The sequence below is a fragment of the Pseudophryne corroboree genome (assembly GCF_028390025.1).
Source record: "Pseudophryne corroboree isolate aPseCor3 chromosome 1 unlocalized genomic scaffold, aPseCor3.hap2 SUPER_1_unloc_2, whole genome shotgun sequence".
Lineage (NCBI taxonomy): Eukaryota > Metazoa > Chordata > Amphibia > Anura > Myobatrachidae > Pseudophryne > Pseudophryne corroboree.
Genome location: NW_026967467.1, coordinates 74,393 through 146,481, shown reverse-complemented (window position 1 = coordinate 146,481; position 72,089 = coordinate 74,393).

The following is a 72,089-nucleotide window of genomic DNA, read 5'->3' as shown; positions in this document are numbered from 1 at the left end:
ATTTTGGAATTCTAGAACTCCCAACATTCTATTTTGGCATTCTAGAACTCCCAACATTCTATTTTGGAATTCTAGAACTACCAACATTCTATTTTGGCATTCTAGAACTCCCAACATTCTATTCTTCAATTCTGCAACACCAACATTCTAGTTTGGAATTCAAGAACTCCCAACATTCTATTTTGGAATTCTAGAACTCCCAACATTCTATTTTGGAATTCTAGAACTATCAACATTCTATTTTGGCATTCTAGAACTCCCAACATTCTATTTTGGAATTCTAGAACTCCCAACATTCTATTTTGGCATTCTAGAACTCCCAACATTCTATTTTGGCATTCTAGAACTCCCAACATTCTATTTTGGAATTCTAGAACTACCAACATTCTATTTTGGCATTCTAGAACTCCCAACATTCTATTTTGGAATTCTGCAACACCAACATTCTATTTTGGAATTCTAGAACTCCCAACATTCTATTTTGGAAATCTAGAATTACCAACATTCTATTTTGGCATTCTAGAACTCCCAACATTCTATTTTGGAATTCTGCAACACCAACATTCTATTTTGGAATTCTAGAACTCCCAACATTCTATTTTGGAAATCTAGAACTCCCAACATTCTATTTTGGAATTCTAGAACTACCAACATTCTATTTTGGCATTCTAGAACTCCCAACATTTTATTTTGGAATTCTAGAACTACCAACACTCTATTTTGGCATTCTAGAACTCCCAACATTCTATTTTGGCATTCTAGAACTCCCAACATTCTATTTTGGAATTCTAGAACTACCAACATGCTATTTTGGAATTCTAGAACTCCCAACATTCTATTTTGACATTCTAGAACTCCCAACATTCTATTTTGGAATTCTAGAACTCCCAACATTCTATTTTGGCATTCTAGAACTACCAACATTCTATTTTGGAATACTAGAACTCCCAACATTCTATTTTGGCATTCTAGTACTCCCAACATTCTATTTTGGAATACTAGTACTCCCAACATTCTATTTGGAATTCTTGAACTACCCACATTCTATTTTGGAATTCTAGAACTACCAACATTCTATTTTGGAATTCTAGAACTCCCAACATTCTATTTGGAATTCTAGAACTCCCAACATTCTATTTTGGAATTCTAGAACTACCAACATTCTATTTTGGCATTCTAGAACTCCCAACATACTATTTTGGCATTCTAGAACTAACCAACATTCTATTTGGAATTCTAGAACTCCCAACATTCTATTTTGGCATTCTAGAACTCCCAACATTCTATTTTGGAATTCTAGAACTACCAACATTCTATTTTGGCATTCTAGAACTCCCAACATCCTATTTTGGAATTCTAGAACTCCCAACATTCTATTTTGGAATTCTGCAACACCAACATTCTATTTTGGAATTCTAGAACTCCCAACATTCTATTTTGGCATTCTAGAACTCCCAACATTCTATTTTGGAATTCTAGAACTACCAACATTCTATTTTGGCATTCTAGAACTCCCAACATTCTATTCTTCAATTCTGCAACACCAACATTCTAGTTTGGAATTCAAGAACTCCCAACATTCTATTTTGGAATTCTAGAACTCCCAACATTCTATTTTGGAATTCTAGAACTATCAACATTCTATTTTGGCATTCTAGAACTCCCAACATTCTATTTTGGAATTCTAGAACTCCCAACATTCTATTTTGGAATTCTGCAACACCAACATACTATTTTGGAATTCTAGAACTCCCAACATTCTATTTTGGCATTCTAGGACTCCCAACATTCTATTTTGGCATTCTAGAACTCCCAACATTCTATTTTGGAATTCTAGAACTACCAACATTCTAATTTGGCATTCTAGAACTCCCAACATTCTATTTTGGAATTCTAGAACTACCAACATTCTATTTTGGCATTCTAGAACTCCCAACATTCTATTCTTGAATTCTGCAACACCAACATTCTAGTTTGGAATTCTAGAACTCCCAACATTCTATTTTGGAATTCTAGAACTCCCAACATTCTATTTTGGAATTCTAGAACTATCAACATTCTATTTTGGCATTCTAGAACTCCCAACATTCTATTTTGGAATTCTAGAACTCCCAACATTCTATTTTGGAATTCTGCAACACCAACATACTATTTTGGAATTCTAGAACTCCCAACATTCTATTTTGGCATTCTAGGACTCCCAACATTCTATTTTGGCATTCTAGAACTCCCAACATTCTATTTTGGAATTCTAGAACTACCAACATTCTAATTTGGCATTCTAGAACTCCCAACATTCTATTTTGGAATTCTAGAACTACCAACATTCTATTTTGGCATTCTAGAACTCCCAACATTCTATTCTTGAATTCTGCAACACCAACATTCTAGTTTGGAATTCTAGAACTCCCAACATTCTATTTTGGAATTCTAGAACTCCCAACATTCTATTTTGGCATTCTAGAACTCCCAACATTCTATTTTGGAATTCTAGAACTACCAACATTCTATTTTGGCATTCTAGAACTCCCAACATTCTATTTTGGAATTCTAGAACTCCCAACATTCTATTTTGGAATTCTGCAACACCAACATTCTATTTTGGAATTCTAGAACTCCCAACATTCTATTTTGGCATTCTGGAACTCCCAACATTCTATTTTGGAATTCTAGAACTACCAACATTCTATTTTGGCATTCTAGATCTCCCAACATTCTATTTTGGAATTCTAGAACTCCCAACATTCTATTTTGGCATTCTAGGACTCCCAACATTCTATTTTGGCATTCTAGAACTCCCAACATTCTATTTTGGAATTCTAGAACTACCAACATTCTAATTTGGCATTCTAGAACTCCCAACATTCTATTTTGGAATTCTAGAACTACCAACATTCTATTTTGGCATTCTAGAACTCCCAACATTCTATTCTTGAATTCTGCAACACCAACATTCTAGTTTGGAATTCTAGAACTCCCAACATTCTATTTTGGAATTCTAGAACTCCCAACATTCTATTTTGGAATTCTAGAACTATCAACATTCTATTTTGGCATTCTAGAACTCCCAACATTCTATTTTGGAATTCTAGAACTCCCAACATTCTATTTTGGAATTCTGCAACACCAACATACTATTTTGGAATTCTAGAACTCCCAACATTCTATTTTGGCATTCTAGGACTCCCAACATTCTATTTTGGCATTCTAGAACTCCCAACATTCTATTTTGGAATTCTAGAACTACCAACATTCTAATTTGGCATTCTAGAACTCCCAACATTCTATTTTGGAATTCTAGAACTACCAACATTCTATTTTGGCATTCTAGAACTCCCAACATTCTATTCTTGAATTCTGCAACACCAACATTCTAGTTTGGAATTCTAGAACTCCCAACATTCTATTTTGGAATTCTAGAACTCCCAACATTCTATTTTGGCATTCTAGAACTCCCAACATTCTATTTTGGAATTCTAGAACTACCAACATTCTATTTTGGCATTCTAGAACTCCCAACATTCTATTTTGGAATTCTAGAACTCCCAACATTCTATTTTGGAATTCTGCAACACCAACATTCTATTTTGGAATTCTAGAACTCCCAACATTCTATTTTGGCATTCTGGAACTCCCAACATTCTATTTTGGAATTCTAGAACTACCAACATTCTATTTTGGCATTCTAGATCTCCCAACATTCTATTTTGGAATTCTAGAACTCCCAACATTCTATTTTGGCATTCTAGAACTCCCAACATTCTATTCTTGAATTCTGCAACACCAACATTCTAGTTTGGAATTCTAGAACTCCCAACATTCTATTTTAGAATACTAGAACTCCCAACATTCTATTTTGGCATTCTAGAACTCCCAACATTCTATTGTGGCATTCTAGAACTCCCAACATTCTATTTTGGCATTCTAGAACTCCCAAAATTCTATTTTGGAATTCTAGAACTACTAACATTCTATTTTGGCATTCTAGAACTCCCAGCATTCTATTTTGGCATTCTAGAACTCCCAACATTCTATTTTGGCATTCTAGAACTCTTAACATTCTATTTTGGCATTCTAGAACTCCCAACATTCTATTTTGGCATTCTAGAACTCCCAACACTCTATTATGGCATTCTAGAACTACCAACATTCTATTTTGGCATTCTAGAACTCCCAACATTCTATTTTGGCATTCTAGAACTCCCAACATTCTATTTGGAATTCTAGCACTCCCAACATTCTATTTTGGCATTCTAGAACTCCCAACATTCTATTTTGGAATTCTAGAACTACCAACATTCTATTTTGACATTCTAGAACTCCCAACATTCTATTTTGGAATTCTAGAACTACCAACATTCTATTTTGGAATTCTAGAACTACCAACATTCTATTTTGGCATTCTAGAACTTATAACATTCTATTTTGGCATTCTAGAACTCCCAACATTCTATTTTGGAATTCTAGAACTCCCAACATTCTATTTTGGAATTCTAGAACTACCAACATACTATTTTGTAATTCTAGAACTCCCAACATTCTATTTAGACATTCTAGAACTCCCAACATTCTATTTTGGAATTCTTGAACTCCCAACATTCTATTTTGGAATTCTAGAACTCCCAACATTCTATTTTGGCATTCTAGAACTCCCAACATTCTATTTTGGAATACTAGAACTCCCAACATTCTATTTTGGCATTCTAGTACTCCCAACATTCTATTTTGGAATTCTAGAACTCCCAACATTCTATTTTGGAATTCTAGAACTCCCAACATTCTATTTTGGCATTCTAGAACTCCCAACATTCTATTTGGAATTCTTGAACTACCCACATTCTATTTTGGAATTCTAGAACTACCAACATTCTATTTTGGAATTCTAGAACTACCAACATTCTATTTTGGCATTCTAGAACTCCCAACATACTATTTTGGCATTCTAGAACTCCCAACATTCTATTTGGAATTCTAGAACTCCCAACATTCTATTTTTGCATTCTAGAACTCCCAACATTCTTTTTTGGAATTCTAGAACTACCAACATTCTATTTTGGCAATCTAGAACTCCCAACATTCTATTTTGGAATTCTAGAACTACCAACATTCTATGTTGGCATTCTAGAACTCCCAACATTTTATTTTGGAATTCTAGAACTACCAACACTCTATTTTGGCATTCTAGAACTCCCAACATTCTATTTTGGCATTCTAGAACTCCCAACATTCTATTTTGGAATTCTAGAAATACCAACATACTATTTTGGAATTCTAGAACTCCCAACATTCTATTTTGACATTCTAGAACTCCCAACATTCTATTTTGGAATTCTAGAACTCCCAACATTCTATTTTGGCATTCTAGAACTCCCAACATTCTATTTTGGCATTCTAGAACTCCCAACATTCTATTTTGGAATACTAGAACTCCCAACATTCTATTTTGGAATTCTAGAACTACCAACATTCTATTTTGGCATTCTAGAACTCCCAACATTCTATTTTGGAATTCTAGAACTCCCAACATTCTATTTTGGAATTCTGCAACACCAACATTCTATTTTGGAATTCTAGAACTCCCAACATTCTATTTTGGCATTCTAGAACTCCCAACATTCTATTTTGGAATACTAGAACTCCCAACATTCTATTTGGAATTATTGAACTACCCACATTCTATTTTGGAATTCTAGAACTACCAACATTCTATTTTGGCATTCTAGAACTCCCAACATTCTATTTGGAATTCTAGAACTCCCAACATTCTATTTTTGCATTCTAGAACTCCCAACATTCTTTTTTGGAATTCTAGAACTACCAACATTCTATTTTGGAATTCTAGAACTCCCAACATTCTATTTTGGAATTCTGCAACACCAACATTCTATTTTGGAATTCTAGAACTCCCAACATTCTATTTTGGAAATCTAGAATTACCAACATTCTATTTTGGCATTCTAGAACTCCCAACATTCTATTTTGGCATTCTAGAACTCCCAACATTCTATTTTGGCATTCTAGAACTCCCAACATTCTATTTTGGCATTCTAGAACTCTTAACATTCTATTTTGGCATTCTAGAACTCCCAACATTCTATTTTGGAATACTAGAACTCCCAACATTCTATTTTGGCATTCTAGTACTCCCAACATTCTATTTTGGAATACTAGTACTCCCAACATTCTATTTGGAATTCTTGAACTACCCACATTCTATTTTGGAATTCTAGAACTACCAACATTCTATTTTGGAATTCTAGAACTCCCAACATTCTATTTGGAATTCTAGAACTCCCAACATTCTATTTTGGAATTCTAGAACTACCAACATTCTATTTTGGCATTCTAGAACTCCCAACATACTATTTTGGCATTCTAGAACTAACCAACATTCTATTTGGAATTCTAGAACTCCCAACATTCTATTTTGGCATTCTAGAACTCCCAACATTCTATTTTGGAATTCTAGAACTACCAACATTCTATTTTGGCATTCTAGAACTCCCAACATCCTATTTTGGAATTCTAGAACTCCCAACATTCTATTTTGGAATTCTGCAACACCAACATTCTATTTTGGAATTCTAGAACTCCCAACATTCTATTTTGGCATTCTAGAACTCCCAACATTCTATTTTGGAATTCTAGAACTACCAACATTCTATTTTGGCATTCTAGAACTCCCAACATTCTATTCTTGAATTCTGCAACACCAACATTCTAGTTTGGAATTCAAGAACTCCCAACATTCTATTTTGGAATTCTAGAACTCCCAACATTCTATTTTGGAATTCTAGAACTATCAACATTCTATTTTGGCATTCTAGAACTCCCAACATTCTATTTTGGAATTCTAGAACTCCCAACATTCTATTTTGGAATTCTGCAACACCAACATACTATTTTGGAATTCTAGAACTCCCAACATTCTATTTTGGCATTCTAGGACTCCCAACATTCTATTTTGGCATTCTAGAACTCCCAACATTCTATTTTGGAATTCTAGAACTACCAACATTCTAATTTGGCATTCTAGAACTCCCAACATTCTATTTTGGAATTCTAGAACTACCAACATTCTATTTTGGCATTCTAGAACTCCCAACATTCTATTCTTGAATTCTGCAACACCAACATTCTAGTTTGGAATTCTAGAACTCCCAACATTCTATTTTGGAATTCTGGAACTCCCAACATTCTATTTTGGAATTCTAGAACTACCAACATTCTATTTTGGCATTCTAGATCTCCCAACATTCTATTTTGGAATTCTAGAACTCCCAACATTCTATTTTGGCATTCTAGAACTCCCAACATTCTATTCTTGAATTCTGCAACACCAACATTCTAGTTTGGAATTCTAGAACTCCCAACATTCTATTTTAGAATACTAGAACTCCCAACATTCTATTTTGGCATTCTAGAACTCCCAACATTCTATTGTGGCATTCTAGAACTCCCAACATTCTATTTTGGCATTCTAGAACTCCCAAAATTCTATTTTGGAATTCTAGAACTACTAACATTCTATTTTGGCATTCTAGAACTCCCAGCATTCTATTTTGGCATTCTAGAACTCCCAACATTCTATTTTGGCATTCTAGAACTGTTAACATTCTATTTTGGCATTCTAGAACTCCCAACATTCTATTTTGGCATTCTAGAACTCCCAACACTCTATTATGGCATTCTAGAACTACCAACATTCTATTTTGGCATTCTAGAACTCCCAACATTCTATTTTGGCATTCTAGAACTCCCAACATTCTATTTGGAATTCTAGCACTCCCAACATTCTATTTTGGCATTCTAGAACTCCCAACATTCTATTTTGGAATTCTAGAACTACCAACATTCTATTTTGACATTCTAGAACTCCCAACATTCTATTTTGGAATTCTAGAACTACCAACATTCTATTTTTGAATTCTAGAACTACCAACATTCTATTTTGGCATTCTAGAACTTATAACATTCTATTTTGGCATTCTAGAACTCCCAACATTCTATTTTGGAATTCTAGAACTCCCAACATTCTATTTTGGAATTCTAGAACTACCAACATACTATTTTGTAATTCTAGAACTCCCAACATTCTATTTAGACATTCTAGAACTCCCAACATTCTATTTTGGAATTCTTGAACTCCCAACATTCTATTTTGGAATTCTAGAACTCCCAACATTCTATTTTGGCATTCTAGAACTCCCAACATTCTATTTTGGAATACTAGAACTCCCAACATTCTATTTTGGCATTCTAGTACTCCCAACATTCTATTTTGGAATTCTAGAACTCCCAACATTCTATTTTGGAATTCTAGAACTCCCAACATTCTATTTTGGCATTCTAGAACTCCCAACATTCTATTTGGAATTCTTGAACTACCCACATTCTATTTTGGAATTCTAGAACTACCAACATTCTATTTTGGAATTCTAGAACTACCAACATTCTATTTTGGCATTCTAGAACTCCCAACATACTATTTTGGCATTCTAGAACTCCCAACATTCTATTTGGAATTCTAGAACTCCCAACATTCTATTTTTGCATTCTAGAACTCCCAACATTCTTTTTTGGAATTCTAGAACTACCAACATTCTATTTTGGCAATCTAGAACTCCCAACATTCTATTTTGGAATTCTTCAACACCAACATTCTATTTTGGAATTCTAGAACTCCCAACATTCTATTTTGGAAATCTAGAATTACCAACGTTCTATTTTGGCATTCTAGAACTCCCAACATTCTATTTTGGCATTCTATAACTCTTAACATTCTATTTTGGCATTCTAGAACTCTTAACATTCTATTTTGGAATTCTAGAACTCCCAACATTCTATTTTGGAATTCTAGAACTCCCAACATTCTATTTTGGCATTCTAGAACTCCCAACATTCTATTTTGGAATTCTAGAACTACCAACATTCTATGTTGGCATTCTAGAACTCCCAACATTTTATTTTGGAATTCTAGAACTACCAACACTCTATTTTGGCATTCTAGAACTCCCAACATTCTATTTTGGCATTCTAGAACTCCCAACATTCTATTTTGGAATTCTAGAAATACCAACATACTATTTTGGAATTCTAGAACTCCCAACATTCTATTTTGACATTCTAGAACTCCCAACATTCTATTTTGGAATTCTAGAACTCCCAACATTCTATTTTGGCATTCTAGAACTCCCAACATTCTATTTTGGCATTCTAGAACTCCCAACATTCTATTTTGGAATTCTAGAACTACCAACATTCTATTTTGGCATTCTAGAACTCCCAACATTCTATTTTGGCATTCTAGAACTCCCAACATTCTATTTTGGCATTCTAGAACTCCCAACATTCTATTTTGGAATTCTAGAACTACCAACATTCTATTTTGGCATTCTAGAACTCCCAACATTCTATTTTGGAATTCTGCAACACCAACATTCTATTTTGGAATTCTAGAACTCCCAACATTCTATTTTGGAAATCTAGAATTACCAACATTCTATTTTGGCATTCTAGAACTCCCAACATTCTATTTTGGCATTCTAGAACTCCCAACATTCTATTTTGGCATTCTAGAACTCCCAACATTCTATTTTGGCATTCTAGAACTCTTAACATTCTATTTTGGCATTCTAGAACTCCCAACATTCTATTTTGGAATACTAGAACTCCCAACATTCTATTTTGGCATTCTAGTACTCCCAACATTCTATTTTGGAATACTAGAACTCCCAACATTCTATTTGGAATTCTTGAACTACCCACATTCTATTTTGGAATTCTAGAACTACCAACATTCTATTTTGGCATTCTAGAACTCCCAACATTCTATTTGGAATTCTAGAACTCCCAACATTCTATTTTTGCATTCTAGAACTCCCAACATTCTTTTTTGGAATTCTAGAACTACCAACATTCTATTTTGGAATTCTAGAACTCCCAACATTCTATTTTGGAATTCTGCAACACCAACATTCTATTTTGGAATTGTAAAACTCCCAACATTCTATTTTTGCATTCTAGAATTCCCAACATTCTTTTTTGGAATTCTAGAACTACCAACATTCTATTTTGGCAATCTAGAACTCCCAACATTTTGTTTTTAAATTATAGAACTCCCATCATTCTATTTTGGAATTCTAGAACTACCAACATTCTATTTTGGAATTCTAGAACTCCCAACATTCTATTTTGGAATTCTGCAACACCAACATTCTATTTTGGAATTGTAAAACTCCCAACATTCTATTTTGGCATTCTAGAACTCCCAACATTCTATTTTGGAATTCTAGAACTACCAACATTCTATTTTGGCATTCTAGAACTCCCAACATTCTATTTTGGAATTCTGCAACACCAGTATTCTATTTGGGAATTCTAGAACTCCCAACATTCTATGTTGGCATTCTAGAACTCCCAACATTCTATTTTGGAATTCTAGAACTACCAACATTCTATTTTGGCATTCTAGAACTCCCAACATTCTATTTTGGCATTCTAGAACTCCCAACATTCTACTTTGGAATTCTAGAACTACCAACATTCTATTTTGGCATTCTAGAACTCCCAACATTCTATTTTGGCATTCTAGAACTCCCAACATTCTATTTTGGCATTCTAGAACTCCCAACATTCTATTTTGGAATTCTAGAACTACCAACATTCTATTTTGGCATTCTAGAACTCCCAACATTCTATTTTGGAATTCTGCAACACCAACATTCTATTTTGGAATTCTAGAACTCCCAACATTCTATTTTGGAAATCTAGAATTACCAACATTCTATTTTGGCATTCTAGAACTCCCAACATTCTATTTTGGAATTCTGCAACACCAACATTCTATTTTGGAATTCTAGAACTCCCAACATTCTATTTTGGAAATCTAGAACTCCCAACATTCTATTTTGGAATTCTAGAACTACCAACATTCTATTTTGGCATTCTAGAACTCCCAACATTTTATTTTGGAATTCTAGAACTACCAACACTCTATTTTGGCATTCTAGAACTCCCAACATTCTATTTTGGCATTCTAGAACTCCCAACATTCTATTTTGGAATTCTAGAACTACCAACATGCTATTTTGGAATTCTAGAACTCCCAACATTCTATTTTGACATTCTAGAACTCCCAACATTCTATTTTGGAATTCTAGAACTCCCAACATTCTATTTTGGCATTCTAGAACTCCCAACATTCTATTTTGGAATACTAGAACTCCCAACATTCTATTTTGGCATTCTAGTACTCCCAACATTCTATTTTGGAATACTAGTACTCCCAACATTCTATTTGGAATTCTTGAACTACCCACATTCTATTTTGGAATTCTAGAACTACCAACATTCTATTTTGGCATTCTAGAACTCCCAACATACTATTTTGGCATTCTAGAACTAACCAACATTCTATTTGGAATTCTAGAACTCCCAACATTCTATTTTGGCATTCTAGAACTCCCAACATTCTATTTTGGAATTCTGCAACACCAACATACTATTTTGGAATTCTAGAACTCCCAACATTCTATTTTGGCATTCTAGGACTCCCAACATTCTATTTTGGCATTCTAGAACTCCCAACATTCTATTTTGGAATTCTAGAACTACCAACATTCTAATTTGGCATTCTAGAACTCCCAACATTCTATTTTGGAATTCTAGAACTACCAACATTCTATTTTGGCATTCTAGAACTCCCAACATTCTATTCTTGAATTCTGCAACACCAACATTCTAGTTTGGAATTCTAGAACTCCCAACATTCTATTTTGGAATTCTAGAACTCCCAACATTCTATTTTGGAATTCTAGAACTATCAACATTCTATTTTGGCATTCTAGAACTCCCAACATTCTATTTTGGAATTCTAGAACTCCCAACATTCTATTTTGGAATTCTGCAACACCAACATACTATTTTGGAATTCTAGAACTCCCAACATTCTATTTTGGCATTCTAGGACTCCCAACATTCTATTTTGGCATTCTAGAACTCCCAACATTCTATTTTGGAATTCTAGAACTACCAACATTCTAATTTGGCATTCTAGAACTCCCAACATTCTATTTTGGAATTCTAGAACTACCAACATTCTATTTTGGCATTCTAGAACTCCCAACATTCTATTCTTGAATTCTGCAACACCAACATTCTAGTTTGGAATTCTAGAACTCCCAACATTCTATTTTGGAATTCTAGAACTCCCAACATTCTATTTTGGCATTCTAGAACTCCCAACATTCTATTTTGGAATTCTAGAACTACCAACATTCTATTTTGGCATTCTAGAACTCCCAACATTCTATTTTGGAATTCTAGAACTCCCAACATTCTATTTTGGAATTCTGCAACACCAACATTCTATTTTGGAATTCTAGAACTCCCAACATTCTATTTTGGCATTCTGGAACTCCCAACATTCTATTTTGGAATTCTAGAACTACCAACATTCTATTTTGGCATTCTAGATCTCCCAACATTCTATTTTGGAATTCTAGAACTCCCAACATTCTATTTTGGCATTCTAGAACTCCCAACATTCTATTCTTGAATTCTGCAACACCAACATTCTAGTTTGGAATTCTAGAACTCCCAACATTCTATTTTAGAATACTAGAACTCCCAACATTCTATTTTGGCATTCTAGAACTCCCAACATTCTATTGTGGCATTCTAGAACTCCCAACATTCTATTTTGGCATTCTAGAACTCCCAAAATTCTATTTTGGAATTCTAGAACTACTAACATTCTATTTTGGCATTCTAGAACTCCCAGCATTCTATTTTGGCATTCTAGAACTCCCAACATTCTATTTTGGCATTCTAGAACTCTTAACATTCTATTTTGGCATTCTAGAACTCCCAACATTCTATTTTGGCATTCTAGAACTCCCAACACTCTATTATGGCATTCTAGAACTACCAACATTCTATTTTGGCATTCTAGAACTCCCAACATTCTATTTTGGCATTCTAGAACTCCCAACATTCTATTTGGAATTCTAGCACTCCCAACATTCTATTTTGGCATTCTAGAACTCCCAACATTCTATTTTGGAATTCTAGAACTACCAACATTCTATTTTGACATTCTAGAACTCCCAACATTCTATTTTGGAATTCTAGAACTACCAACATTCTATTTTTGAATTCTAGAACTACCAACATTCTATTTTGGCATTCTAGAACTTATAACATTCTATTTTGGCATTCTAGAACTCCCAACATTCTATTTTGGAATTCTAGAACTCCCAACATTCTATTTTGGAATTCTAGAACTACCAACATACTATTTTGTAATTCTAGAACTCCCAACATTCTATTTAGACATTCTAGAACTCCCAACATTCTATTTTGGAATTCTTGAACTCCCAACATTCTATTTTGGAATTCTAGAACTCCCAACATTCTATTTTGGCATTCTAGAACTCCCAACATTCTATTTTGGAATACTAGAACTCCCAACATTCTATTTTGGCATTCTAGTACTCCCAACATTCTATTTTGGAATTCTAGAACTCCCAACATTCTATTTTGGAATTCTAGAACTCCCAACATTCTATTTTGGCATTCTAGAACTCCCAACATTCTATTTGGAATTCTTGAACTACCCACATTCTATTTTGGAATTCTAGAACTACCAACATTCTATTTTGGAATTCTAGAACTACCAACATTCTATTTTGGCATTCTAGAACTCCCAACATACTATTTTGGCATTCTAGAACTCCCAACATTCTATTTGGAATTCTAGAACTCCCAACATTCTATTTTTGCATTCTAGAACTCCCAACATTCTTTTTTGGAATTCTAGAACTACCAACATTCTATTTTGGCAATCTAGAACTCCCAACATTCTATTTTGGAATTCTTCAACACCAACATTCTATTTTGGAATTCTAGAACTCCCAACATTCTATTTTGGAAATCTAGAATTACCAACGTTCTATTTTGGCATTCTAGAACTCCCAACATTCTATTTTGGCATTCTAGAACTCCCAACATTATATTTTGGCATTCTATAACTCTTAACATTCTATTTTGGCATTCTAGAACTCTTAACATTCTATTTTGGAATTCTAGAACTCCCAACATTCTATTTTGGAATTCTAGAACTCCCAACATTCTATTTTGGCATTCTAGAACTCCCAACATTCTATTTTGGAATTCTAGAACTACCAACATTCTATGTTGGCATTCTAGAACTCCCAACATTTTATTTTGGAATTCTAGAACTACCAACACTCTATTTTGGCATTCTAGAACTCCCAACATTCTATTTTGGCATTCTAGAACTCCCAACATTCTATTTTGGAATTCTAGAACTCCCAACATTCTATTTTGGCATTCTAGAACTCCCAACATTCTATTTTGGCATTCTAGAACTCCCAACATTCTATTTTGGAATACTAGAACTCCCAACATTCTATTTTGGAATTCTAGAACTACCAACATTCTATTTTGGCATTCTAGAACTCCCAACATTCTATTTTGGAATTCTAGAACTCCCAACATTCTATTTTGGAATTCTGCAACACCAACATTCTATTTTGGAATTCTAGAACTCCCAACATTCTATTTTGGCATTCTAGAACTCCCAACATTCTATTTGGAATTCTTGAACTACCCACATTCTATTTTGGAATTCTAAAACTCCCAACATTCTATTTTGGAATTCTAGAACTACCAACATTCTATTTTGGCATTCTAGAACTCCCAACATACTATTTTGGCATTCTAGAACTCCCAACATTCTATTTGGAATTCTAGAACTCCCAACATTCTATTTTGGCATTCTAGAACTCCCAACATTCTATTTTGGAATTCTAGAACTCCCAACATTCTATTTTGGCATTCTAGTACTCCCAACATTCTATTTTGGAATACTAGTACTCCCAACATTCTATTTGGAATTCTTGAACTACCCACATTCTATTTTGGAATTCTAGAACTACCAACATTCTATTTTGGAATTCTAGAACTACCAACATTCTATTTTGGCATTCTAGAACTCCCAACATACTATTTTGGCATTCTAGAACTCCCAACATACTATTTTGGCATTCTAGAACTACCAACATTCTATTTTGGAATACTAGAACTCCCAACATTCTATTTTGGCATTCTAGTACTCCCAACATTCTATTTTGGAATTCTAGAAATCCCAACATTCTATTTTGGAATTCTAGAACTCCCAACATTCTATTTTGGCATTCTAGAACTCCCAACATTCTATTTGGAATTCTTGAACTACCCACATTCTATTTTGGAATTCTAGAACTACCAACATTCTATTTTGGAATTCTAGAACTACCAACATTCTATTTTGGCATTCTAGAACTCCCAACATACTATTTTGGCATTCTAGAACTCCCAACATTCTATTTGGAATTCTAGAACTCCCAACATTCTATTTTGGAATACTAGAACTCCCAACATTCTATTTTTGCATTCTAGAACTCCCAACATTCTTTTTTGGAATTCTAGAATTACCAACATTCTATTTTGGCATTCTAGAACTCCCAACATTCTATTTTGGCATTCTAGAACTCCCAACATTCTATTTTGGCATTCTAGAACTCCCAACATTCTATTTTGGCATTCTAGAACTCTTAACATTCTATTTTGGCATTCTAGAACTCCCAACATTCTATTTTGGAATTCTAGAACTCCCAACATTCTATTTTGGAATTCTGCAACACCAACATTCTATTTTGGAATTGTAAAACTCCCAACATTCTATTTTGGCATTCTAGAACTCCCAACATTCTATTTTGGAATTCTAGAACTCCCAACATTCTATTTGGAATTCTAGCACTCCCAACATTCTATTTTGGCATTCTAGAACTCCCAACATTCTATTTTGGAATTCTAGAACTACCAACATTCTATTTTGACATTCTAGAACTCCCAACATTCTATTTTGGAATTCTAGAACGACCAACATTCTATTTTTGAATTCTAGAACTACCAACATTCTATTTTGGCATTCTAGAACTTATAACATTCTATTTTGGCATTCTAGAACTCCCAACATTCTATTTTGGAATTCTAGAACTCCCAACATTCTATTTTGGAATTCTAGAACTACCAACATACTATTTTGTAATTCTAGAACTCCCAACATTCTATTTAGACATTCTAGAACTCCCAACATTCTATTTTGGAATTCTTGAACTCCCAACATTCTATTTTGGAATTCTAGAACTCCCAACATTCTATTTTGGCATTCTAGAACTCCCAACATTCTATTTTGGAATACTAGAACTCCCAACATTCTATTTTGGCATTCTAGTACTCCCAACATTCTATTTTGGAATTCTAGAACTCCCAACATTCTATTTTGGAATTCTAGAACTCCCAACATTCTATTTTGGCATTCTAGAACTCCCAACATTCTATTTGGAATTCTTGAACTACCCACATTCTATTTTGGAATTCTAGAACTACCAACATTCTATTTTGGAATTCTAGAACTACCAACATTCTATTTTGGCATTCTAGAACTCCCAACATACTATTTTGGCATTCTAGAACTCCCAACATTCTATTTGGAATTCTAGAACTCCCAACATTCTATTTTTGCATTCTAGAACTCCCAACATTCTATTTTGGAATTCTAGAACTACCAACATTCTATTTTTGAATTCTAGAACTACCAACATTCTATTTTGGCATTCTAGAACTTATAACATTCTATTTTGGCATTCTAGAACTCCCAACATTCTATTTTGGAATTCTAGAACTCCCAACATTCTATTTTGGAATTCTAGAACTACCAACATACTATTTTGTAATTCTAGAACTCCCAACATTCTATTTAGACATTCTAGAACTCCCAACATTCTATTTTGGAATTCTTGAACTCCCAACATTCTATTTTGGAATTCTAGAACTCCCAACATTCTATTTTGGCATTCTAGAACTCCCAACATTCTATTTTGGAATACTAGAACTCCCAACATTCTATTTTGGCATTCTAGTACTCCCAACATTCTATTTTGGAATTCTAGAACTCCCAACATTCTATTTTGGAATTCTAGAACTCCCAACATTCTATTTTGGCATTCTAGAACTCCCAACATTCTATTTGGAATTCTTGAACTACCCACATTCTATTTTGGAATTCTAGAACTACCAACATTCTATTTTGGAATTCTAGAACTACCAACATTCTATTTTGGCATTCTAGAACTCCCAACATACTATTTTGGCATTCTAGAACTCCCAACATTCTATTTGGAATTCTAGAACTCCCAACATTCTATTTTTGCATTCTAGAACTCCCAACATTCTTTTTTGGAATTCTAGAACTACCAACATTCTATTTTGGCAATCTAGAACTCCCAACATTCTATTTTGGAATTCTTCAACACCAACATTCTATTTTGGAATTCTAGAACTCCCAACATTCTATTTTGGAAATCTAGAATTACCAACGTTCTATTTTGGCATTCTAGAACTCCCAACATTCTATTTTGGCATTCTAGAACTCCCAACATTATATTTTGGCATTCTATAACTCTTAACATTCTATTTTGGCATTCTAGAACTCTTAACATTCTATTTTGGAATTCTAGAACTCCCAACATTCTATTTTGGAATTCTAGAACTCCCAACATTCTATTTTGGCATTCTAGAACTCCCAACATTCTATTTTGGAATTCTAGAACTACCAACATTCTATGTTGGCATTCTAGAACTCCCAACATTTTATTTTGGAATTCTAGAACTACCAACACTCTATTTTGGCATTCTAGAACTCCCAACATTCTATTTTGGCATTCTAGAACTCCCAACATTCTATTTTGGAATTCTAGAACTCCCAACATTCTATTTTGGCATTCTAGAACTCCCAACATTCTATTTTGGCATTCTAGAACTCCCAACATTCTATTTTGGAATACTAGAACTCCCAACATTCTATTTTGGAATTCTAGAACTACCAACATTCTATTTTGGCATTCTAGAACTCCCAACATTCTATTTTGGAATTCTAGAACTCCCAACATTCTATTTTGGAATTCTGCAACACCAACATTCTATTTTGGAATTCTAGAACTCCCAACATTCTATTTTGGCATTCTAGAACTCCCAACATTCTATTTGGAATTCTTGAACTACCCACATTCTATTTTGGAATTCTAAAACTCCCAACATTCTATTTTGGAATTCTAGAACTACCAACATTCTATTTTGGCATTCTAGAACTCCCAACATACTATTTTGGCATTCTAGAACTCCCAACATTCTATTTGGAATTCTAGAACTCCCAACATTCTATTTTGGCATTCTAGAACTCCCAACATTCTATTTTGGAATTCTAGAACTCCCAACATTCTATTTTGGCATTCTAGTACTCCCAACATTCTATTTTGGAATACTAGTACTCCCAACATTCTATTTGGAATTCTTGAACTACCCACATTCTATTTTGGAATTCTAGAACTACCAACATTCTATTTTGGAATTCTAGAACTACCAACATTCTATTTTGGCATTCTAGAACTCCCAACATACTATTTTGGCATTCTAGAACTCCCAACATACTATTTTGGCATTCTAGAACTACCAACATTCTATTTTGGAATACTAGAACTCCCAACATTCTATTTTGGCATTCTAGTACTCCCAACATTCTATTTTGGAATTCTAGAACTCCCAACATTCTATTTTGGAATTCTAGAACTCCCAACATTCTATTTTGGCATTCTAGAACTCCCAACATTCTATTTGGAATTCTTGAACTACCCACATTCTATTTTGGAATTCTAGAACTACCAACATTCTATTTTGGAATTCTAGAACTACCAACATTCTATTTTGGCATTCTAGAACTCCCAACATACTATTTTGGCATTCTAGAACTCCCAACATTCTATTTGGAATTCTAGAACTCCCAACATTCTATTTTGGAATACTAGAACTCCCAACATTCTATTTTTGCATTCTAGAACTCCCAACATTCTTTTTTGGAATTCTAGAATTACCAACATTCTATTTTGGCATTCTAGAACTCCCAACATTCTATTTTGGCATTCTAGAACTCCCAACATTCTATTTTGGCATTCTAGAACTCCCAACATTCTATTTTGGCATTCTAGAACTCTTAACATTCTATTTTGGCATTCTAGAACTCCCAACATTCTATTTTGGAATTCTAGAACTCCCAACATTCTATTTTGGAATTCTGCAACACCAACATTCTATTTTGGAATTGTAAAACTCCCAACATTCTATTTTGGCATTCTAGAACTCCCAACATTCTATTTTGGAATTCTAGAACTACCAACATTCTATTTTGGCATTCTAGAACTCCCAACATTCTATTTTGGAATTCTGCAACACCAGTATTCTATTTGGGAATTCTAGAACTCCCAACATTCTATGTTGGCATTCTAGAACTCCCAACATTCTATTTTGGAATTCTAGAACTACCAACATTCTATTTTGGCATTCTAGAACTCCCAACATTCTATTTTGGCATTCTAGAACTCCCAACATTCTATTTTGGAATTCTAGAACTACCAACATTCTATTTTGGCATTCTAGAACTCCCAACATTCTATTTTGGCATTCTAGAACTCCCAACATTCTATTTTGGCATTCTAGAACTCCCAACATTCTATTTTGGAATTCTAGAACTACCAACATTCTATTTTGGCATTCTAGAACTCCCAACATTCTATTTTGGAATTCTGCAACACCAACATTCTATTTTGGAATTCTAGAACTCCCAACATTCTATTTTGGAAATCTAGAATTACCAACATTCTATTTTGGCATTCTAGAACTCCCAACATTCTATTTTGGAATTCTGCAACACCAACATTCTATTTTGGAATTCTAGAACTCCCAACATTCTATTTTGGAAATCTAGAACTCCCAACATTCTATTTTGGAATTCTAGAACTACCAACATTCTATTTTGGCATTCTAGAACTCCCAACATTTTATTTTGGAATTCTAGAACTACCAACACTCTATTTTGGCATTCTAGAACTCCCAACATTCTATTTTGGCATTCTAGAACTCCCAACATTCTATTTTGGAATTCTAGAACTACCAACATGCTATTTTGGAATTCTAGAACTCCCAACATTCTATTTTGACATTCTAGAACTCCCAACATTCTATTTTGGAATTCTAGAACTCCCAACATTCTATTTTGGCATTCTAGAACTCCCAACATTCTATTTTGGAATACTAGAACTCCCAACATTCTATTTTGGCATTCTAGTACTCCCAACATTCTATTTTGGAATACTAGTACTCCCAACATTCTATTTGGAATTCTTGAACTACCCACATTCTATTTTGGAATTCTAGAACTACCAACATTCTATTTTGGAATTCTAGAACTCCCAACATTCTATTTGGAATTCTAGAACTCCCAACATTCTATTTTGGAATTCTAGAACTACCAACATTCTATTTTGGCATTCTAGAACTCCCAACATACTATTTTGGCATTCTAGAACTAACCAACATTCTATTTGGAATTCTAGAACTCCCAACATTCTATTTTGGCATTCTAGAACTCCCAACATTCTATTTTGGAATTCTAGAACTACCAACATTCTATTTTGGCATTCTAGAACTCCCAACATCCTATTTTGGAATTCTAGAACTCCCAACATTCTATTTTGGAATTCTGCAACACCAACATTCTATTTTGGAATTCTAGAACTCCCAACATTCTATTTTGGCATTCTAGAACTCCCAACATTCTATTTTGGAATTCTAGAACTACCAACATTCTATTTTGGCATTCTAGAACTCCCAACATTCTATTCTTGAATTCTGCAACACCAACATTCTAGTTTGGAATTCAAGAACTCCCAACATTCTATTTTGGAATTCTAGAACTCCCAACATTCTATTTTGGAATTCTAGAACTATCAACATTCTATTTTGGCATTCTAGAACTCCCAACATTCTATTTTGGAATTCTAGAACTCCCAACATTCTATTTTGGAATTCTGCAACACCAACATACTATTTTGGAATTCTAGAACTCCCAACATTCTATTTTGGCATTCTAGGACTCCCAACATTCTATTTTGGCATTCTAGAACTCCCAACATTCTATTTTGGAATTCTAGAACTACCAACATTCTAATTTGGCATTCTAGAACTCCCAACATTCTATTTTGGAATTCTAGAACTACCAACATTCTATTTTGGCATTCTAGAACTCCCAACATTCTATTCTTGAATTCTGCAACACCAACATTCTAGTTTGGAATTCTAGAACTCCCAACATTCTATTTTGGAATTCTAGAACTCCCAACATTCTATTTTGGAATTCTAGAACTATCAACATTCTATTTTGGCATTCTAGAACTCCCAACATTCTATTTTGGAATTCTAGAACTCCCAACATTCTATTTTGGAATTCTGCAACACCAACATACTATTTTGGAATTCTAGAACTCCCAACATTCTATTTTGGCATTCTAGGACTCCCAACATTCTATTTTGGCATTCTAGAACTCCCAACATTCTATTTTGGAATTCTAGAACTACCAACATTCTAATTTGGCATTCTAGAACTCCCAACATTCTATTTTGGAATTCTAGAACTACCAACATTCTATTTTGGCATTCTAGAACTCCCAACATTCTATTCTTGAATTCTGCAACACCAACATTCTAGTTTGGAATTCTAGAACTCCCAACATTCTATTTTAGAATACTAGAACTCCCAACATTCTATTTTGGCATTCTAGAACTCCCAACATTCTATTGTGGCATTCTAGAACTCCCAACATTCTATTTTGGCATTCTAGAACTCCCAAAATTCTATTTTGGAATTCTAGAACTACTAACATTCTATTTTGGCATTCTAGAACTCCCAGCATTCTATTTTGGCATTCTAGAACTCCCAACATTCTATTTTGGCATTCTAGAACTCTTAACATTCTATTTTGGCATTCTAGAACTCCCAACATTCTATTTTGGCATTCTAGAACTCCCAACACTCTATTATGGCATTCTAGAACTACCAACATTCTATTTTGGCATTCTAGAACTCCCAACATTCTATTTTGGCATTCTAGAACTCCCAACATTCTATTTGGAATTCTAGCACTCCCAACATTCTATTTTGGCATTCTAGAACTCCCAACATTCTATTTTGGAATTGTAGAACTACCAACATTCTATTTTGACATTCTAGAACTACCAACATTCTATTTTGGCAATCTAGAACTCCCAACATTCTATTTTGGAATTCTTCAACACCAACATTCTATTTTGGAATTCTAGAACTCCCAACATTCTATTTTGGAAATCTAGAATTACCAACGTTCTATTTTGGCATTCTAGAACTCCCAACATTCTATTTTGGCATTCTAGAACTCCCAACATTATATTTTGGCATTCTATAACTCTTAACATTCTATTTTGGCATTCTAGAACTCCCAACATTCTATTTTGGAATTCTAGAACTCCCAACATTCTATTGTGGCATTCTAGAACTCCCAACATTCTATTTTGGAATTCTAGAACTACCAACATTCTATGTTGGCATTCTAGAACTCCCAACATTTTATTTTGGAATTCTAGAACTACCAACACTCTATTTTGGCATTCTAGAACTCCCAACATTCTATTTTGGCATTCTAGAACTCCCAACATTCTATTTTGGAATTCTAGAAATACCAACATACTATTTTGGAATTCTAGAACTCCCAACATTCTATTTTGACATTCTAGAACTCCCAACATTCTATTTTGGAATTCTAGAACTCCCAACATTCTATTTTGGCATTCTAGAACTCCCAACATTCTATTTTGGCATTCTAGAACTCCCAACATTCTATTTTGGAATACTAGAACTCCCAACATTCTATTTTGGAATTCTAGAACTACCAACATTCTATTTTGGCATTCTAGAACTCCCAACATTCTATTTTGGAATTCTAGAACTCCCAACATTCTATTTTGGAATTCTGCAACACCAACATTCTATTTTGGAATTCTAGAACTCCCAACATTCTATTTTGGCATTCTAGAACTCCCAACATTCTATTTGGAATTCTTGAACTACCCACATTCTATTTTGGAATTCTAAAACTCCCAACATTCTATTTTGGAATTCTAGAACTACCAACATTCTATTTTGGCATTCTAGAACTCCCAACATACTATTTTGGCATTCTAGAACTCCCAACATTCTATTTGGAATTCTAGAACTCCCAACATTCTATTTTGGCATTCTAGAACTCCCAACATTCTATTTTGGAATTCTAGAACTCCCAACATTCTATTTTGGCATTCTAGTACTCCCAACATTCTATTTTGGAATACTAGTACTCCCAACATTCTATTTGGAATTCTTGAACTACCCACATTCTATTTTGGAATTCTAGAACTACCAACATTCTATTTTGGAATTCTAGAACTACCAACATTCTATTTTGGCATTCTAGAACTCCCAACATACTATTTTGGCATTCTAGAACTCCCAACATACTATTTTGGCATTCTAGAACTACCAACATTCTATTTTGGAATACTAGAACTCCCAACATTCTATTTTGGCATTCTAGTACTCCCAACATTCTATTTTGGAATTCTAGAACTCCCAACATTCTATTTTGGAATTCTAGAACTCCCAACATTCTATTTTGGCATTCTAGAACTCCCAACATTCTATTTGGAATTCTTGAACTACCCACATTCTATTTTGGAATTCTAGAACTACCAACATTCTATTTTGGAATTCTAGAACTACCAACATTCTATTTTGGCATTCTAGAACTCCCAACATACTATTTTGGCATTCTAGAACTCCCAACATTCTATTTGGAATTCTAGAACTCCCAACATTCTATTTTGGAATACTAGAACTCCCAACATTCTATTTTTGCATTCTAGAACTCCCAACATTCTTTTTTGGAATTCTAGAATTACCAACATTCTATTTTGGCATTCTAGAACTCCCAACATTCTATTTTGGCATTCTAGAACTCCCAACATTCTTTTTTGGAATTCTAGAACTCCCAACATTCTATTTTGGCATTCTAGAACTCCCAACATTCTATTTTGGCATTCTAGAACTCCCAACATTCTATTTTGGCATTCTAGAACTCTTAACATTCTATTTTGGCATTCTAGAACTCCCAACATTCTATTTTGGAATTCTAGAACTCCCAACATTCTATTTTGGAATTCTAGAACTCCCAACATTCTATTTTGGCATTCTAGAACTCCCAACATTCTATTTTGGCATTCTAGAACTCCCAACATTCTATTTTGGAATACTAGAACTCCCAACATTCTATTTTGGCATTCTAGTACTCCCAACATTCTATTTTGGAATACTAGTACTCCCAACATTCTATTTGGAATTCTTGAACTACCCACATTCTATTTTGGAATTCTAGAACTACCAACATTCTATTTTGGAATTCTAGAACTACCAACATTCTATTTTGGCATTCTAGAACTCCCAACATACTATTTTGGCATTCTAGAACTCCCAACATTCTATTTGGAATTCTAGAACTCCCAACATTCTATTTTGGAATTCTAGAACTACCAACATTCTATTTTGGCATTCTAGAACTCCCAACATACTATTTTGGCATTCTAGAACTACCAACATTCTATTTGGAATTCTAGAACTCCCAACATTCTATTTTGGCATTCTAGAACTCCCAACATTCTATTTTGGAATTCTAGAACTACCAACATTCTATTTTGGCATTCTAGAACTCCCAACATCCTATTTTGGAATTCTAGAACTCCCAACATTCTATTTTGGAATTCTGCAACACCAACATTCTATTTTGGAATTCTAGAACTCCCAACATTCTATTTTGGCATTCTAGAACTCCCAACATTCTATTTTGGAATTCTAGAACTACCAACATTCTATTTTGGCATTCTAGAACTCCCAACATTCTATTCTTGAATTCTGCAACACCAACATTCTAGTTTGGAATTCAAGAACTCCCAACATTCTATTTTGGAATTCTAGAACTCCCAACATTCTATTTTGGAATTCTAGAACTATCAACATTCTATTTTGGCATTCTAGAACTCCCAACATTCTATTTTGGAATTCTAGAACTCCCAACATTCTATTTTGGAATTCTGCAACACCAACATACTATTTTGGAATTCTAGAACTCCCAACATTCTATTTTGGCATTCTAGGACTCCCAACATTCTATTTTGGCATTCTAGAACTCCCAACATTCTATTTTGGAATTCTAGAACTACCAACATTCTAATTTGGCATTCTAGAACTCCCAACATTCTATTTTGGAATTCTAGAACTACCAACATTCTATTTTGGCATTCTAGAACTCCCAACATTCTATTCTTGAATTCTGCAACACCAACATTCTAGTTTGGAATTCTAGAACTCCCAACATTCTATTTTGGAATTCTAGAACTCCCAACATTCTATTTTGGAATTCTAGAACTACCAACATTCTATTTTGGCATTCTAGAACTCCCAACATTCTATTTTGGAATTCTAGAACTCCCAACATTCTATTTTGGAATTCTGCAACACCAACATTCTATTTTGGAATTCTAGAACTCCCAACATTCTATTTTGGCATTCTGGAACTCCCAACATTCTATTTTGGAATTCTAGAACTACCAACATTCTATTTTGGCATTCTAGATCTCCCAACATTCTATTTTGGAATTCTAGAACTCCCAACATTCTATTTTGGAATTCTAGAACTATCAACATTCTATTTTGGCATTCTAGAACTCCCAACATTCTATTTTGGAATTCTAGAACTCCCAACATTCTATTTTGGAATTCTGCAACACCAACATACTATTTTGGAATTCTAGAACTCCCAACATTCTATTTTGGCATTCTAGGACTCCCAACATTCTATTTTGGCATTCTAGAACTCCCAACATTCTATTTTGGAATTCTAGAACTACCAACATTCTAATTTGGCATTCTAGAACTCCCAACATTCTATTTTGGAATTCTAGAACTACCAACATTCTATTTTGGCATTCTAGAACTCCCAACATTCTATTCTTGAATTCTGCAACACCAACATTCTAGTTTGGAATTCTAGAACTCCCAACATTCTATTTTGGAATTCTAGAACTCCCAACATTCTATTTTGGAATTCTAGAACTACCAACATTCTATTTTGGCATTCTAGAACTCCCAACATTCTATTTTGGAATTCTAGAACTCCCAACATTCTATTTTGGAATTCTGCAACACCAACATTCTATTTTGGAATTCTAGAACTCCCAACATTCTATTTTGGCATTCTGGAACTCCCAACATTCTATTTTGGAATTCTAGAACTACCAACATTCTATTTTGGCATTCTAGATCTCCCAACATTCTATTTTGGAATTCTAGAACTCCCAACATTCTATTTTGGCATTCTAGAACTCCCAACATTCTATTCTTGAATTCTGCAACACCAACATTCTAGTTTGGAATTCTAGAACTCCCAACATTCTATTTTGGAATTCTAGAACTCCCAACATTCTATTTTGGCATTCTAGAACTCCCAACATTCTATTGTGGCATTCTAGAACTCCCAACATTCTATTTTGGCATTCTAGAACTCCCAAAATTCTATTTTGGAATTCTAGAACTACTAACATTCTATTTTGGCATTCTAGAACTCCCAACATTCTATTTTGGCATTCTAGAACTCCCAACATTCTATTTTGGCATTCTAGAACTCTTAACATTCTATTTTGGCATTCTAGAACTCCCAACATTCTATTATGGCATTCTAGAACTACCAACATTCTATTTTGGCATTCTAGAACTCCCAACATTCTATTTTGGCATTCTAGAACTCCCAACATTCTATTTGGAATTCTAGCACTCCCAACATTCTATTTTGGCATTCTAGAACTCCCAACATTCTATTTTGGAATTCTAGAACTACCAACATTCTATTTTGACATTCTAGAACTCCCAACATTCTATTTTGGAATTCTAGAACTACCAACATTCTATTTTTGAATTCTAGAACTACCAACATTCTATTTTGGCATTCTAGAACGTATAACATTCTATTTTGGCATTCTAGAATGACCAACATTCTATTTGGAATTCTAGAACTCCCAACATTCTATTTTGGAATTCTAGAACTCCCAACATTCTATTTTGGCATTCTAGAACTCCCAACATTCTATTTGGAATTCTAGAACTCCCAACATTCTATTTTGGAATTCTAGAACTCCCAACATTCTATTTTGGAATTCTAGAACTACCAACATACTATTTTGTAATTCTAGAACTCCCAACATTCTATTTAGACATTCTAGAACTCCCAACATTCTATTTTGGAATTCTAGAACTCCCAACATTCTATTTTGGAATTCTAGAACTCCCAACATTCTATTTTGGCATTCTAGAACTCCCAACATTCTATTTTGGAATACTAGAACTCCCAACATTCTATTTTGGCATTCTAGTACTCCCAACATTCTATTTTGGAATTCTAGAACTCCCAACATTCTATTTTGGAATTCTAGAACTCCCAACATTCTATTTTGGCATTCTAGAACTCCCAACATTCTATTTGGAATTCTTGAACTACCCACATTCTATTTTGGCATTCTAGAATGACCAACATTCTATTTGGAATTCTAGAACTACCAACATTCTAATTTGGCATTCTAGAACTCCCAACATTCTATTTTGGAATTCTAGAACTACCAACATTCTATTTTGGCATTCTAGAACTCCCAACATTCTATTCTTGAATTCTGCAACACCAACATTCTAGTTTGGAATTCTAGAACTCCCAACATTCTATTTTGGAATTCTAGAACTCCCAACATTCTATTTTGGCATTCTAGAACTCCCAACATTCTATTTTGGAATTCTAGAACTACCAACATTCTATTTTGGCATTCTAGAACTCCCAACATTCTATTTTGGAATTCTAGAACTCCCAACATTCTATTTTGGAATTCTGCAACACCAACATTCTATTTTGGAATTCTAGAACTCCCAACATTCTATTTTGGCATTCTGGAACTCCCAACATTCTATTTTGGAATTCTAGAACTACCAACATTCTATTTTGGCATTCTAGATCTCCCAACATTCTATTTTGGAATTCTAGAACTCCCAACATTCTATTTTGGCATTCTAGAACTCCCAACATTCTATTCTTGAATTCTGCAACACCAACATTCTAGTTTGGAATTCTAGAACTCCCAACATTCTATTTTGGAATTCTAGAACTCCCAACATTCTATTTTGGCATTCTAGAACTCCCAACATTCTATTGTGGCATTCTAGAACTCCCAACATTCTATTTTGGCATTCTAGAACTCCCAAAATTCTATTTTGGAATTCTAGAACTACTAACATTCTATTTTGGCATTCTAGAACTCCCAACATTCTATTTTGGCATTCTAGAACTCCCAACATTCTATTTTGGCATTCTAGAACTCTTAACATTCTATTTTGGCATTCTAGAACTCCCAACATTCTATTATGGCATTCTAGAACTACCAACATTCTATTTTGGCATTCTAGAACTCCCAACATTCTATTTTGGCATTCTAGAACTCCCAACATTCTATTTGGAATTCTAGCACTCCCAACATTCTATTTTGGCATTCTAGAACTCCCAACATTCTATTTTGGAATTCTAGAACTACCAACATTCTATTTTGACATTCTAGAACTCCCAACATTCTATTTTGGAATTCTAGAACTACCAACATTCTATTTTTGAATTCTAGAACTACCAACATTCTATTTTGGCATTCTAGAACGTATAACATTCTATTTTGGCATTCTAGAATGACCAACATTCTATTTGGAATTCTAGAACTCCCAACATTCTATTTTGGAATTCTAGAACTCCCAACATTCTATTTTGGCATTCTAGAACTCCCAACATTCTATTTGGAATTCTAGAACTCCCAACATTCTATTTTGGAATTCTAGAACTCCCAACATTCTATTTTGGAATTCTAGAACTACCAACATACTATTTTGTAATTCTAGAACTCCCAACATTCTATTTAGACATTCTAGAACTCCCAACATTCTATTTTGGAATTCTAGAACTCCCAACATTCTATTTTGGAATTCTAGAACTCCCAACATTCTATTTTGGCATTCTAGAACTCCCAACATTCTATTTTGGAATACTAGAACTCCCAACATTCTATTTTGGCATTCTAGTACTCCCAACATTCTATTTTGGAATTCTAGAACTCCCAACATTCTATTTTGGAATTCTAGAACTCCCAACATTCTATTTTGGCATTCTAGAACTCCCAACATTCTATTTGGAATTCTTGAACTACCCACATTCTATTTTGGAATTCTAGAACTACCAACATTCTATTTTGGAATTCTAGAACTACCAACATTCTATTTTGGCATTCTAGAACTCCCAACATACTATTTTGGCATTCTAGAACTCCCAACATTCTATTCTTGAATTCTGCAACACCAACATTCTACTTTGGAATTCAAGAACTCCCAACATTCTATTTTGGAATTCTAGAACTCCCAACATTCTATTTTGGAATTCTAGAACTATCAACATTCTATTTTGGCATTCTAGAACTCCCAACATTCTATTTTGGAATTCTAGAACTCCCAACATTCTATTTTGGAATTCTGCAACACCAACATACTATTTTGGAATTCTAGAACTCCCAACATTCTATTTTGGCATTCTAGGACTCCCAACATTCTATTTTGGCATTCTAGAACTCCCAACATTCTATTTTGGAATTCTAGAACTACCAACATTCTAATTTGGCATTCTAGAACTCCCAACATTCTATTTTGGAATTCTAGAACTACCAACATTCTATTTTGGCATTCTAGAACTCCCAACATTCTATTCTTGAATTCTGCAACACCAACATTCTAGTTTGGAATTCTAGAACTCCCAACATTCTATTTTGGAATTCTAGAACTCCCAACATTCTATTTTGGCATTCTAGAACTCCCAACATTCTATTTTGGAATTCTAGAACTACCAACATTCTATTTTGGCATTCTAGAACTCCCAACATTCTATTTTGGAATTCTAGAACTCCCAACATTCTATTTTGGAATTCTGCAACACCAACATTCTATTTTGGAATTCTAGAACTCCCAACATTCTATTTTGGCATTCTGGAACTCCCAACATTCTATTTTGGAATTCTAGAACTACCAACATTCTATTTTGGCATTCTAGATCTCCCAACATTCTATTTTGGAATTCTAGAACTCCCAACATTCTATTCTTGAATTCTGCAACACCAACATTCTAGTTTGGAATTCTAGATCTCCCAACATTCTATTTTGGCATTCTAGAACTCTTAACATTCTATTTTGGCATTCTAGAACTCCCAACATTCTATTATGGCATTCTAGAACTACCAACATTCTATTTTGGCATTCTAGAACTCCCAACATTCTATTTTGGCATTCTAGAACTCCCAACATTCTATTTGGAATTCTAGCACTCCCAACATTCTGTTTTGGCATTCTAGAACTCCCAACATTCTATTTTGGAATTCTAGAACTACCAACATTCTATTTTGGAATTCTAGAACTCCCAACATTCTATTTTGGCATTCTAGAACTCCCAACATTCTATTTTGGAATACTAGAACTCCCAACATTCTATTTTGGCATTCTAGTACTCCCAACATTCTATTTTGGAATTCTAGAACTCCCAACATTCTATTTTGGAATTCTAGAACTCCCAACATTCTATTTTGGCATTCTAGAACTCCCAACATTCTATTTGGAATTCTTGAACTACCCACATTCTATTTTGGAATTCTAGAACTACCAACATTCTATTTTGGAATTCTAGAACTACCAACATTCTATTTTGGCATTCTAGAACTCCCAACATACTATTTTGGCATTCTAGAACTCCCAACATTCTATTTGGAATTCTAGAACTCCCAACATTCTATTTTTGCATTCTAGAACTCCCAACATTCTTTTTTGGAATTCTAGAACTACCAACATTCTATTTTGGCAATCTAGAACTCCCAACATTCTATTTTGGAATTCTAGAACTACCAACATACTATTTTGGAATTCTAGAACTCCCAACATTCTATTTTGACATTCTAGAACTCCCAACATTCTATTTTGGAATTCTAGAACTCCCAACATTCTATTTTGGCATTCTAGAACTCCCAACATTCTATTTTGGCATTCTAGAACTCCCAACATTATATTTTGGAATTCTAGAACTACCAACATTCTATTTTGGCATTCTAGAACTACCAACATTCTATTTTGGCATTCTAGAACTTATAACATTCTATTTTGGCATTCTAGAATGACCAACATTCTATTTGGAATTCTAGAACTCCCAACATTCTATTTTGGCATTCTAGAACTCCCAACATTCTATTTTGGAATTCTAGAACTACCAACATACTATTTTGGAATTCTAGAACTCCCAACATTCTATTTTGACATTCTAGAACTCCCAACATTCTATTTTGGAATTCTAGAACTCCCAACATTCTATTTTGGCATTCTAGAACTCCCAACATTCTATTTTGGCATTCTAGAACTACCAACATTCTATTTTGGCATTCTAGAACTACCAACATTCTATTTTGGCATTCTAGAACTTATAACATTCTATTTTGGCATTCTAGAATGACCAACATTCTATTTGGAATTCTAGAACTCCCAACATTCTATTTTGGAATTCTAGAACTCCCAACATTCTATTTTGGAATTCTAGAACTCCCAACATTCTATTTTGGCATTCTAGAACTCCCAACATTCTATTTGGAATTCTAGAACTCCCAACATTCTATTTTGGAATTCTAGAACTCCCAACATTCTATTTTGGAATTCTAGAACTACCAACATACTATTTTGTAATTCTAGAACTCCCAACATTCTATTTAGACATTCTAGAACTCCCAACATTCTATTTTGGAATTCTAGAACTCCCAACATTCTATTTTGGAATTCTAGACCTCCCAACATTCTATTTTGGCATTCTAGAACTCCCAACATTCTATTTTGGAATACTAGAACTCCCAACATTCTATTTTGGCATTCTAGTACTCCCAACATTCTATTTTGGAATTCTAGAACTCCCAACATTCTATTTTGGAATTCTAGAACTCCCAACATTCTATTTTGGCATTCTAGAACTCCCAACATTCTATTTGGAATTCTTGAACTACCCACATTCTATTTTGGAATTCTAGAACTACCAACATTCTATTTTGGAATTCTAGAACTACCAACATTCTATTTTGGCATTCTAGAACTCCCAACATACTATTTTGGCATTCTAGAACTCCCAACATTCTATTTGGAATTCTAGAACTCCCAACATTCTATTTTTGCATTCTAGAACTCCCAACATTCTTTTTTGGAATTCTAGAACTACCAACATTCTATTTTGGCAATCTAGAACTCCCAACATTCTATTTTGGAATTCTTCAACACCAACATTCTATTTTGGAATTCTAGAACTCCCAACTTTCTATTTTGGAAATCTAGAATTACCAACATTCTATTTTGGCATTCTAGAACTCCCAACATTCTATTTTGGCATTCTAGAACTCCCAACATTTTATTTTGGAATTCTAGAACTACCAACACTCTATTTTGGCATTCTAGAACTCCCAACATTCTATTTTGGCATTCTAGAACTCCCAACATTCTATTTTGGAATTCTAGAACTACCAACATACTATTTTGGAATTCTAGAACTCCCAACATTCTATTTTGACATTCTAGAACTCCCAACATTCTATTTTGGAATTCTAGAACTCCCAACATTCTATTTTGGCATTCTAGAACTCCCAACATTCTATTTTGGCATTCTAGAACTCCCAACATTCTATTTTGGAATACTAGAACTCCCAACATTCTATTTTGGAATTCTAGAACTACCAACATTCTATTTTGGCATTCTAGAACTCCCAACATTCTATTTTGGAATTCTAGAACTCCCAACATTCTATTTTGGAATTCTGCAACACCAACATTCTATTTTGGAATTCTAGAACTCCCAACATTCTATTTTGGCATTATAGAACTCCCAACATTCTATTTGGAATTCTTGAACTACCCACATTCTATTTTGGAATTCTAAAACTCCCAACATTCTATTTTGGAATTCTAGAACTACCAACATTCTATTTTGGCATTCTAGAACTCCCAACATACTATTTTGGCATTCTAGGACTCCCAACATTCTATTTGGAATTCTAGAACTCCCAACCTTCTATTTTGGCATTCTAGAACTCCCAACATTCTATTTTGGAATTCTAGAACTCCCAACATTCTATTTTGGCATTCTAGTACTCCCAACATTCTATTTTGGAATACTAGTACTCCCAACATTCTATTTGGAATTCTTGAACTACCCACATTCTATTTTGGAATTCTAGAACTACCAACATTCTATTTTGGAATTCTAGAACTACCAACATTCTATTTTGGCATTCTAGAACTCCCAACATACTATTTTGGCATTCTAGAACTCCCAACATTCTATTTGGAATTCTAGAACTCCCAACATTCTATTTTGGAATTCTAGAACTACCAACATTCTATTTTGGCATTCTAGAACTCCCAACATTCTATTTTGGAATTCTAGAACTCCCAACATTCTATTTTTGGAATTCTGCAACACCAACATTCTATTTTGGAATTCTAGAACTCCCAACATTCTATTTTGGCATTCTAGAACTCCCAACATTCTATTTGGAATTCTTGAACTACCCACATTCTATTTTGGAATTCTAAAACTCCCAACATTCTATTTTGGAATTCTAGAACTACCAACATTCTATTTTGGCATTCTAGAACTCCCAACATACTATTTTGGCATTCTAGAACTCCCAACATTCTATTTGGAATTCTAGAACTCCCAACATTCTATTTTGGCATTCTAGAACTCCCAACATTCTATTTTGGAATTCTAGAACTACCAACATTCTATTTTGGCATTCTAGAACTCCCAACATCCTATTTTGGAATTCTAGAACTCCCAACATTCTATTTTGGAATTCTGCAACACCAACATTCTATTTTGGAATTCTAGAACTCCCAACATTCTATTTTGGCATTCTAGAACTCCCAACATTCTATTTTGGAATTCTAGAACTACCAACATTCTATTTTGGCATTCTAGAACTCCCAACATTCTATTCTTGAATTCTGCAACACCAACATTCTAGTTTGGAATTCTAGAACTCCCAACATTCTATTTTGGAATTCTAGAACTCCCAACATTCTATTTTGGAATTCTAGAACTATCAACATTCTATTTTGGCATTCTAGAACTCCCAACATTCTATTTTGGAATCCTAGAACTCCCAACATTCTATTTTGGAATTCTGCAACACCAACATTCTATTTTGGAATTCTAGAACTCCCAACATTCTATTTTGGCATTCTAGGACTCCCAACATTCTATTTTGGCATTCTAGAACTCCCAACATTCTATTTTGGAATTCTAGAACTACCAACATTCTAATTTGGCATTCTAGAACTCCCAACATTCTATTTTGGAATTCTAGAACTACCAACATTCTATTTTGGCATTCTAGAACTCCCAACATTCTATTCTTGAATTCTGCAACACCAACATTCTAGTTTGGAATTCTAGAACTCCCAACATTCTATTTTGGAATTCTAGAACTCCCAACATTCTATTTTGGCATTCTAGAACTCCCAACATTCTATTTTGGAATTCTAGAACTACCAACATTCTATTTTGGCATTCTAGAACTCTCAACATTCTATTTTGGAATTCTAGAACTACCAACATTCTATTTTGGCATTCTAGAACTCCCAACATTCTATTTTGGAATTCTAGAACTCCCAACATTCTATTTTGGAATTCTGCAACACCAACATTCTATTTGGAATTCTTGAACTACCCACATTCTATTTTGGAATTCTAAAACTCCCAACATTCTATTTTGGAATTCTAGAACTACCAACATTCTATTTTGGCATTCTAGAACTCCCAACATACTATTTTGGCATTCTAGAACTCCCAACATTCTATTTGGAATTCTAGAACTCCCAACATTCTATTTTGGCATTCTAGAACTCCCAACATTCTATTTTGGAATGCTAGAACTACCAACATTCTATTTTGGCATTCTAGAACTCCCAACATCCTATTTTGGAATTCTAGAACTCCCAACATTCTATTTTGGAATTCTGCAACACCAACATTCTATTTTGGAATTCTAGAACTCCCAACATTCTATTTTGGCATTCTAGAACTCCCAACATTCTATTTTGGAATTCTAGAACTACCAACATTCTATTTTGGCATTCTAGAACTCCCAACATTCTATTCTTGAATTCTGCAACACCAACATTCTAGTTTGGAATTCTAGAACTCCCAACATTCTATTTTGGAATTCTAGAACTCCCAACATTCTATTTTGGAATTCTAGAACTATCAACATTCTATTTTGGCATTCTAGAACTCCCAACATTCTATTTTGGAATTCTAGAACTCCCAACATTCTATTTTGGAATTCTGCAACACCAACATTCTATTTTGGAATTCTAGAACTCCCAACATTCTATTTTGGCATTCTAGGACTCCCAACATTCTATTTTGGCATTCTAGAACTCCCAACATTCTATTTTGGAATTCTAGAACTACCAACATTCTAATTTGGCATTCTAGAACTCCCAACATTCTATTCTTGAATTCTGCAACACCAACATTCTAGTTTGGAATTCTAGAACTCCCAACATTCTATTTTGGAATTCTAGAACTCCCAACATTCTATTTTGGCATTCTAGAACTCCCAACATTCTATTTTGGAATTCTAGAACTACCAACATTCTATTTTGGCATTCTAGAACTCCCAACATTCTATTTTGGAATTCTAGAACTCCCAACATTCTATTTTGGAATTCTGCAACACCAACATTCTATTTTGGAATTCTAGAACTCCCAACATTCTATTTTGGCATTCTGGAACTCCCAACATTCTATTTTGGAATTCTAGAACTACCAACATTCTATTTTGGCATTCTAGATCTCCCAACATTTAATTTTGGAATTCTAGAACTCCCAACATTCTATTTTGGCATTCTAGAACTCCCAACATTCTATTCTTGAATTCTGCAACACCAACATTCTAGTTTGGAATTCTAGAACTCCCAACATTCTATTTTGGCATTCTAGAACTCCCAACATTCTATTTTGGCATTCTAGAACTCCCAAAATTCTATTTTGGAATTCTAGAACTACTAACATTCTATTTTGGCATTCTAGAACTCCCAACATTCTATTTTGGCATTCTAGAACTCCCAACATTCTATTTTGGCATTCTAGAACTCCCAACATTCTATTATGGCATTCTAGAACTACCAACATTCTATTTTTGCATTCTAGAACTCCCAACATTCTATTTTGGCATTCTAGAACTCCCAACATTCTATTTGGAATTCTAGCACTCCCAACATTCTATTTTGGCATTCTAGAACTCCCAACATTCTATTTTGGAATTCTAGAACTACCAACATTCTATTTTGACATTCTAGAACTCCCAACATTCTATTTTGGAATTCTAGAACTACCAACATTCTATTTTTGAATTCTAGAACTACCAACATTCTATTTTGGCATTCTAGAACTTCTAACATTCTATTTTGGCATTCTAGAATGACCAACATTCTATTTTGGAATTCTAGAACTCCCAACATTCTATTTTGGCATTCTAGAACTCCCAACATTCTATTTGGAATTCTAGAACTCCCAACATTCTATTTTGGAATTCTAGAACTCCCAACATACTATTTTGGAATTCTAGAACTACCAACATACTATTTTGTAATTCTAGAACTCCCAACATTCTATTTAGACATTCTAGAACTCCCAACATTCTATTTTGGAATTCTAGAACTCCCAACATTCTATTTTGGAATTCTAGAACTCCCAACATTCTATTTTGGAATACTAGAACTCCCAACATTCTATTTTGGCATTCTAGTACTCCCAACATTCTATTTTGGAATTCTAGAACTCCCAACATTCTATTTTGGAATTCTAGAACTCCCAACATTCTATTTTGGCATTCTAGAACTCCCAACATTCTATTTTGGCATTCTAGAACTCCCAACATTCTATTTTGGAATTCTGCAACACCAACATTCTATTTTGGAATTCTAGAACTCCCAACATTCTATTTTGGAATTCTGCAACACCAACATTCTATTTTGGAATTCTAGAACTCCCAACATTCTATTTTGGCATTCTAGAACTCCCAACATTCTATTTTGGAATTCTAGAACTCCCAACATTCTATTTTGGAATTCTAGAACTCCCAACATTCTATTTTGGCATTCTAGAACTCCCAACATTCTATTTTGGAATTCTAGAACTACCAACATTCTATTTTGGCATTCTAGAACTCCCAACATTCTATTTTGGAATTCTAGAACTCCCAACATTCTATTTTGGCATTCTAGAACTCCCAACATTCTATTTTGGAATTCTAGAACTCCCAACATTCTATTTTGGCATTCTAGAACTCCCAACATTCTATTCTTGAATTCTGCAACACCAACATTCTAGTTTGGAATTCTTGAACTCCCAACATCTATTTTGGCATTCTAGAACTCCCAACATTCTATTTGGAATTCTAGAACTCTCAACATTCTATTTTTGCATTCTAGAACTCCCAACATTTTATTTTGGTATTCTAGAACTCCCAACATTCTATTTTGGAATTCTAGAACTCCCAACATTCTATTTTGGCATTCTAGAACTCCCAACATTCTATTTTGGCATTCTAGAACTCTCAACATTCTATTTTGGAATTCTAGAACTATCAACATTCTATTTTGGCATTCTAGATCTCCCAACATTCTATTCTTGAATTCTGCAACACCAACATTCTAGTTTGGAATTCTTGAACTCCCAACATTCTATTTTTGCATTCTAGAACTCCCAACATTCTATTCTTGAATTCTGCAACACCAACATTCTAGTTTGGAATTCTTGAACTCCCAACATTCTATTTTGGCATTCTAGAACTCCCAACATTCTATTTGGAATTCTAGAACTCTCAACATTCTATTTTTGCATTCTAGAACTCCCAACATTCTATTTTGGAATTCTAGAACTCCCAACATTCTATTTTGGTATTCTAGAACTCCCAACATTCTATTTTGGCATTCTAGAAATCCCAACATTCTATTTTGGCATTCTAGAACTCTCAACATTCTATTTTGGAATTCTAGAACTATCAACATTCTATTTTGGCATTCTAGATCTCCCAACATTCTATTTTGGAATTCTAGTACTCCCAACATTCTATTTTGGCATTCTAGAACTCCCAACATTCTATTCTTGAATTCTGCAACACCAACATTCTAGTTTGGAATTCTTGAACTCCCAACATTCTATTTTGGCATTCTAGAACTCCCAACATTCTATTTGGAATTCTAGAACTCTCAACATTCTATTTTTGCATTCTAGAACTCCCAACATTCTATTTTGGAATTCTAGAACTCCCAACATTCTATTTTGGTATTCTAGAACTCCCAACATTCTATTTTGGAATTCTAGAACTCCCAACATTCTATTTTGGCATTCTAGAACTCCGAACATTCTATTTTGGAATTCTGCAACACCAACATTCTATTTTGGAATTCTAGAACTCCCAACATTCTATTTTGGCATTCTAGAACTCCCAACATTCTATTTTGGAATTCTAGAACTCCCAACATTCTATTTTGGTATTATAGAACTCCCAACATTCTATTTTGGCATTCTAGAACTACCAACATTCTATTTTGGCATTCTAGAACTCCGAACATTCTATTTTGGAATTCTGCAACACCAACATTCTATTTTGGAATTCTAGAACTCCCAACATTCTATTTTGGCATTCTAGAACTCCCAACATTCTAATTTGGCATTCTAGAACTCCGAACATTCTATTTTGGAATTCTGCAACACCAACATTCTATTTTGGAATTCTAGAACTCCCAACATTCTATTTTGGCATTCTAGAACTCCCAACATTCTATTTTGGCATTCTAGAACTCCCAACATTCTATTTTGGAATTCTAGAACTCCCAACATTCTATTTTGGCATTCTAGAACTCCCTACATTCTATTCTTGAATTCTGCAACACCAACATTCTAGTTTGGAATTCTTGAACTCCCAACATTCTATTTTGGCATTCTAGAACTCCCAACATTCTATTTTGGCATTCTAGAACTCCCAACATTCTATTTTGGAATTCTAGAACTCCCAACATTCTATTTTGGCATTCTAGAACTCCCAACATTCTATTTTGGCATTCTAGAACTCTCAACATTCTATTTTGGAATTCTAGAACTATCAACATTCTATTTTGGCATTCTAGATCTCCCAACATTCTATTTTGGAATTCTAGTACTCCCAACATTCTATTTTGGCATTCTAGAACTCCCTACATTCTATTCTTGAATTCTGCAACACCAACATTCTATTTTGGAATTCTTGAACTCCCAACATTCTATTTTGGCATTCTAGAACTCCCAACATTCTATTTTGGCATTCTAGAACTCCCAACATTCTATTTTGGAATTCTAGAACTCCGAACATTCTATTTTGGCATTCTAGAACTCCCAACATTCTATTTTGGAATTCTAGAACTCCTAACATTCTATTTTGGCATTCTAGAACTCCCAACATTCTATTTTGGCATTCTAGAACTCCCAACATTCTATTCTTGAATTCTGCAACACCAACATTCTAGTTTGGAATTCTTGAACTCCCAACATCTATTTTGGCATTCTAGAACTCCCAACATTCTATTTGGAATTCTAGAACTCTCAACATTCTATTTTTGCATTCTAGAACTCCCAACATTCTATTTTGGCATTCTAGATCTCCCAACATTCTATTCTTGAATTCTGCAACACCAACATTCTAGTTTGGAATTCTTGAACTCCCAACATTCTATTTTGGCATTCTAGAACTCCCAACATTCTATTCTTGAATTCTGCAACACCAACATTCTAGTTTGGAATTCTTGAACTCCCAACATTCTATTTTGGCATTCTAGAACTCCCAACATTCTATTTGGAATTCTAGAACTCTCAACATTCTATTTTTGCATTCTAGAACTCCCAACATTCTATTTTGGAATTCTAGAACTCCCAACATTCTATTTTGGTATTCTAGAACTCCCAACATTCTATTTTGGCATTCTAGAACTCCCAACATTCTATTTTGGCATTCTAGAACTCTCAACATTCTATTTTGGAATTCTAGAACTATCAACATTCTATTTTGGCATTCTAGATCTCCCAACATTCTATTTTGGAATTCTAGTACTCCCAACATTCTATTTTGGCATTCTAGAACTCCCAACATTCTATTCTTGAATTCTGCAACACCAACATTCTAGTTTGGAATTCTTGAACTCCCAACATTCTATTTTGGCATTCTAGAACTCCCAACATTCTATTTGGAATTCTAGAACTCTCAACATTCTATTTTTGCATTCTAGAACTCCCAACATTCTATTTTGGAATTCTAGAACTCCCAACATTCTATTTTGGTATTCTAGAACTCCCAACATTCTATTTTGGAATTCTAGAACTCCCAACATTCTATTTTGGCATTCTAGAACTCCCAACATTCTATTTTGGAATTCTAGAACTCCCAACATTCTATTTTGGAATTCTAGAACTCCCAACATTCTATTTTGGTATTATAGAACTCCCAACATTCTATTTTGGAATTCTAGAACTACCAACATTCTATTTTGGCATTCTAGAACTCCGAACATTCTATTTTGGAATTCTGCAACACCAACATTCTATTTTGGAATTCTAGAACTCCCAACATTCTATTTTGGCATTCTAGAACTCCCAACATTCTATTTTGGCATTCTAGAACTTTCAACATTCTATTTTGGCATTCTAGAACTCTCAACATTCTATTTTGGAATTCTAGAACTCCCAACATTCTATTTTGGCATTCTAGAACTCCCAACATTCTATTTTGGAATTCTAGAACTCCCAACATTCTATTTTGGAATTCTAGAACTCCCAACATTCTATTTTGGAATTCTAGAACTCCCAACATTCTATTTTGGAATTCTAGAACTCCCAACATTCTATTTTGGTATTATAGAACTCCCAACATTCTATTTTGGAATTCTAGAACTCCCAACATTCTATTTTGGCATTCTAGAACTCCCAACATTCTATTTTGGAATTCTAGAACTCCCAACATTCTATTTTGGAATTCTAGAACTCCCAACATTCTATTTTGGTATTATAGAACTCCCAACATTCTATTTTGGCATTCTAGAACTCCCAACATTCTATTTTGGCATTCTAGAACTCTCAACATTCTATTTTGGAATTCTAGAACTATCAACATTCTATTTTGGCATTCTAGATCTCCCAACATTCTATTTTGGAATTCTAGTACTCCCAACATTCTATTTTGGCATTCTAGAACTCCCAACATTCTATTCTTGAATTCTGCAACACCAACATTCTAGTTTGGAATTCTTGAACTCCCAACATTCTATTTTGGCATTCTAGAACTCCCAACATTCTATTTGGAATTCTAGAACTCTCAACATTCTATTTTGGAATTCTAGAACTATCAACATTCTATTTTGGCATTCTAGATCTCCCAACATTCTATTTTGGAATTCTAGTACTCCCAACATTCTATTTTGGCATTCTAGAACTCCCAACATTCTATTCTTGAATTCTGCAACACCAACATTCTAGTTTGGAATTCTTGAACTCCCAACATTCTATTTTGGCATTCTAGATCTCCCAACATTCTATTTTGGAATTCTAGTACTCCCAACATTCTATTTTGGCATTCTAGAACTCCCAACATTCTATTCTTGAATTCTGCAACACCAACATTCTAGTTTGGAATTCTTGAACTCCCAACATTCTATTTTGGCATTCTAGAACTCCCAACATTCTATTTTGGAATTCTAGAACTCCCAACATTCTATTTTGGTATTCTAGAACTCCCAACATTCTATTTTGGAATTCTAGAACTTCCAACATTCTATTTTGGCATTCTAGAACTCCCAACATTCTATTTTGGAATTCTAGAACTCCCAACATTCTATTTTGGCATTCTAGAACTCCCAACATTCTATTTTGGAATTCTAGAACTCCCAACATTCTATTTTGGAATTCTAGAACTCCCAACATTCTATTTTGGTATTATAGAACTCCCAACATTCTATTTTGGAATTCTAGAACTCCCAACATTCTATTTTGGCATTCTAGAACTCCCAACATTCTATTTTGGAATTCTAGAACTCCCAACATTCTATTTTGGAATTCTAGAACTCCCAACATTCTATTTTGGTATTATAGAACTCCCAACATTCTATTTTGGCATTCTAGAACTACCAACATTCTATTTTGGCATTCTAATACTCCGAACATTCTATTTTGGAATTCTACAACACCAACATTCTATTTTGGAATTCTAGAACTCCCAACATTCTATTTTGGCATTCTAGAACTCCCAACATTCTATTTTGGAATTCTAGAACTCCCAACATTCTATTTTGGAATTCTAGAACTCCCAACATTCTATTTTGGTATTATAGAACTCCCAACATTCTATTTTGGCATTCTAGAACTACCAACATTCTATTTTGGCATTCTAGAACTCCGAACATTCTATTTTGGAATTCTGCAACACCAACATTCTATTTTGGAATTCTAGAACTCCCAACATTCTATTTTGGCATTCTAGAACTCCCAACATTCTATTTTGGCATTCTAGAACTCCCAACATTCTATTTTGGAATTCTAGAACTCCCAACATTCTATTTTGGCATTCTAGAACTCCCAACATTCTATTTTGGAATTCTAGAACTCCCAACATTCTATTTTGGCATTCTAGAACTCCCAACATTCTATTTTGGCATTCTAGAACTCCCAACATTCTATTCTTGAATTCTGCAACACCAACATTCTAGTTTGGAATTCTTGAACTCCCAACATCTATTTTGGCATTCTAGAACTCCCAACATTCTATTTGGAATTCTAGAACTCTCAACATTCTATTTTTGCATTCTAGAACTCCCAACATTCTATTTTGGCATTCTAGATCTCCCAACATTCTATTCTTGAATTCTGCAACACCAACATTCTAGTTTGGAATTCTTGAACTCCCAACATTCTATTTTGGCATTCTAGAACTCCCAACATTCTATTCTTGAATTCTGCAACACCAACATTCTAGTTTGGAATTCTTGAACTCACAACATTCTATTTTGGCATTCTAGAACTCCCAACATTCTATTTGGAATTCTAGAACTCTCAACATTCTATTTTTGCATTCTAGAACTCCCAACATTCTATTTTGGAATTCTAGAACTCCCAACATTCTATTTTGGTATTCTAGAACTCCCAACATTCTATTTTGGCATTCTAGAACTCCCAACATTCTATTTTGGCATTCTAGAACTCTCAACATTCTATTTTGGAATTCTAGAACTATCAACATTCTATTTTGGCATTCTAGATCTCCCAACATTCTATTTTGGAATTCTAGTACTCCCAACATTCTATTTTGGCATTCTAGAACTCCCAACATTCTATTCTTGAATTCTGCAACACCAACATTCTAGTTTGGAATTCTTGAACTCCCAACATTCTATTTTGGCATTCTAGAACTCCCAACATTCTATTTGGAATTCTAGAACTCTCAACATTCTATTTTTGCATTCTAGAACTCCCAACATTCTATTTTGGTATTCTAGAACTCCCAACATTCTATTTTGGAATTCTAGAACTCCCAACATTCTATTTTGGCATTCTAGAACTCCCAACATTCTATTTTGGAATTCTAGAACTCCCAACATTCTATTTTGGAATTCTAGAACTCCCAACATTCTATTTTGGTATTATAGAACTCCCAACATTCTATTTTGGAATTCTAGAACTACCAACATTCTATTTTGGCATTCTAGAACTCCGAACATTCTATTTTGGAATTCTGCAACACCAACATTCTATTTTGGAATTCTAGAACTCCCAACATTCTATTTTGGCATTCTAGAACTCCCAACATTCTATTTTGGAATTCTAGAACTCCCAACATTCTATTTTGGAATTCTAGAACTCCCAACATTCTATTTTGGTATTATAGAACTCCCAACATTCTATTTTGGCATTCTAGAACTACCAACATTCTATTTTGGCATTCTAGAACTCCGAACATTCTATTTTGGAATTCTGCAACACCAACATTCTATTTTGGAATTCTAGAACTCCCAACATTCTATTTTGGCATTCTAGAACTCCCAACATTCTATTTTGGCATTCTAGAACTCCCAACATTCTATTTTGGCATTCTAGAACTCCCGACATTCTATTTTGGCATTCTAGAACTCCCAACATTCTATTTTGGCATTCTAGAACTCCCAACATTCTATTTTGGCATTCTAGAACTCCCAACATTCTATTCTTGAATTCTGCAACACCAACATTCTAGTTTGGAATTCTTGAACTCCCAACATCTATTTTGGCATTCTAGAACTCCCAACATTCTATTTTGGCATTCTAGAACTCTCAACATTCTATTTTGGAATTCTAGAACTCCCAACATTCTATTTTGGCATTCTAGAACTACCAACATTCTATTTTGGCATTCTAGAACTCCGAACATTCTATTTTGGAATTCTGCAACACCAACATTCTATTTTGGAATTCTAGAACTCCCAACATTCTATTTTGGCATTCTAGAACTCCCAACATTCTATTTTGGCATTCTAGAACTCCCAACATTCTATTTTGGAATTCTAGAACTACCAACATTCTATTTTGGAATTCTAGAACTCCCAACATTCTATTTTGGCATTCTAGAACTACCAACATTCTAATTTGGCATTCTAGAACTCCCAACATTCTATTTTGGCATTCTAGAACTCCCAACATTCTATTTTGGCATTCTAGAACTCCCAACATTCTATTTGGAATTCTAGAACTCTCAACATTCTATTTTTGCATTCTAGAACTCCCAACATTCTATTTTGGAATTCTGCAACACCAACATTCTATTTTGGAATTCTAGAACTCCCAACATTCTATTTTGGAATTCTAGAACTCCCAACATTCTATTTTGGCATTCTAGAACTACCAACATTCTATTTTGGCATTCTAGAACTCCCAACATTCTATTTTGGAATTCTAGAACTCCCAACATTCTATTTTGGCATTCTAGAACTACCAACATTCTATTTTGGCATTCTAGAACTCCGAACATTCTATTTTGGAATTCTGCAACACCAACATTCTATTTTGGAATTCTAGAACTCCCAACATTCTATTTTGGCATTCTAGAACTCCCAACATTCTATTTTGGCATTCTAGAACTCCCAACATTCTATTCTTGAATTCTGCAACACCAACATTCTAGTTTGGAATTCTTGAACTCCCAACATCTATTTTGGCATTCTAGAACTCCCAACATTCTATTTTGGCATTCTAGAACTCTCAACATTCTATTTTGGAATTCTAGAACTCCCAACATTCTATTTTGGCATTCTAGAACTACCAACATTCTATTTTGGCATTCTAGAACTCCGAACATTCTATTTTGGAATTCTGCAACACCAACATTCTATTTTGGAATTCTAGAACTCCCAACATTCTATTTTGGCATTCTAGAACTCCCAACATTCTATTTTGGCATTCTAGAACTCCCAACATTCTATTTTGGAATTCTAGAACTCCCAACATTCTATTTTGGAATTCTAGAACTCCCAACATTCTATTTTGGCATTCTAGAACTACCAACATTCTATTTTGGCATTCTAGAACGCCGAACATTCTATTTTGGAATTCTGCAACACCAACATTCTATTTTGGAATTCTAGAACTCCCAACATTCTATTTTGGCATTCTAGAACTCCCAACATTCTATTTTGGAATTCTAGAACTCCCAACATTCTATTTTGGCATTCTAGAACTACCAACATTCTAATTTGGCATTCTAGAACTCCCAACATTCTATTTTGGCATTCTAGAACTCCCAACATTCTATTTTGGCATTCTAGAACTCCCAACATTCTATTTGGAATTCTAGAACTCTCAACATTCTATTTTTGCATTCTAGAACTCCCAACATTCTATTTTGGAATTCTGCAACACCAACATTCTATTTTGGAATTCTAGAACTCCCAGCATTCTATTTTGGAATTCTAGAACTCCCAACATTCTATTTTGGCATTCTAGAACTACCAACATTCTATTTTGGCATTCTAGAACTCCCAACATTCTATTTTGGAATTCTAGAACTCCCAACATTCTATTTTGGCATTCTAGAACTACCAACATTCTATTTTGGCATTCTAGAACTCCGAACATTCTATTTTGGAATTCTGCAACACCAACATTCTATTTTGGAATTCTAGAACTCCCAACATTCTATTTTGGCATTCTAGAACTCCCAACATTCTATTTTGGCATTCTAGAACTCCCAACATTCTATTTTGGAATTCTAGAACTCCCAACATTCTATTTTGGAATTCTGCAACACCAACATTCTATTTTGGAATTCTAGAACTCCCAACATTCTATTTTGGCATTCTAGAACTCCCAACATTCTATTTTGGCATTCTAGAACTCCCAACATTCTATTTTGGAATTCTAGAACTCCCAACATTCTATTTTGGAATTCTGCAACACCAACATTCTATTTTGGAATTCTAGAACTACCAACATTCTATTTTGGAATTCTGCAACACCAGCATTCTATTTTGGAATATTAGAACTCCCAACATTCTATTTTGGCATTCTAGAACTCCCAACATTCTATTTTGGAATTCTAGAACTCCCAACATTCTATTTTGGCATTCTAGAACTCCCAACATTCTATTTTGGCATTCTAGAACTCTCAACATTCTATTTTGGAATTCTAGAACTATCAACATTCTATTTTGGCATTCTAGAACAACCAACATTCTATTTTGGAATTCTAGAACTCCCAACATTCTATTTTGGAATTCTAGAACTCCCAACATTCTATTTTGGCATTCTAGAACTACCAACATTCTATTTTGGCATTCTAGAACTCCGAACATTCTATTTTGGAATTCTGCAACACCAACATTCTATTTTGGAATTCTAGAACTCCCAACATTCTATTTTGGCATTCTAGAACTACCAACATTCTATTTTGGCATTCTAGAACTCCGAACATTCTATTTTGGAATTCTGCAACACCAACATTCTATTTTGGAATTCTAGAACTCCCAACATTCTATTTTGGCATTCTAGAACTCCCAACATTCTATTTTGGCATTCTAGAACTCCCAACATTCTATTTTGGAATTCTGCAACACCAACATTCTATTTTGGAATTCTAGAACTCCCAACATTCTATTTTGGAATTCTGCAACACCAACATTCTATTTTGGAATTCTAGAACTCCCAACATTCTATTTTGGCATTCTAGAACTCCCAACATTCTATTTTGGCATTCTAGAACTCCCAACATTCTATTTTGGAATTCTAGAACTCCCAACATTCTATTTTGGCATTCTAGAACTCCCAACATTCTATTTTGGCATTCTAGAACTCCCAACATTCTATTTTGGAATTCTAGAACTCCCAACATTCTATTTTGGAATTCTGCAACACCAACATTCTATTTTGGAATTCTAGAACTCCCAACATTCTATTTTGGCATTCTAGAACTCCCAACATTCTATTTTGGCATTCTAGAACTCCCAACATTCTATTTTGGAATTCTGCAACACCAACATTCTATTTTGGAATTCTAGAACTACCAACATTCTATTTTGGCATTCTAGAACTCCCAACATTCTATTTTGGTATTATAGAACTCCCAACATTCTATTTTGGCATTCTAGAACTACCAACATTCTATTTTGGCATTCTAGAACTCCGAACATTCTATTTTGGAATTCTACAACACCAACATTCTATTTTGGAATTCTAGAACTCCCAACATTCTATTTTGGCATTCTAGAACTCCCAACATTCTATTTTGGAATTCTAGAACTCCCAACATTCTATTTTGGAATTCTAGAACTCCCAACATTCTATTTTGGTATTATAGAACTCCCAACATTCTATTTTGGCATTCTAGAACTACCAACATTCTATTTTGGCATTCTAGAACTCCGAACATTCTATTTTGGAATTCTACAACACCAACATTCTATTTTGGAATTCTAGAACTCCCAACATTCTATTTTGGCATTCTAGAACTCCCAACATTCTATTTTGGAATTCTAGAACTCCCAACATTCTATTTTGGAATTCTAGAACTCCCAACATTCTATTTTGGTATTATAGAACTCCCAACATTCTATTTTGGCATTCTAGAACTACCAACATTCTATTTTGGCATTCTAGAACTCCGAACATTCTATTTTGGAATTCTGCAACACCAACATTCTATTTTGGAATTCTAGAACTCCCAACATTCTATTTTGGCATTCTAGAACTCCCAACATTCTATTTTGGCATTCTAGAACTCCCAACATTCTATTTTGGCATTCTAGAACTCCCAACATTCTATTTTGGCATTCTAGAACTCCCAACATTCTATTTTGGCATTCTAGAACTCCCAACATTCTATTTTGGCATTCTAGAACTCCCAACATTCTATTCTTGAATTCTGCAACACCAACATTCTAGTTTGGAATTCTTGAACTCCCAACATCTATTTTGGCATTCTAGAACTCCCAACATTCTATTTTGGCATTCTAGAACTCTCAACATTCTATTTTGGAATTCTAGAACTCCCAACATTCTATTTTGGCATTCTAGAACTACCAACATTCTATTTTGGCATTCTAGAACTCCGAACATTCTATTTTGGAATTCTGCAACACCAACATTCTATTTTGGAATTCTAGAACTCCCAACATTCTATTTTGGCATTCTAGAACTCCCAACATTCTATTTTGGCATTCTAGAACTACCAACATTCTAATTTGGCATTCTAGAACTCCCAACATTCTAATTTGGCATTCTAGAACTCCCAACATTCTATTTTGGCATTCTAGAACTCCCAACATTCTATTTGGAATTCTAGAACTCTCAACATTCTATTTTTGCATTCTAGAACTCCCAACATTCTATTTTGGAATTCTGCAACACCAACATTCTATTTTGGAATTCTAGAACTCCCAACATTCTATTTTGGAATTCTAGAACTCCCAACATTCTATTTTGGCATTCTAGAACTACCAACATTCTATTTTGGCATTCTAGAACTCCCAACATTCTATTTTGGAATTCTAGAACTCCCAACATTCTATTTTGGCATTCTAGAACTACCAACATTCTATTTTGGCATTCTAGAACTCCGAACATTCTATTTTGGAATTCTGCAACACCAACATTCTATTTTGGAATTCTAGAACTCCCAACATTCTATTTTGGCATTCTAGAACTCCCAACATTCTATTTTGGCATTCTAGAACTCCCAACATTCTATTTTGGAATTCTAGAACTCCCAACATTCTATTTTGGAATTCTGCAACACCAACATTCTATTTTGGAATTCTAGAACTCCCAACATTCTATTTTGGCATTCTAGAACTCCCAACATTCTATTTTGGCATTCTAGAACTCCCAACATTCTATTTTGGAATTCTAGAACTCCCAACATTCTATTTTGGAATTCTGCAACACCAACATTCTATTTTGGAATTCTAGAACTACCAACATTCTATTTTGGAATTCTGCAACACCAGCATTCTATTTTGGAATATTAGAACTCCCAACATTCTATTTTGGCATTCTAGAACTCCCAACATTCTATTTTGGAATTCTAGAACTCCCAACATTCTATTTTGGCATTCTAGAACTCCCAACATTCTATTTTGGCATTCTAGAACTCTCAACATTCTATTTTGGAATTCTAGAACTATCAACATTCTATTTTGGCATTCTAGATCTCCCAACATTCTATTTTGGAATTCTAGTACTCCCAACATTCTATTTTGGCATTCTAGAACTCCCAACATTCTATTCTTGAATTCTGCAACACCAACATTCTAGTTTGGAATTCTTGAACTCCCAACATTCTATTTTGGCATTCTAGAACTCCCAACATTCTATTTGGAATTCTAGAACTCTCAACATTCTATTTTTGCATTCTAGAACTCCCAACATTCTATTTTGGAATTCTAGAACTCCCAACATTCTATTTTGGTATTCTAGAACTCCCAACATTCTATTTTGGAATTCTAGAACTCCCAACATTCTATTTTGGCATTCTAGAACTCCCAACATTCTATTTTGGCATTCTAGAACTCCCAACATTCTATTTTGGAATTCTAGAACTCCCAACATTCTATTTTGGAATTCTGCAACACCAACATTCTATTTTGGAATTCTAGAACTCCCAACATTCTATTTTGGCATTCTAGAACTCCCAACATTCTATTTTGGCATTCTAGAACTCCCAACATTCTATTTTGGAATTCTGCAACACCAGCATTCTATTTTGGAATTCTAGAACTACCAACATTCTATTTTGGAATTCTGCAACACCAGCATTCTATTTTGGAATATTAGAACTCCCAACATTCTATTTTGGCATTCTAGAACTCCCAACATTCTATTTTGGAATTCTAGAACTCCCAACATTCTATTTTGGCATTCTAGAACTCCCAACATTCTATTTTGGCATTCTAGAACTCTCAACATTCTATTTTGGCATTCTAGAACTCCCAACATTCTATTTTGGAATTCTGCAACACCAACATTCTATTTTGGAATTCTAGAACTACCAACATTCTATTTTGGAATTCTGCAACACCAGCATTCTATTTTGGAATATTAGAACTCCCAACATTCTATTTTGGCATTCTAGAACTCCCAACATTCTATTTTGGAATTCTAGAACTCCCAACATTCTATTTTGGCATTCTAGAACTCCCAACATTCTATTTTGGCATTCTAGAACTCTCAACATTCTATTTTGGAATTCTAGAACTATCAACATTCTATTTTGGCATTCTAGAACAACCAACATTCTATTTTGGAATTCTAGAACTCCCAACATTCTATTTTGGAATTCTAGAACTCCCAACATTCTATTTTGGCATTCTAGAACTACCAACATTCTATTTTGGCATTCTAGAACTCCGAACATTCTATTTTGGAATTCTGCAACACCAACATTCTATTTTGGAATTCTAGAACTCCCAACATTCTATTTTGGCATTCTAGAACTACCAACATTCTATTTTGGCATTCAAGAACTCCGAACATTCTATTTTGGAATTCTGCAACACCAACATTCTATTTTGGAATTCTAGAACTCCCAACATTCTATTTTGGCATTCTAGAACTCCCAACATTCTATTTTGGCATTCTAGAACTCCCAACATTCTATTTTGGAATTCTGCAACACCAACATTCTATTTTGGAATTCTAGAACTCCCAACATTCTATTTTGGAATTCTGCAACACCAACATTCTATTTTGGAATTCTAGAACTCCCAACATTCTATTTTGGCATTCTAGAACTCCCAACATTCTATTTTGGAATTCTAGAACTCCCAACATTCTATTTTGGAATTCTAGAACTCCCAACATTCTATTTTGGCATTCTAGAACTCCCAACATTCTATTTTGGCATTCTAGAACTCCCAACATTCTATTTTGGAATTCTAGAACTCCCAACATTCTATTTTGGAATTCTGCAACACCAACATTCTATTTTGGAATTCTAGAACTCCCAACATTCTATTTTGGCATTCTAGAACTCCCAACATTCTATTTTGGCATTCTAGAACTCCCAACATTCTATTTTGGCATTCTAGAACTACCAACATTCTATTTTGGAATTCTGCAACACCAGCATTCTATTTTGGAATATTAGAACTCCCAACATTCTATTTTGGCATTCTAGAACTCCCAACATTCTATTTTGGTATTATAGAACTCCCAACATTCTATTTTGGCATTCTAGAACTACCAACATTCTATTTTGGCATTCTAGAACTCCGAACATTCTATTTTGGAATTCTACAACACCAACATTCTATTTTGGAATTCTAGAACTCCCAACATTCTATTTTGGCATTCTAGAACTCCCAACATTCTATTTTGGAATTCTAGAACTCCCAACATTCTATTTTGGAATTCTAGAACTCCCAACATTCTATTTTGGTATTATAGAACTCCCAACATTCTATTTTGGCATTCTAGAACTACCAACATTCTATTTTGGCATTCTAGAACTCCGAACATTCTATTTTGGAATTCTGCAACACCAACATTCTATTTTGGAATTCTAGAACTCCCAACATTCTATTTTGGCATTCTAGAACTCCCAACATTCTATTTTGGCATTCTAGAACTCCCAACATTCTATTTTGGCATTCTAGAACTCCCAACATTCTATTTTGGCATTCTAGAACTCCCAACATTCTATTTTGGCATTCTAGAACTCCCAACATTCTATTTTGGCATTCTAGAACTCCCAACATTCTATTCTTGAATTCTGCAACACCAACATTCTAGTTTGGAATTCTTGAACTCCCAACATTCTATTTTGGTATTATAGAACTCCCAACATTCTATTTTGGCATTCTAGAACTACCAACATTCTATTTTGGCATTCTATAACTCCGAACATTCTATTTTGGAATTCTGCAACACCAACATTCTATTTTGGAATTCTAGAACTCCCAACATTCTATTTTGGCATTCTAGAACTCCCAACATTCTATTTTGGCATTCTAGAACTCCCAACATTCTATTTTGGCATTCTAGAACTCCCAACATTCTATTTTGGCATTCTAGAACTCCCAACATTCTATTTTGGCATTCTAGAACTCCCAACATTCTATTTTGGCATTCTAGAACTCCCAACATTCTATTCTTGAATTCTGCAACACCAACATTCTAGTTTGGAATTCTTGAACTCCCAACATCTATTTTGGCATTCTAGAACTCCGAACATTCTATTTTGGAATTCTGCAACACCAACATTCTATTTTGGAATTCTAGAACTCCCAACATTCTATTTTGGCATTCTAGAACTCCCAACATTCTATTTTGGCATTCTAGAACTCCCAACATTCTATTTTGGAATTCTAGAACTACCAACATTCTATTTTGGAATTCTAGAACTCCCAACATTCTATTTTGGCATTCTAGAACTACCAACATTCTAATTTGGCATTCTAGAACTCCCAACATTCTATTTTGGCATTCTAGAACTCCCAACATTCTATTTTGGCATTCTAGAACTCCCAACATTCTATTTGGAATTCTAGAACTCTCAACATTCTATTTTTGCATTCTAGAACTCCCAACATTCTATTTTGGAATTCTGCAACACCAACATTCTATTTTGGAATTCTAGAACTCCCAACATTCTATTTTGGAATTCTAGAACTCCCAACATTCTATTTTGGCATTCTAGAACTACCAACATTCTATTTTGGCATTCTAGAACTCCCAACATTCTATTTTGGAATTCTAGAACTCCCAACATTCTATTTTGGCATTCTAGAACTACCAACATTCTATTTTGGAATTCTAGAACTCCCAACATTCTATTTTGGAATTCTAGAACTCCCAACATTCTATTTTGGAATTCTGCAACACCAACATTCTATTTTGGAATTCTAGAACTCCCAACATTCTATTTTGGCATTCTAGAACTCCCAACATTCTATTTTGGCATTCTAGAACTCCCAACATTCTATTTTGGAATTCTAGAACTCCCAACATTCTATTTTGGAATTCTGCAACACCAACATTCTATTTTGGAATTCTAGAACTCCCAACATTCTATTTTGGCATTCTAGAACTCCCAACATTCTATTTTGGCATTCTAGAACTCCCAACATTCTATTTTGGAATTCTAGAACTCCCAACATTCTATTTTGGAATTCTGCAACACCAACATTCTATTTTGGAATTCTAGAACTACCAACATTCTATTTTGGAATTCTGCAACACCAGCATTCTATTTTGGAATATTAGAACTCCCAACATTCTATTTTGGCATTCTAGAACTCCCAACATTCTATTTTGGAATTCTAGAACTCCCAACATTCTATTTTGGCATTCTAGAACTCCCAACATTCTATTTTGGCATTCTAGAACTCTCAACATTCTATTTTGGAATTCTAGAACTATCGACATTCTATTTTGGCATTCTAGATCTCCCAACATTCTATTTTGGAATTCTAGTACTCCCAACATTCTATTTTGGCATTCTAGAACTCCCAACATTCTATTCTTGAATTCTGCAACACCAACATTCTAGTTTGGAATTCTTGAACTCCCAACATTCTATTTTGGCATTCTAGAACTCCCAACATTCTATTTGGAATTCTAGAACTCTCAACATTCTATTTTTGCATTCTAGAACTCCCAACATTCTATTTTGGAATTCTAGAACTCCCAACATTCTATTTTGGTATTCTAGAACTCCCAACATTCTATTTTGGAATTCTAGAACTCCCAACATTCTATTTTGGCATTCTAGAACTCCCAACATTCTATTTTGGAATTCTAGAACTACCAACATTCTATTTTGGCATTCTAGAACAACCAACATTCTATTTTGGGATTCTAGAACTCCCAACATTCTATTTTGGCATTCTAGAACTCCCAACATTCTATTTTGGAATTCTAGAACTCCCAACATTCTATTTTGGCATTCTAGAACTACCAACATTCTATTTTGGCATTCTAGAACTCCGAACATTCTATTTTGGAATTCTGCAACACCAACATTCTATTTTGGAATTCTAGAACTCCCAACATTCTATTTTGGCATTCTAGAACTACCAACATTCTATTTTGGCATTCTAGAACTCCGAACATTCTATTTTGGAATTCTGCAACACCAACATTCTATTTTGGAATTCTAGAACTCCCAACATTCTATTTTGGCATTCTAGAACTCCCAACATTCTATTTTGGAATTCTGCAACACCAACATTCTATTTTGGAATTCTGCAACACCAACATTCTATTTTGGAATTCTAGAACTCCCAACATTCTATTTTGGAATTCTGCAACACCAACATTCTATTTTGGAATTCTAGAACTCCCAACATTCTATTTTGGCATTCTAGAACTCCCAACATTCTATTTTGGAATTCTAGAACTCCCAACATTCTATTTTGGAATTCTAGAACTCCCAACATTCTATTTTGGCATTCTAGAACTCCCAACATTCTATTTTGGAATTCTAGAACTCCCAACATTCTATTTTGGCATTCTAGAACTACCAACATTCTATTTTGGCATTCTAGAACTCCGAACATTCTATTTTGGAATTCTACAACACCAACATTCTATTTTGGAATTCTAGAACTCCCAACATTCTATTTTGGCATTCTAGAACTCCCAACATTCTATTTTGGAATTCTAGAACTCCCAACATTCTATTTTGGAATTCTAGAACTCCCAACATTCTATTTTGGTATTATAGAACTCCCAACATTCTATTTTGGCATTCTAGAACTACCAACATTCTATTTTGGCATTCTAGAACTCCGAACATTCTATTTTGGAATTCTGCAACACCAACATTCTATTTTGGAATTCTAGAACTCCCAACATTCTATTTTGGCATTCTAGAACTCCCAACATTCTATTTTGGCATTCTAGAACTCCCAACATTCTATTTTGGCATTCTAGAACTCCCAACATTCTATTTTGGCATTCTAGAACTCCCAACATTCTATTTTGGCATTCTAGAACTCCCAACATTCTATTTTGGCATTCTAGAACTCCCAACATTCTATTCTTGAATTCTGCAACACCAACATTCTAGTTTGGAATTCTTGAACTCCCAACATTCTATTTTGGTATTATAGAACTCCCAACATTCTATTTTGGCATTCTAGAACTACCAACATTCTATTTTGGCATTCTAGAACTCCGAACATTCTATTTTGGAATTCTGCAACACCAACATTCTATTTTGGAATTCTAGAACTCCCAACATTCTATTTTGGCATTCTAGAACTCCCAACATTCTATTTTGGCATTCTAGAACTCCCAACATTCTATTTTGGCATTCTAGAACTCCCAACATTCTATTTTGGCATTCTAGAACTCCCAACATTCTATTTTGGCATTCTAGAACTCCCAACATTCTATTTTGGCATTCTAGAACTCCCAACATTCTATTCTTGAATTCTGCAACACCAACATTCTAGTTTGGAATTCTTGAACTCCCAACATCTATTTTGGCATTCTAGAACTCCGAACATTCTATTTTGGAATTCTGCAACACCAACATTCTATTTTGGAATTCTAGAACTCCCAACATTCTATTTTGGCATTCTAGAACTCCCAACATTCTATTTTGGCATTCTAGAACTCCCAACATTCTATTTTGGAATTCTAGAACTACCAACATTCTATTTTGGAATTCTAGAACTCCCAACATTCTATTTTGGCATTCTAGAACTACCAACATTCTAATTTGGCATTCTAGAACTCCCAACATTCTATTTTGGCATTCTAGAACTCCCAACATTCTATTTTGGCATTCTAGAACTCCCAACATTCTATTTGGAATTCTAGAACTCTCAACATTCTATTTTTGCATTCTAGAACTCCCAACATTCTATTTTGGAATTCTGCAACACCAACATTCTATTTTGGAATTCTAGAACTCCCAACATTCTATTTTGGAATTCTAGAACTCCCAACATTCTATTTTGGCATTCTAGAACTACCAACATTCTATTTTGGCATTCTAGAACTCCCAACATTCTATTTTGGAATTCTAGAACTCCCAACATTCTATTTTGGCATTCTAGAACTACCAACATTCTATTTTGGCATTCTAGAACTCCGAACATTCTATTTTGGAATTCTGCAACACCAACATTCTATTTTGGAATTCTAGAACTCCCAACATTCTATTTTGGCATTCTAGAACTCCCAACATTCTATTTTGGCATTCTAGAACTCCCAACATTCTATTTTGGAATTCTAGAACTCCCAACATTCTATTTTGGAATTCTGCAACACCAACATTCTATTTTGGAATTCTAGAACACCCAACATTCTATTTTGGCATTCTAGAACTCCCAACATTCTATTTTGGCATTCTAGAACTCCCAACATTCTATTTTGGAATTCTAGAACTCCCAACATTCTATTTTGGAATTCTGCAACACCAACATTCTATTTTGGAATTCTAGAACTACCAACATTCTATTTTGGAATTCTGCAACACCAGCATTCTATTTTGGAATATTAGAACTCCCAACATTCTATTTTGGCATTCTAGAACTCCCAACATTCTATTTTGGAATTCTAGAACTCCCAACATTCTATTTTGGCATTCTAGAACTCCCAACATTCTATTTTGGCATTCTAGAACTCTCAACATTCTATTTTGGAATTCTAGAACTATCAACATTCTATTTTGGCATTCTAGATCTCCCAACATTCTATTTTGGAATTCTAGTACTCCCAACATTCTATTTTGGCATTCTAGAACTCCCAACATTCTATTCTTGAATTCTGCAACACCAACATTCTAGTTTGGAATTCTTGAACTCCCAACATTCTATTTTGGCATTCTAGAACTCCCAACATTCTATTTGGAATTCTAGAACTCTCAACATTCTATTTTTGCATTCTAGAACTCCCAACATTCTATTTTGGAATTCTAGAACTCCCAACATTCTATTTTGGTATTCTAGAACTCCCAACATTCTATTTTGGAATTCTAGAACTCCCAACATTCTATTTTGGCATTCTAGAACTCCCAACATTCTATTTTGGAATTCTAGAACTACCAACATTCTATTTTGGCATTCTAGAACAACCAACATTCTATTTTGGAATTCTAGAACTCCCAACATTCTATTTTGGCATTCTAGAACTCCCAACATTCTATTTTGGAATTCTAGAACTCCCAACATTCTATTTTGGCATTCTAGAACTACCAACATTCTATTTTGGCATTCTAGAACTCCGAACATTCTATTTTGGAATTCTGCAACACCAACATTCTATTTTGGAATTCTAGAACTCCCAACATTCTATTTTGGCATTCTAGAACTACCAACATTCTATTTTGGCATTCTAGAACTCCGAACATTCTATTTTGGAATTCTGCAACACCAACATTCTATTTTGGAATTCTAGAACTCCCAACATTCTATTTTGGCATTCTAGAACTCCCAACATTCTATTTTGGAATTCTGCAACACCAACATTCTATTTTGGAATTCTGCAACACCAACATTCTATTTTGGAATTCTAGAACTCCCATCATTCTATTTTGGAATTCTGCAACACCAACATTCTATTTTGGAATTCTAGAACTCCCAACATTCTATTTTGGCATTCTAGAACTCCCAACATTCTATTTTGGAATTCTAGAACTCCCAACATTCTATTTTGGAATTCTAGAACTCCCAACATTCTATTTTGGCATTCTAGAACTCCCAACATTCTATTTTGGAATTCTAGAACTACCAACATTCTATTTTGGCATTCTAGAACTACCAACATTCTATTTTGGCATTCTAGAACTCCGAACATTCTATTTTGGAATTCTGCAACACCAACATTCTATTTTGGAATTCTAGAACTCCCAACATTCTATTTTGGCATTCTAGAACTCCCAACATTCTATTTTGGCATTCTAGAACTCCCAACATTCTATTTTGGAATTCTGCAACACCAACATTCTATTTTGGAATTCTAGAACTCCCAACATTCTATTTTGGCATTCTAGAACTCCCAACATTCTATTTTGGAATTCTAGAACTACAAACATTCTATTTTGGCATTCTAGAACTCCCAACATTCTATTTTGGAATTCTAGAACTCCCAACATTCTATTTTGGCATTCTAGAACTCCCAACATTCTATTTTGGAATTCTAGAACTCCCAACATTCTATTTTGGCATTCTAGTACTCCCAACATTCTATTTTGGCATTCTAGAACTCCCAACATTCTATTCTTGAATTCTGCAACACCAACATTCTAGTTTGGAATTCTTGAACTCCCAACATCTATTTTGGCATTCTAGAACTCCCAACATTCTATTTGGAATTCTAGAACTCTCAACATTCTATTTTTGCATTCTAGAACTCCCAACATTCTATTTTGGTATTCTAGAACTCCCAACATTCTATTTTGGAATTCTAGAACTCCCAACATTCTATTTTGGCATTCTAGAACTCCCAACATTCTATTTTGGCATTCTAGAACTCTCAACATTCTATTTTGGAATTCTAGAACTATCAACATTCTATTTTGGCATTCTAGATCTCCCAACATTCTATTCTTGAATTCTGCAACACCAACATTCTAGTTTGGAATTCTTGAACTCCCAACATTCTATTTTGGCATTCTAGAACTCCCAACATTCTATTCTTGAATTCTGCAACACCAACATTCTAGTTTGGAATTCTTGAACTCCCAACATTCTATTTTGGCATTCTAGAACTCCCAACATTCTATTTGGAATTCTAGAACTCTCAACATTCTATTTTTGCATTCTAGAACTCCCAACATTCTATTTTGGAATTCTAGAACTCCCAACATTCTATTTTGGTATTCTAGAACTCCCAACATTCTATTTTGGCATTCTAGAACTCCCAACATTCTATTTTGGCATTCTAGAACTCTCAACATTCTATTTTGGAATTCTAGAACTATCAACATTCTATTTTGGCATTCTAGATCTCCCAACATTCTATTTTGGAATTCTAGTACTCCCAACATTCTATTTTGGCATTCTAGAACTCCCAACATTCTATTCTTGAATTCTGCAACACCAACATTCTAGTTTGGAATTCTTGAACTCCCAACATTCTATTTTGGCATTCTAGAACTCCCAACATTCTATTTGGAATTCTAGAACTCTCAACATTCTATTTTTGCATTCTAGAACTCCCAACATTCTATTTTGGAATTCTAGAACTCCCAACATTCTATTTTGGTATTCTAGAACTCCCAACATTCTATTTTGGAATTCTAGAACTCCCAACATTCTATTTTGGCATTCTAGAACTCCGAACATTCTATTTTGGAATTCTGCAACACCAACATTCTATTTTGGAATTCTAGAACTCCCAACATTCTATTTTGGCATTCTAGAACTCCCAACATTCTATTTTGGCATTCTAGAACTCCCAACATTCTATTTTGGAATTCTAGAACTACCAACATTCTATTTTGGCATTCTAGAACTCCTAACATTCTATTTTGGAATTCTAGAACTCCCAACATTCTATTTTGGCATTCTAGAACTCCCAACATTCTATTTTGGAATTCTAGAACTACCAACATTCTATTTTGGCATTCTAGAACTCCTAACATTCTATTTTGGAATTCTAGAACTACCGACATTCTATATTGGCATTCTAGAACTCCAAACATTCTATTTTGGAATTCTGCAACACCAACATTCTATTTTGGAATTCTAGAACTCCCAACATTCTATTTTGGCATTCTAGAACTCCCAACATTCTATTTTGGCATTCTAGAACTCCCAACATTCTATTTTGGCATTCTAGAACTCCCAACATTCTATTTTGGCATTCTAGAACTCCCAACATTCTATTTTGGCATTCTAGAACTCCCAACATTCTATTATGGCATTCTAGAACTCCCAACATTCTATTTTGGCATTCTAGAACTCCCAACATTCTATTTTGGCATTCTAGAACTCCCAACATTCTATTTTGGCATTCTAGAACTCCCAACATTCTATTTTGGCATTCTAGAACTCCCAACATTCTATTTTGGCATTCTAGAACTCCCAACATTCTATTATGGCATTCTAGAACTCCCAACATTCTATGTTGGCATTCTAGAACTCCCAACATTCTATTTTGGCATTCTAGAACTCTTAACATTCTATTTTGGCATTCTAGAACTCCCAACATTCTATTTTGGCATTCTAGAATACCCAACATTCTATTTTGGAATTCTAGAACTACCAACATTCTATTTTGACATTCTAGAACTCCCAACATTCTATTTTGGAATTCTAGAACTACCAACATTCTATTTTGGCATTCTAGTACTCCCAACATTCTATTTGGAATTCTAGAACTCCCAACATTCTATTTTGGCATTCTAGAACTACCAACATTCTATTTTGGAATTCTAGAACTACCAACATTCTATTTTGGAATTCTAGAACTACCAACATTCTATTTTGGCATTCTAGAACTCCCAACATTCTATTTTGGCATTCTAGAACTACCAACATTCTATTTTGGCATTCTAGAACTCCCAACATTCTATTTTGGAATTCTAGAAATACCAACATTCTATTTTGGCATTCTAGAACTCCCAACATTCTATTTTGGAATTCTGCAACACCAACATTCTATTTTGGATTTCTAGAACTCCCAACATTCTATTTTGGCATTCTAGAACTCCCAGCATTCTATTTTGGAATTCTAGAACTCCCAACATTCTATTTTGGAATTCTGCAACACCAACATTCTATTTTGGAATTCTAGAACTCCCAACATTCTATTTTGGCATTCTAGAACTACCAACATTCTATTTTGGCATTCTAGAACTCCCAACATTATATTTTGGCATTCTAGAACTCCAAACATTCTATTTTGGAATTCTAGAACTCCAAACATTCTATTTTGGAATTCTAGAACTCCCAACATTCTATTTTGGCATTCTTGAACTCCCAACATTCTATTTTGGAATTCTAGAACTCCCAACATTCTATTTTGGAATTCTAGAACTCCCAACATTCTATTTTGGTATTATAGAACTCCCAACATTCTATTTTGGCATTCTAGATCTCCCAACATTCTATTTGGAATTCTAGAACTCTCAACATTCTATTTTGGAATTCTAGAACTATCAACATTCTATTTTGGCATTCTAGATCTCCCAACATTCTATTTTGGAATTCTAGTACTCCCAACATTCTATTTTGGCATTCTAGAACTCCCAACATTCTATTCTTGAATTCTGCAACACCAACATTCTAGTTTGGAATTCTTGAACTCCCAACATTCTATTTTGGCATTCTAGATCTCCCAACATTCTATTTTGGAATTCTAGTACTCCCAACATTCTATTTTGGCATTCTAGAACTCCCAACATTCTATTCTTGAATTCTGCAACACCAACATTCTAGTTTGGAATTCTTGAACTCCCAACATTCTATTTTGGCATTCTAGAACTCCCAACATTCTATTTTGGAATTCTAGAACTCCCAACATTCTATTTTGGTATTCTAGAACTCCCAACATTCTATTTTGGAATTCTAGAACTCCCAACATTCTATTTTGGCATTCTAGAACTCCCAACATTCTATTTTGGCATTCTAGAACTCCCAACATTCTATTTTGGAATTCTAGAACTCCCAACATTCTATTTTGGTATTCTAGAACTCCCAACATTCTATTTTGGAATTCTAGAACTCCCAACATTCTATTTTGGCATTCTAGAACTCCCAACATTCTATTTTGGCATTCTAGAACTCCCAACTTTCTATTTTGGAATTCTAGAACTCCCAACATTCTATTTTGGAATTCTAGAACTCCCAACATTCTATTTTGGTATTATAGAACTCCCAACATTCTATTTTGGAATTCTAGAACTCCCAACATTCTATTTTGGCATTCTAGAACTCCCAACATTCTATTTTGGAATTCTAGAACTCCCAACATTCTATTTTGGAATTCTAGAACTCCCAACATTCTATTTTGGTATTATAGAACTCCCAACATTCTATTTTGGCATTCTAGAACTACCAACATTCTATTTTGGCATTCTAGAACTCCGAACATTCTATTTTGGAATTCTACAACACCAACATTCTATTTTGGAATTCTAGAACTCCCAACATTCTATTTTGGCATTCTAGAACTCCCAACATTCTATTTTGGAATTCTAGAACTCCCAACATTCTATTTTGGAATTCTAGAACTCCCAACATTCTATTTTGGTATTATAGAACTCCCAACATTCTATTTTGGCATTCTAGAACTACCAACATTCTATTTTGGCATTCTAGAACTCCGAACATTCTATTTTGGAATTCTGCAACACCAACATTCTATTTTGGAATTCTAGAACTCCCAACATTCTATTTTGGCATTCTAGAACTCCCAACATTCTATTTTGGCATTCTAGAACTCCCAACATTCTATTTTGGAATTCTAGAACTCCCAACATTCTATTTTGGCATTCTAGAACTCCCAACATTCTATTTTGGAATTCTAGAACTCCCAACATTCTATTTTGGCATTCTAGAACTCCCAACATTCTATTTTGGCATTCTAGAACTCCCAACATTCTATTCTTGAATTCTGCAACACCAACATTCTAGTTTGGAATTCTTGAACTCCCAACATCTATTTTGGCATTCTAGAACTCCCAACATTCTATTTGGAATTCTAGAACTCTCAACATTCTATTTTTGCATTCTAGAACTCCCAACATTCTATTTTGGCATTCTAGATCTCCCAACATTCTATTCTTGAATTCTGCAACACCAACATTCTAGTTTGGAATTCTTGAACTCCCAACATTCTATTTTGGCATTCTAGAACTCCCAACATTCTATTCTTGAATTCTGCAACACCAACATTCTAGTTTGGAATTCTTGAACTCCCAACATTCTATTTTGGCATTCTAGAACTCCCAACATTCTATTTGGAATTCTAGAACTCTCAACATTCTATTTTTGCATTCTAGAACTCCCAACATTCTATTTTGGAATTCTAGAACTCCCAACATTCTATTTTGGTATTCTAGAACTCCCAACATTCTATTTTGGCATTCTAGAACTCCCAACATTCTATTTTGGCATTCTAGAACTCTCAACATTCTATTTTGGAATTCTAGAACTATCAACATTCTATTTTGGCATTCTAGATCTCCCAACATTCTATTTTGGAATTCTAGTACTCCCAACATTCTATTTTGGCATTCTAGAACTCCCAACATTCTATTCTTGAATTCTGCAACACCAACATTCTAGTTTGGAATTCTTGAACTCCCAACATTCTATTTTGGCATTCTAGAACTCCCAACATTCTATTTGGAATTCTAGAACTCTCAACATTCTATTTTTGCATTCTAGAACTCCCAACATTCTATTTTGGAATTCTAGAACTCCCAACATTCTATTTTGGTATTCTAGAACTCCCAACATTCTATTTTTGAATTCTAGAACTCCCAACATTCTATTTTGGCATTCTAGAACTACCAACATTCTATTTTGGAATTCTAGAACTACCAACATTCTATTTTGGAATTCTAGAACTACCAACATTCTATTTTGGCATTCTAGAACTCCCAACATTCTATTTTGGCATTCTAGAACTACCAACATTCTATTTTGGCATTCTAGAACTCCCAACATTCTATTTTGGAATTCTAGAAATACCAACATTCTATTTTGGCATTCTAGAACTCCCAACATTCTATTTTGGAATTCTGCAACACCAACATTCTATTTTGGATTTCTAGAACTCCCAACATTCTATTTTGGCATTCTAGAACTCCCAGCATTCTATTTTGGAATTCTAGAACTCCCAACATTCTATTTTGGAATTCTGCAACACCAACATTCTATTTTGGAATTCTAGAACTCCCAACATTCTATTTTGGCATTCTAGAACTACCAACATTCTATTTTGGCATTCTAGAACTCCCAACATTATATTTTGGCATTCTAGAACTCCAAACATTCTATTTTGGAATTCTAGAACTCCAAACATTCTATTTTGGAATTCTAGAACTCCCAACATTCTATTTTGGCATTCTTGAACTCCCAACATTCTATTTTGGAATTCTAGAACTCCCAACATTCTATTTTGGAATTCTAGAACTCCCAACATTCTATTTTGGTATTATAGAACTCCCAACATTCTATTTTGGCATTCTAGATCTCCCAACATTCTATTTGGAATTCTAGAACTCTCAACATTCTATTTTGGAATTCTAGAACTATCAACATTCTATTTTGGCATTCTAGATCTCCCAACATTCTATTTTGGAATTCTAGTACTCCCAACATTCTATTTTGGCATTCTAGAACTCCCAACATTCTATTCTTGAATTCTGCAACACCAACATTCTAGTTTGGAATTCTTGAACTCCCAACATTCTATTTTGGCATTCTAGATCTCCCAACATTCTATTTTGGAATTCTAGTACTCCCAACATTCTATTTTGGCATTCTAGAACTCCCAACATTCTATTCTTGAATTCTGCAACACCAACATTCTAGTTTGGAATTCTTGAACTCCCAACATTCTATTTTGGCATTCTAGAACTCCCAACATTCTATTTTGGAATTCTAGAACTCCCAACATTCTATTTTGGTATTCTAGAACTCCCAACATTCTATTTTGGAATTCTAGAACTCCCAACATTCTATTTTGGCATTCTAGAACTCCCAACATTCTATTTTGGCATTCTAGAACTCCCAACATTCTATTTTGGAATTCTAGAACTCCCAACATTCTATTTTGGTATTCTAGAACTCCCAACATTCTATTTTGGAATTCTAGAACTCCCAACATTCTATTTTGGCATTCTAGAACTCCCAACATTCTATTTTGGCATTCTAGAACTCCCAACTTTCTATTTTGGAATTCTAGAACTCCCAACATTCTATTTTGGAATTCTAGAACTCCCAACATTCTATTTTGGTATTATAGAACTCCCAACATTCTATTTTGGAATTCTAGAACTCCCAACATTCTATTTTGGCATTCTAGAACTCCCAACATTCTATTTTGGAATTCTAGAACTCCCAACATTCTATTTTGGAATTCTAGAACTCCCAACATTCTATTTTGGTATTATAGAACTCCCAACATTCTATTTTGGCATTCTAGAACTACCAACATTCTATTTTGGCATTCTAGAACTCCGAACATTCTATTTTGGAATTCTACAACACCAACATTCTATTTTGGAATTCTAGAACTCCCAACATTCTATTTTGGCATTCTAGAACTCCCAACATTCTATTTTGGAATTCTAGAACTCCCAACATTCTATTTTGGAATTCTAGAACTCCCAACATTCTATTTTGGTATTATAGAACTCCCAACATTCTATTTTGGCATTCTAGAACTACCAACATTCTATTTTGGCATTCTAGAACTCCGAACATTCTATTTTGGAATTCTGCAACACCAACATTCTATTTTGGAATTCTAGAACTCCCAACATTCTATTTTGGCATTCTAGAACTCCCAACATTCTATTTTGGCATTCTAGAACTCCCAACATTCTATTTTGGAATTCTAGAACTCCCAACATTCTATTTTGGCATTCTAGAACTCCCAACATTCTATTTTGGAATTCTAGAACTCCCAACATTCTATTTTGGCATTCTAGAACTCCCAACATTCTATTTTGGCATTCTAGAACTCCCAACATTCTATTCTTGAATTCTGCAACACCAACATTCTAGTTTGGAATTCTTGAACTCCCAACATCTATTTTGGCATTCTAGAACTCCCAACATTCTATTTGGAATTCTAGAACTCTCAACATTCTATTTTTGCATTCTAGAACTCCCAACATTCTATTTTGGCATTCTAGATCTCCCAACATTCTATTCTTGAATTCTGCAACACCAACATTCTAGTTTGGAATTCTTGAACTCCCAACATTCTATTTTGGCATTCTAGAACTCCCAACATTCTATTCTTGAATTCTGCAACACCAACATTCTAGTTTGGAATTCTTGAACTCCCAACATTCTATTTTGGCATTCTAGAACTCCCAACATTCTATTTGGAATTCTAGAACTCTCAACATTCTATTTTTGCATTCTAGAACTCCCAACATTCTATTTTGGAATTCTAGAACTCCCAACATTCTATTTTGGTATTCTAGAACTCCCAACATTCTATTTTGGCATTCTAGAACTCCCAACATTCTATTTTGGCATTCTAGAACTCTCAACATTCTATTTTGGAATTCTAGAACTATCAACATTCTATTTTGGCATTCTAGATCTCCCAACATTCTATTTTGGAATTCTAGTACTCCCAACATTCTATTTTGGCATTCTAGAACTCCCAACATTCTATTCTTGAATTCTGCAACACCAACATTCTAGTTTGGAATTCTTGAACTCCCAACATTCTATTTTGGCATTCTAGAACTCCCAACATTCTATTTGGAATTCTAGAACTCTCAACATTCTATTTTTGCATTCTAGAACTCCCAACATTCTATTTTGGAATTCTAGAACTCCCAACATTCTATTTTGGTATTCTAGAACTCCCAACATTCTATTTTTGAATTCTAGAACTCCCAACATTCTATTTTGGCATTCTAGAACTCCCAACATTCTATTTTGGAATTCTAGAACTCCCAACATTCTATTTTGGAATTCTAGAACTCCCAACATTCTATTTTGGTATTATAGAACTCCCAACATTCTATTTTGGAATTCTAGAACTACCAACATTCTATTTTGGCATTCTAGAACTCCGAACATTCTATTTTGGAATTCTGCAACACCAACATTCTATTTTGGAATTCTAGAACTCCCAACATTCTATTTTGGCATTCTAGAACTCCCAACATTCTATTTTGGAATTCTAGAACTCCCAACATTCTATTTTGGAATTCTAGAACTCCCAACATTCTATTTTGGTATTATAGAACTCCCAACATTCTATTTTGGCATTCTAGAACTACCAACATTCTATTTTGGCATTCTAGAACTCCGAACATTCTATTTTGGAATTCTACAACACCAACATTCTATTTTGGAATTCTAGAACTCCCAACATTCTATTTTGGCATTCTAGAACTCCCAACATTCTATTTTGGAATTCTAGAACTCCCAACATTCTATTTTGGAATTCTAGAACTCCCAACATTCTATTTTGGTATTATAGAACTCCCAACATTCTATTTTGGTATTATAGAACTCCCAACATTCTATTTTGGCATTCTAGAACTCCCAACATTCTATTTTGGAATTCTAGAACTCCCAACATTCTATTTTGGCATTCTAGAACTCCCAACATTCTATTTTGGCATTCTAGAACTCCCAACATTCTATTTTGGCATTCTAGAACTCCCTACATTCTATTCTTGAATTCTGCAACACCAACATTCTAGTTTGGAATTCTTGAACTCCCAACATTCTATTTTGGCATTCTAGAACTCCCAACATTCTATTTTGGCATTCTAGAACTCCCAACATTCTATTTTGGAATTCTAGAACTCCCAACATTCTATTTTGGCATTCTAGAACTCCCAACATTCTATTTTGGAATTCTAGAACTCCTAACATTCTATTTTGGCATTCTAGAACTCCCAACATTCTATTTTGGCATTCTAGAACTCCCAACATTCTATTCTTGAATTCTGCAACACCAACATTCTAGTTTGGAATTCTTGAACTCCCAACATCTATTTTGGCATTCTAGAACTCCCAACATTCTATTTTGGTATTATAGAACTCCCAACATTCTATTTTGGCATTCTAGAACTCCCAACATTCTATTTTGGCATTCTAGAACTCTCAACATTCTATTTTGGAATTCTAGAACTATCAACATTCTATTTTGGCATTCTAGATCTCCCAACATTCTATTTTGGAATTCTAGTACTCCCAACATTCTATTTTGGCATTCTAGAACTCCCAACATTCTATTCTTGAATTCTGCAACACCAACATTCTAGTTTGGAATTCTTGAACTCCCAACATTATATTTTGGCATTCTAGAACTCCCAACATTCTATTTGGAATTCTAGAACTCTCAACATTCTATTTTGGAATTCTAGAACTATCAACATTCTATTTTGGCATTCTAGATCTCCCAACATTCTATTTTGGAATTCTAGTACTCCCAACATTCTATTTTGGCATTCTAGAACTCCCAACGTTCTATTCTTGAATTCTGCAACACCAACATTCTAGTTTGGAATTCTTGAACTCCCAACATTCTATTTTGGCATTCTAGATCTCCCAACATTCTATTTTGGAATTCTAGTACTCCCAACATTCTATTTTGGCATTCTAGAACTCCCAACATTCTATTCTTGAATTCTGCAACACCAACATTCTAGTTTGGAATTCTTGAACTCCCAACATTCTATTTTGGCATTCTAGAACTCCCAACATTCTATTTTGGAATTCTAGAACTCCCAACATTCTATTTTGGTATTCTAGAACTCCCAACATTCTATTTTGGAATTCTAGAACTCCCAACATTCTATTTTGGCATTCTAGAACTCCCAACATTCTATTTTGGAATTCTAGAACTCCCAACATTCTATTTTGGCATTCTAGAACTCCCAACATTCTATTTTGGAATTCTAGAACTCCCAACATTCTATTTTGGAATTCTAGAACTCCCAACATTCTATTTTGGTATTATAGAACTCCCAACATTCTATTTTGGAATTCTAGAACTCCCAACATTCTATTTTGGCATTCTAGAACTCCCAACATTCTATTTTGGAATTCTGCAACACCAACATTCTATTTTGGATTTCTAGAACTCCCAACATTCTATTTTGGCATTCTAGAACTCCCAACATTCTATTTTGGAATTCTAGAACTCCCAACATTCTATTTTGGAATTCTAGAACTACCAACATTCTATTTTGGCATTCTAGAACTCCAAACATTCTATTTTGGAATTCTGCAACACCAACATTCTATTTTGGATTTCTAGAACTCCCAACATTCTATTTTGGCATTCTAGAACTCCCAACATTCTATTTTGGAATTCTAGAACTACCAACATTCTATTTTGGCATTCTAGAACTCCAAACATTCTATTTTGGAATTCTGCAACACCAACATTCTATTTTGGATTTCTAGAACTCCCAACATTCTATTTTGGCATTCTAGAACTCCCAGCATTCTATTTTGGAATTATAGAACTCCCAACATTCTATTTTGGAATTCTAGAACTCCCAACATTCTATTTTGGCATTCTAGAACTCCCAACATTCTATTCTTGAATTCTGCAACACCAACATTCTGTTTTGGAATTCTAGAACTCCCAACATTCTATTTTGGCATTCTAGAACTCCCAACATTATATTTTGGAATTCTAGAACTACCAACATTCTATTTTGGCATTCTAGAACTCCCAACATTCTATTTTGGCATTCTAGAACTCCCAACATTCTATTTTGGCATTCTAGAACTCTTAACATTCTATTTTGGCATTCTAGAACTCCCAACATTCTATTTTGGAATTCTAGAACTCCAAACATTCTATTTTGGAATTCTAGAACTCCCAACATTCTATTTTGGCATTCTTGAACTCCCAACATTCTGTTTTGGAATTCTAGAACTCCCAACATTCTATTTTGGAATTCTAGAACTAGCAACATTCTATTTTGGCATTCTAGAACTCCAAACATTCTATTTTGGAATTCTAGAACTCCAAACATTCTATTTTGGAATTCTAGAACTCCCAACATTCTATTTGGAATTCTAGAACTCTCAACATTCTATTTTTGCATTCTAGAACTCCCAACATTCTATTTTGGAATTCTAGAACTCCCAACATTCTATTTTGGTATTCTAGAACTCCCAACATTCTATTTTGGCATTCTAGAACTCCCAACATTCTATTTTGGCATTCTAGAACTCTCAACATTCTATTTTGGAATTCTAGAACTATCAACATTCTATTTTGGCATTCTAGATCTCCCAACATTCTATTTTGGAATTCTAGTACTCCCAACATTCTATTTTGGCATTCTAGAACTCCCAACATTCTATTCTTGAATTCTGCAACACCAACATTCTAGTTTGGAATTCTTGAACTCCCAACATTCTATTTTGGCATTCTAGAACTCCCAACATTCTATTTGGAATTCTAGAACTACCAACATTCTATTTTGGCATTCTAGAACTCCCAACATTCTATTTTGGAATTCTGCAACACCAACATTCTATTTTGGAATTCTAGAACTCCCAACATTCTATTTTGGAATTCTGCAACACCAACATTCTATTTTGGAATTCTAGAACTCCCAACATTCTATTTTGGCATTCTAGAACTCCCAACATTCTATTTTGGAATTCTAGAACTCCCAACATTCTATTTTGGAATTCTAGAACTCCCAACATTCTATTTTGGCATTCTAGAACTCCCAACATTCTATTTTGGAATTCTAGAACTACCAACATTCTATTTTGGCATTCTAGAACTACCAACATTCTATTTTGGCATTCTAGAACTCCGAACATTCTATTTTGGAATTCTGCAACACCAACATTCTATTTTGGAATTCTAGAACTCCCAACATTCTATTTTGGCATTCTAGAACTCCCAACATTCTATTTTGGCATTCTAGAACTCCCAACATTCTATTTTGGAATTCTGCAACACCAACATTCTATTTTGGAATTCTAGAACTCCCAACATTCTATTTTGGCATTCTAGAACTCCCAACATTCTATTTTGGAATTCTAGAACTACAAACATTCTATTTTGGCATTCTAGAACTCCCAACATTCTATTTTGGAATTCTAGAACTCCCAACATTCTATTTTGGCATTCTAGAACTCCCAACATTCTATTTTGGAATTCTAGAACTCCCAACATTCTATTTTGGCATTCTAGTACTCCCAACATTCTATTTTGGCATTCTAGAACTCCCAACATTCTATTCTTGAATTCTGCAACACCAACATTCTAGTTTGGAATTCTTGAACTCCCAACATCTATTTTGGCATTCTAGAACTCCCAACATTCTATTTGGAATTCTAGAACTCTCAACATTCTATTTTTGCATTCTAGAACTCCCAACATTCTATTTTGGTATTCTAGAACTCCCAACATTCTATTTTGGAATTCTAGAACTCCCAACATTCTATTTTGGCATTCTAGAACTCCCAACATTCTATTTTGGCATTCTAGAACTCTCAACATTCTATTTTGGAATTCTAGAACTATCAACATTCTATTTTGGCATTCTAGATCTCCCAACATTCTATTCTTGAATTCTGCAACACCAACATTCTAGTTTGGAATTCTTGAACTCCCAACATTCTATTTTGACATTCTAGAACTCCCAACATTCTATTCTTGAATTCTGCAACACCAACATTCTAGTTTGGAATTCTTGAACTCCCAACATTCTATTTTGGCATTCTAGAA